General features: G+C 41.8%; 1 protein-coding gene and 1 long non-coding RNA gene across 4 annotated transcripts; one reads left to right on the top strand and one right to left on the bottom strand.

Moving 5' to 3' along the window:
- Positions 1-35,712: 35,712 nt before the first annotated feature.
- Positions 35,713-49,781, bottom strand: LOC133363209 (uncharacterized). The gene is made up of 3 exons (XR_009757620.1): positions 49,484-49,781; positions 40,484-40,583; positions 35,713-36,233 (listed from the first exon to the last, which is right to left on the bottom strand). It is a non-coding gene; the product is annotated as an uncharacterized LOC133363209 (long non-coding RNA).
- PTHLH (parathyroid hormone like hormone) lies at positions 48,309-65,010 on the top strand. 3 transcript variants are annotated; one of them, XM_061582524.1, is made up of 4 exons: positions 48,309-49,041; positions 50,216-50,343; positions 57,010-57,432; positions 60,498-61,622. In XM_061582524.1, exons 1-4 carry the CDS (start codon positions 48,889-48,891, stop codon positions 60,502-60,504), a joined length of 711 nt encoding a protein of 236 aa, XP_061438508.1. In that variant the 5' UTR covers positions 48,309-48,888; the 3' UTR covers positions 60,505-61,622. The 3 variants fall into 3 exon arrangements, with proteins under 3 accessions (XP_061438508.1, XP_061438506.1, XP_061438507.1); XM_061582522.1 differs by lacking the exon at positions 60,498-61,622 and adding an exon at positions 64,583-65,010 and having other exon boundaries at positions 48,313-49,041; XM_061582523.1 differs by lacking the exon at positions 60,498-61,622 and adding an exon at positions 64,583-65,010 and having other exon boundaries at positions 48,318-49,041; positions 57,013-57,432.
- Positions 65,011-72,089: the final 7,079 nt, after the last annotated feature.

Below are 72,089 nucleotides of genomic sequence, written 5' to 3'. Positions count from 1 at the left end.
TTTCAAAGACAAGTTTTGGGGGGTTCAGAGTCTTGGGAGGGCTATACCCTAATTTACCCAACAGAGGAGCCTTGCCTGCTGTACAGGACACTCTGAAGCTGGTTTCTGAGGGGCACATGTTACCAAATTCTTCCAAGCAACACAGGAAGTGGATTGGATTGTGAAAGACCAACCAAATTGCGTTTGCATTTTGACTAATTTGTAGGGCAGTACAATATCTCAGAGAGGAGGTCAGGTCTCCTGCTCCCTTGGTGCATTCATTATAGCTGCCCAATTTCCCTGCTTTTTAAAGTTTGATAGAAATATCTGTGGGCTATAGGTACGTTCTTAAACCGCAAGGTTTTTTGCCTATTAGTGAATAAAGAAAAGCAGAGAATTTGCTCTGGCTACTAATTCCAGGTGGCATACTACTTGCTCTTCTACTTGTGAGGAGGGTGTTTTGACACACCTAGCCAATGCAATATCACAGTTTGTACTATCCAAAAAAGAAAAAGAAAAAAAGCTTTGGAACATCATAAGGTTGACTGCTTACTACAAAAACATTTCTAGGCATTCCACCATTTGGGCACTGTGTGCTCATTGTAAATGCCTCTTCCTTGGCACCTGTTGTTGCAGCATTGCATTTTGCCTACACATCTATGAGTGAAGAATATCTTTGGAAAGTATCTCTCCTGTCCAATAAACTCCCACCATCTGATGTGATATTTCCCTCTTTGCCAAAAACAGAAGGGGAGAAAGATGGTGTCCCAGGGCAGAAGTGCTCTTTGCACATATGGATTTTGGCCTTTAGTATGAACATGCTACATAGTCAATACTTGCTGTTTTCATCATGGTTGGAATTTGAAATAGCCAAGTGATTTGATGCCTTAATTTTACTTTAAATAGGGGGAGCTGATAGAGCTCCATTTCTTTCAACCTTTCAGATCATACGAGTTGTAATGTAACATAACTTTCTTCTCAATAGCAGTCAATTGTTTAATCAGAATTGATACTTATGTACACTTGGGAACCATAATAACTTGTGTTACTAAAGTCACTTCCCCTATTTTGTGGGAAGGATCCAACTACATACCAGAAATTTAGGTTTGTGCAATTATAGTGGATTAAAGGGCTCTAGAGCAACAAATCCACTTGTTTTAAAAATAGACTTTTTGCAGTAAGGAAATATGCTAAAAAAGTGCTTGCCTGACCATGGAAGCTTCATTTAGCTATCATGGCCAACAACAATAGATAAATCAGCCATGAATCTAAACACCAGCTTAGGCAGGAACCATGATCACAACTGGTGACAGTGAATTCAGGAAGTAAATAATTGCATATTTTGTGAAGTTCTTTCTAGTGTCTGTTCTGAGTCCAGTCTGTCACTCAACGTTATTTGGTGGCCAGAAATTCCAGTACAATGAAATAGAAAGGGGGGAGGGACTGAGCCACTTTCTCTGCAGTATTCATCATTATATAAAACTTTGTCATGTCTCCTCTTTAGTTCTCTTCAGAAAAAAACTAAAAAGCACCAAACACTGTAGGCTTTCATCAAAGAGAAGGTGAATCTTGATTGCATGGTTTTATACTGCTACATTAGTGTTGACTGCATTGTATTTTATTTTGTATTACATTGTATTTTACTGCATTTTAATGTGTACGTCGCCTAGAGTGGCTTCGGCCAGATAGGCGACACAAAAATTAAATTTATTATTATTATTATTATTATTATTGCACTCGCCTACATCTTTTTTTCAGCTCAACAATCTGCTTTTTTAAATGGGGCAACCAGAACTGCATCTAGATGCAGCCACATCATAGATTTCTGTAAAGAGATTATGATCCTGGTTATCCAATTTTCAATGCCTTTCCTAATATCTCCTATCATGGAATTTGCCTTTGTTGCTAATGTTCATACATTTGGGGGCATTTTTAAAAATTCTTTAATTTACACGCCCTCTTGTTTTTCTTAAAATAAATATTCCAAATGATTTAAGCCAGATCATTGGTTCATCTATTGCCTAGTCTGACTGGCAATCACTCTTTAAGATTTTTTTTGCTACCTAAGGTTATAATTGTATTTGGAATCCGGTTTTAGGCCCGGTTTTGGCACAGAAACAGCCTTGGTCGCCCTGTATGATGACCTCTGTCGGGAGAGGGACAGGGGGAGTGTAACTCTGTTGATTCTCCTTGATCTCTCAGCTGCTTTTGATACCATCGACCATGGTATCCTTCTGGAGAGACTCGTGGAGTTGGGAGTTGTGGGTACTGCTTGGCAGTGGCTCCGCTCTTACTTGGCGGATCGTCTCCAGAAGGTAGTGCTTGGGGAGCATTGCTCGATACCCTGGACTCTCCATTGTGGAGTCCCTCAGGGATCGGTTCTGTCCCCCATGCTTTTCAACATCTACATGAAGCCTCTGGGTGCGGTCATCCAGAGTTTTGGAGTGCGTTGCCATCAGTACGCTGATGACACGCAGCTCTATTTCTCCTTCTCATCTTCTTCAGGTGAGGCTGTTGATGTGCTGAACCGTGCCACGATAATGGACTGGATGGGAGCTAATAAACTGAAACTCAAACCAGACAAGACCGAGGCGCTGTTGGTGAATGCCTTTTCTGCACAGATGGTGGATGTTCATCCCGTTCTGGATGGGGTTACACTCCCCCTGAAGGAACAGGTTCGTAGTCTGGGGGTTCTTTTCGATCCTTCCTTGTCACTGGAGGCTCAGGTAGCCTCGGTGGCTCGGAATGCGTTCTACCACCTTCGGTTGGTAGCCCAACTACGCCCCTATCTGGACAGTGATGACCTCGCCTCAGTTGTTTATGCTCTGGTGACCTCTAGATTGGACTACTGTAATGCACTCTATGTGGGGCTGCCCTTGAAGACGGTTCGGAAGCTGCAGCTAGTGCAAAACGCAGCAGCCAGACAGTTGACAAGGACCAATCGGTCCTCACATATTACACCTGTTCTGGCCCGTTTGCACTGGTTGCCGATTTGTTTCCGGGCTAGATTCAAGGTGCTGGTATTGACCTATAAAGCCTTACACGGTGCGGGTCCACAATACCTGATGGAACGCCTCTCCCGCTATGAACCTACCCGTGCACTTCGTTCGACATCTAAGGCCCTCCTCCGAGTACCGACTCATCGAGAAGCTCGGAGGGTAGTGACAAGATCCAGGGCCTTTTCGGTGGTGGCCCCCGAATTGTGGAATAGTCTCCCCGAGGAGGTACGCCTGCCACCTACGTTGTTATCCTTTCGGCGCCAGGCTAAAACCTTTCTATTCTCCCAGGCATTTTAATTCATGTTAAAGTATTTTAATGTTTTAATGGTTTAGTGATCTTAATATTACATTATTGTTATTATGTATCTGTATTTTTATATTTCATGATTTTTGTTGATTTATTGTATTATCTTATGTTGCACACCGCCCAGGGAGCCGTTGGTTATGGGCGGTTTATAAATGAAATTAAACTAAACTAAACTAAAAACTTTAGGTGAATGTAGTGTCTTTCATAATCTGTAGAGTTAAAGACAAGAAAAACTGTGTGTATATGAACGTTCTTTAAAAAAGTCTAAATACTATCTCTCTTCACTGAATACAGCGGTGTCTGTGACTTCCATTTGTTCAATAGCACAGAAACGGAGGGTGGCTCAACTGGATGCCAGCTGAAACAGGAATACAACATGCTTACTTGGAAGTTGGCAAACATCGAGTGGGAAGATGCACAATTATTGAAGACCTGTTTCCATCATAAAGTGATCATGGAGAGAATGCACCTATTCCCTACAGCTCTCACAGCTAGCTTCAGTATCCTGAGCCCAAGGGGGCCCAAGGTGGAGGATGAATCAAGCCCCAGAGCAATTACTGTGCTACTAATCATCCAAAGAGCATGAAACAGATTGGCACCACCAATGGAAGCACCCCATTATTTTCCTTCATACAGACCACTTTATTAAACTTCCTTCAACAGTGGGGGACCACCTTTAAGGCTAGTATAATCTCCATGCCAAATTAGTCCATATACTTTGGTGAAGCTGCCAAGGAGGGAGAAGTTATGCCTGTGCTCATAATGTAGATATTTGCCACCCACTGAGAACCAGAGTGAGAAGCCATCCATTCATGGATTTATTATATTTATTTTATTACATCATATCAGGTAAAGTTCCTTCCTGAATCCGTGTGCTGCAGCTGAAAATACCTCCAAGCAGCACTTTCAAATTTAAGTGGTCTTTCCATTAGTCAAAATCTCACTCCTCTTGTTTCTCCAAAATCTCATGGTGAACATGGTAACAACTTTCCCATTATAGGTTTAATAAATGTAGCAGGATCTAAATGTAGATTTACAAATGGTATAGGCTTAAATTGATTCTGTGGTCTAATGTCTGGTGTTTATTGCCACAGCTCAAAGGTAGAGCACATCTTCACAGACTTATTGTCCAGGCTCAGTCCCTGGCATCTACAATTGAAAATATCTTAGAGCACCACAGCTGGAATAGATCTTTAACTGACAGCAGCAGCTCTCCAAGAACTCAGGCAGTATAGACCATTGGCTTTTCTTGCCATAACACAGTTTCATGCTTTCATATGTGCTGATAGAATTTGAGCATGCAATTGAATTGTACATGGTTTCTGCCCAGAGTTGCAGGAATGGGGCCAAGACCTGGAACCAGGAGTAATGCACGATCTAGGAAGAGCATAAGCGGTATGATCCAAGAGGCCACGCTGGTAATGGCTCTCTTTAATGCTGCCAATGACTTTCATTTTTGCAATGAAAATTCTGTGCAATATATAGTGGGGGTGGGAGGACCTCAGGCCCAGGGACTGAATGTGGGGCTCTAGTCCTCTCTGTCTAGCTTTGGCATTTTTCCCAGCCACATCATACACTAGCCCGATTTGCACTTCAAGTGTTTTTGCCTGAAATGTGTCTTGCTTGTCTCTATGAAAGATAGAAAGGGGTGTGAGAGTGTACCTAATGTACAAAGGTAAAATACACATCCATTGTTCCACCTATCCTTGCCTCTAGTTCCACCTACCAGTGGCATGTGGCCCTTGGAAGGATGCTTAGAAGGAAATGTGGCCCTCAGGTGGCAAAGGGTTCCCCATCCCTGAGGAGACTCAGCCAGAATGAGACTGGCACATGTAGCAGTGGAATCAAGGATGACCTGAGGTGAACAGCCATTCAAGGTGCAGTGGAGAAATCATAGGTAGGCAAAGCATAAGGGCCAAAAATTCAGTACAGAGGCAGAATTGCAAGAAACATGGTGCAGAGGTCAGAGAGATAGAAACTAGAACAGTTTTGAGAAAGACACACACACACACACACACACAAAGATTTAGGAAGACAATCTATCCATGGAAGACTGGGAGATCAGTAGCCAAGGGGTTGTTGCCTGTTGTTTGGGCAAGGGACTGCAGGCTGCCCTGGATGAAAACAGCAAAAGCCAATGTTTGTCTCAAGATGGAACCATGCAAAATGGCAAGAGTGCCCTTCTACATCAGTCAGCAGCAAATAGAAGTGGTAGAAATGGCAGGTGCTCAAAAGACAGGATGTAGCTACACTGCTCACTTAAACTGCCTTTGCAGTCATTTCTGCTCCCTAAAGTCCTGAGAACTGTAGTTGTCAGTGGAATGGGAGTAATAAATTATTGGCATCCTCACCATGCTAGAAGCCACAGGAGTCTTAGTGGGAAGGCACAGCACTTAAAACATGTCTAAAACAGCTATAGCTTTACAAAATACTTATATCTCCAGTGTTTCTGACAGAGGAAATAGGTTCTGTATTATGACCATTAAAGGATAGTTCACATGACCGTGGACCAGCTGAATATTGAGAAGTCTGGTATTTGAAGTGTTGTGAACTTTTACCTATGTTTTCTGTATGTTGAGTCATGAGCAGAAAATGAATGAAAAGGTTAAGAAAAAGATATGCACAAATAACATGAAATGTAACAAACAATTTATACACAGTGAAATTTAATACCCAGTGAATCAAAATACTATACTGTGCTGTAGATTTGGCTGAATCTTGGAACCTGTGCTGAAATGGGACGCTTCAGAAGGATTTTGGATTTACAAGGTGAAGTGGGATCTGTCTGAGGCACCCTGAACTGGAGTGGAGACCTCCCAAGTATTTTGTGGCACCTCCATGTTTCACACCTAAGAATAGAATGCTGCAGACAAAGTGCCTGCTAAAAGTAAAATTCATTTCTGTAATCTTACTCTATAAGGAAAACACCAGAAGGGAGAGAGCTCCATTGTGACTGACATTATTTTACCAGGGCCCAGTATGTGGGGAAAGGGATACTGAAGTAAATTAGTAGCTTTGCTCTCACATGCTAGTTCAGGCTCCGAGGAGCAGTAACATTAAAGGAGTTCTAGCTGGAATGTCCTCTTTTGCTTATGTGGTCCTATTTACCAGTTTACCTCATTCCCAGCTAGTCCTTTATTTAATACCACGCCTTTTTTTCTTCCAAATCATTACAGTCTTTATTCATTTATGCCTTTTGATTTAATCTTGCTATTTGCATTTTTTTAGTCTAAGGATGTAATCCCAACCACACTCAACTAGGAGTAAGCTCCGCTGGATTCAATAGTTTGGTTATATCCTATGGTTAATTAGAACTTTACAAATATTAGACAAACTATTTCAGCAATAATGGAAGTAGCATATAATTTTCTCTTAAATTGTTTTTATTGATATGATGGAAGTCTTAAACTCAAAGCCAAAAACAAATCTCATAATAATGCTGTTAGACTTGTGTAAACTAAGCACTAGAAGAAAAAATATACAATTCTCAGTGGATGAATGGCTAAGGAAAGTTTGAGACGTTGTTTCTAACATTATATACAATTAGAAGAACATCATTTGAAGAAAGGTTTTATTCAGAACTGATCTTTTATTTTACATTTGAATTAAATAATCCAATTCATGTTATGTATTAAATTTTTTCCATCTCTGAAATTCCTTCCAATTAAAAAAAAAAATACCCCAAAGGAGACTTTTCTTAATGAACACCAGGAAGCGCCCCAAGGCAGTGACCAATCTATACATGGCTTCTGCAGCCCAAACCAATGCTGGTGCCCAAAAGGCATCTCCAGATGCGAGAAGCTTGCCCTCCCAGTGCTTGTGTGGTGGCTGCCAGCAAGTGTGAATGAGGTCTTCATCCTTTCTTTTTTCAGATCTATAATATTGACAGAGAAAATCCGTTGGCAAAGCCTTGAATGAAGAGCTTAACTCATCAGTTGTAAGCCACTCTACCTAAACTAACAAGCTGTCAAATTGTTATTTTTTTTCTTATTTTGCTTCACAATGCAGAGCAAAACAGAACGACAACCAATACCTTTTTCCTGCTAGGCTAACTCGCAATATTAGAAAAAGGGAGGGAAGCCAAATATTGCCCTCACGTGGAACTGCTACACGAGACCAGCTAGAAACAGATTCCTACCTATCCACATTCATGCCCTTTCACAGTTGTGATTACATGGTATGGAAGAACTGTGTTTTATTCTTCAAGCCAGCCTCTCCTCTCAGTCCGATGCCTCTGAAAGTGCTGCTTCTAATCAGTGGAGCCTGGCCCATGAGGATGAAATGGGGGCTGCCCATCAACTTTGGTCTGTCCTCAGCCAGCCCCCCCCGCCTGCCTTCTTACGTACATCCGTTGCAGGGAGTGGCACTGGTTGCCATCCCCCTGCCCCTTAATATCAGGGCAGAATTTAGTAAGGAGGGGGGGGCAACACTATCGCTGTCATTTGTTACGGCTCCACCTGCTGTAGGCCTTTCTGCCTCCCACCCTACCAGTCCTAACGGGATGAATGCATGGAAATGGCCTTCAAGTGGATCCCTACTTATGGCGACCCTACGAATAGGGTTTTCATGGTAAGCGGTATTCAGAGGTGGTTTTACCATTGCCTCCCTCTGAGGCTGAGAGGCAGTGACTGGCCCAAGGTCACCCAGTGAACTTCGTGGCTGTGTGGGGATTCGAACCCTGGTCTCCCAGGTCATAGTTCAACACCATATCCACTAGCCACTATTGATTCCCATATTAAACAGCAAAAACTGAAAAGGCTCTATCATCCAAGGCAGGTAGGGAATGGCAGTGGTGTTATATGAGGTGCTCTATTCATCCTATATTGATAAGTGCAGAGAGGTCACATTTCATTAAAATAAAGCAGCTGATAGTGCCAAGACTCCCTAGCATGCAGGCGCATCACATTTCTGTACATACGCACGAGTAGTCTCTTACGCATCACCACAAAATAGGACAAAAGGAGATGCAGATTTGCATGAAATTTGCATATCCTAATATTTAAGTATAAATGCAAGTTTAGAATTTTTTTTAAAAAAATGTAAATGTACTGCCTTCAAGTCAATTGCAACTTATGGTGACCCTATGAATAGGGTTTATATGAGGCTGAGAGGCAGTGACTGGCCCAAGATCACCCAGTGAGCTTCATGGCTATGGGGGGATTCGAACCCTGGTCTCTCAGGTTGTAGTCCAACACTATGCCACACTGGCTCTCTGTAGAAATAATTACTATATTCAAAGCCCCACACAGAGAGAACAAAAGTTCAAGGAAACAGTAATTCTAGTTCTTAAGACTTTGGAGAAGCACTGCAAAGTTATATTTGTACTACAGAAGAAATTACCCTGCCTTAATACCAACCGTGTTTCCATCCCACAAGTTGCTGATTCTACCTAAAACCAAGGACCCCCCCTTCTCTTCCTCATCTTTCCAGTACACAATTAGATATCTCTTGGTTAAGAATCTGGGCCAGTAGGCTAGGATGTTCTTGGCAATGTTTGTCTCGATGTCTCAGCATGAATATGGGGGCTGGGTGTTTTTTCCTACAGGTTGACCTGTGTGCTTGATGTGAACTCAATAGTGCACAACACCAGACTTCATATGCTTCTTATGCCCATTTCATAGATGGAATGCCATATTCCAACACAACATGCCTATCCAAGACCATCTGACTGAGTGCCGTCAAATGAAACAGTGTGTGCCAAAATGTATGAAAGTCACTTAATGTCATGAGCCCTGTGGAGCATTGCTGGAGTGGTCAGGAGGAGGAAGAGATAGAATATGGTTGGGGGGGCAGTGACTTGCAACAGGGGGATGCTGAAGTAGAAGACTTTAGTTTTGACAATGACAGCTCCACCCCCTTAGCTCCAGTTGCAAGAGAAGAAACATTGTCTGACCAAGAGCCAGCCCCTTTTCCTTCTCTTTGCCTGAGCTGCCGTGGCTAGAGGAGAAGAAGGAATCAGATGCTCAACCTGAATTGGTGTCCAAGGTGGATTTCAATGAAGTGTTCACCACCAAAGACATGCAGATAGATGCGCAAGCATGCACAGATGGCCCCAGCTTTTCAACTTAGGAGCAGTGCTTGCTTGCTCACACAGTCCTGTTCAGTGAAACCTTCCCCCCACAAGTAGAAACAGCCCACCCCAAACCTACTTAAAGGATCTCAAGGGGTGTGTCTAATTGCTGCAACAACATCTTAGCTCTGAGTAGTCATGCCTGGCTATGCTGTGTAGAGATGCAGAATCCTGTGTAATGTGTAAACTGATCTATAAAATGCTCCAAGCTGAAATTCCACATTAAACATGAAGGAGAAAAACACACCATTGGAGTTGGCCAGGACACTTAAACCTATTCAGGCGTTCACCTGAGTGTGTATGTGGGGGGGGGGGCTAAAAGAGGGAACATTCATACACATAATATCCCCTGTGCTTTCCACCTCCGCTCTAAACCTCCCCACATTGAGCAAGTACCCATATAAGGCAGGATTCTCCGATCTCTGGGAGGATTCTAAGCACATTCAGTTGAAAAATCTCCCTTCAGGCCTTTCCTCTCAGTTCAGGAAGTTATGAAATGGATATGTTGGGGGCTGGACTGTATGCCTCTGCTCCCTCCTCATTTTTTAAATTAATCTTTATTATTTTTCAAAATAAACATAACCAACAAAATAACATAAACTAATACACTATGTGGATTATAATCATATTGCTTATAAAGATTACCCATACTAAATTATTAATAGAATTTTCATTCGTACATTAGTTTTCTTTTTATTTCCTGAAGTATTGTTGAATATCATTCCTATCATTTCCTTTGGTAGACCATTTAATAATAATACCATAACCATGTGTATGCCATTGGCAGGGGGATCCGTTTATCTTGTAAATTTATATAAATAATAAAATCATACCATAATGAAAGGAAATTAGTTCCTTTACTTGCTCCTCATGCTCTCTTTAAATTATCAGTTGGTGTTTCCACTAGAGCTATATCTCAAACTGTTTTATATCATGAATCTATATATCTAAAATATAGTCTTTCCAAAATCATGCAATAGTAATCTGTGCTGCTACCAACAAAAAATTACTAACTTCTTATTTTTAATATCAAAATCTTAATTCAAAAATATATTCAGTAATGCTAATTGTTATAAAGAAAAGCAAATAAAGTCAAGGTCTAATCAGACATGATATGATTCTAAAATATAGAAATGAATAGTGGAAAAATAGTCTTGGCTAATAGCCAACAGAAGACACAGTAATGCCCAATTTCAAATGCACATGCACTGTACTACACAGGGTGTGATATGAATTGTTAGCTCTATAGACAAAATATAGAGAATTTATCTCAATTATCCATGAAAAATACACTCACCCAATTGCAATAACTTCTAACTCTTATATTCACTCTTATACAGGATGCATATGCTTCCTGTCCTATATTTTTATATAATGACTCTAGTATAAGGATGATGCAATGTTGAGTTGTTCAGGGTTGATGCAATACTAATATCCCTGTAAATGGGCTTCATTCTGTCAGTATTTAACATATTTAGTACAATGAACTAAATTTACAGACCTTGGCATGTAATGTAATATATAAAGAATCATGAATCATTTCAGCAGAGCCAAAACAACTCACAGACAATAGTTAGGAATAACCAATAAATAAATCTTTGAACAGAAAGATGTAATACTACATAATAGGCATCCAATCTAGTTCTTCACTTAACCCATTTGGCATTAAAGTGTCTAACTTGTATATCCAAAATATTTCCCTCCTTCTTAACTGTTTACACAATTCTTTACTTGAAGTTTTAATTTTTTCTACACACCAAAATAGAAGAGATTTCTCATCATGTTTAAATTCCAAAAAGTGTTTTACTAATGGGGCATGTACTTTCATAGTTCTAATACAACTTTTGTGTTCACAAATGTGCATTTTGATTTTCCTTGTGGTCATACACACATACAAAAGTGGGCATGGACACTGCACAATATATATAATCCCTTTAGCATTGCACGTAAATAAATCTATGATGTGAAATAAACTCTGGTCTCTAGGATTAGTAAATGATTTGATTTGATTGCAGTTGGAACATACACACAATTGCCACATGGGAATTGACTTACAATGTTGCTGTTGTCTATAGTCCTGTTGAGCAATTTAGGTGCTTTCAGTCTCGAACATACTAAAAAATCCCTTAGATTAGGTGCACATTTATATGCAAACATTGGATAGTTCTTACAACGTGGAATGTCCTCCAGGAGGTGCCAATGTTTATTAATAGTGTCCTTTATGGATCTGCATATGTGTCATATGTAACTGGTACAATCATCCTATGCCCAGGAGTATGCCTATTCTTAGATGTAAATAAGGTTGTACTGCTGATGTTTTGGGCTTTGTATAATGCCTGTTTTAGGATCCTACGGTGATACCCTTTGTGTTGTAGTTATCTCATCAACACATTAGCTTGGGTAAAAAATCCCTCATATGACTATAATTCCTCCTTAATCTCAACATCTTCCTGAATAGCTGTTGTAATTCAACCATGGTCTGAAAGGACTCACGTCTGGGAGTAGGGACAAATGAAAGACCTTTCTGTAGAACACTAATCTCTAACTTGGTGAATTTTACTACTGATTGGTTCTGAATACTTTCCTCCTGTTTGTGCATTTGAAATTGGGCATTATTGTGTCTTCTGTCGGTTATTAGCCAAGACTATTTTTTCCACTACAGGCATATCCCGCTTAACGTTGCTTCACTTAACGTCGCCTCGCTATAACGTACATGCTGCATACGTCCCCATACCCCGCTTAACGTATGCGTGCTTCGCAATAACGGACACTTTATTGGCATGACGCTGCTGCCATCTAGTGGTGATTGCGTGCAGTACAAGCGAAGACAAGTGCTTCACTTAAAGTTTATTTTCGCTTAAAGTATACTCTCCGGACTCATTGCGAACGTTAAAGCGGGGTATGCCTGTATCTATATCTATATTTTAGAATCATACCATGTCTGATTAGACCTTAACTTTATTTGCTTTTCTTTATTTGGTCTTTGGTCAAGGTTTACTTTCTCCACGTCAGGTTTTTGTATGCTAATTGTTATGTCAATGTGATTTTTTGTCGAAAATTTGCATTTTTGACACTCCCGCCACATATGTATATACATGCCGGTTCTTTGACACCCCTCCAGCACATTCAAGATGTTCCTTGATTCATCAATGCTGTTTTTTTCTGGTTGTCAGATACCTCCTCATTTTCATTCTTCTTTGATCTGCATTGACTGGGTGCTACCATTTTGTTCTGTAACATCCAACACTGGCTTCAGTTGGAATCTGAGTCCTCTCTCTCAAATCCATGATAGTATTCATTTGAAATGAGGGCCAGTCACACAATCATTTTTTAATACTGGTACAAAAAAGAATTCAGGTTTAAATGGCAGAATACATTTGGGGAACAACTGTGGCTCGATAACACCTGCTTTGCATGCAGAAAGGTTCAGTCCCTGGGAAATGCCCCTGTCTGAAGCCCTGGAGAGCCATTGCCAGGAAGTGTAGACAATACTAAACTAGATGGACCAATGGTTTTTAGATTAGACTAGACTTTAATGATTATTTTATGATTTAATGATTTAATTTAATGATTTAATGATATGCCACTTTTCTACAAAGAAAGTTGTGTTCAAGTAATACATACAAATAATAAGCATCTCAAACAAATACATTTCAAACATAATTTCAATAATATCTCAATAAATAATTCATAAAACATTTTAAAAACCAAAGCTACATCTCAGCATAAATACTAAAATTTAACTGTACAAAACAGTCAGCCCAGTAATGGGAGTTGTCCAAAACCCAACAAACTGTCTTGGTAACCTGCTTCACACTCAGGTTACTTCCCCATCTATCACCTGGAGTAATATTGCACATCATCCCCCCCCTGCACACACACATGCACCAGTGACATTCTTAAGTGTTAACTAATTAACCCTTCCTTCCCAGGACTAAATTCACAATCACCTCCCCAAAGCAGCTTCCTCTTAAAAGCTGTTGGTGCTAAGAGGTGGGGAAGGTAGGTGGAAGTAGACAAACCTCAATAAGATAGAAGCATGGAATTATAGAATAGTAGAGTTGGAAGGGGCCTATAAGGCCATCAAGTCCAACCCCCTGCGCAATGCAGGAATCCAAATCAAAGCATTCCTGACGGATGGCTGTCCGGAGTATCTTTCTCCCCCTGCAGTTCCTTGATCTGATTTGGTATAAGGCAGCTTCCTATGTGTGCTATCATCAACTATGAATGCTGCATGCACATTGTAATCACAGCATTTTCCTACAAATAAATTCAGGATGGGAATTTGGGAAATGGTCAGGCTCTGCACTTCTGTGTTGTTTACTGTGCCATGCATATACAGTATTTTGAAATTTTAACTCAGATGTCATTTTTGTGCCAAAGCTTAGAAAGTACAGAATGATTCAGCTCTAAGTCCCTCTTACAAACGAGAGACCTTAACTTGCTGACCTGGCTTGTCTTTTGTCCTTATATATAACCTGCCTAACCAGAGTGAGTAATAATGTGAAAGAAAAGCAATCCAGGAAACTAGCAATTTAAGATCTCAGCTGAGACTAGTCAAGTTTGTGTATACTTGTTTCCAAGCAATGTTCATGTAATATTTATCTCAAGGCAGTTTTCCAAAGGCTATGAAAGTACAACTTACATAATAGTTATACATTTCTAAGCAATTTTATTTAGTGATGCCAAGATTGTTTCAATTTTCAAATTTGTACCTGCATTTCTTCCAAAACAGCAACTTAGAGTAGGTAACAATAATAAAAACATTAAAATATGCTAGCAGTTGTAGTTCTACGTCTCTAAGTAGTACAGAAAAAAAAGCTTCATCTCTTGATAGCGGTATCAAATTCAACTGAGTAAGAGGTCCAGCTTCCCCACCCCACCCCACCCACAACGTACGTTCAGAGAACACTCCCAAACATCTGCATCAAGCATTTGCCAGATTTGATGAAGGTAGTCAAAAGATCCAGGCTTATTTCTAAACAACAACAACAACAAACCTCCTGACCATCCAATCATGATATATCCAACTCATACTTAGAGTAGACCTATTGAAATCAATAGACACAATTCACTTAATTTGATTTATTTCACTGGGTCTACTCAGAGTAGGCATTGGATACAACCCACAGTTTCACCTTCCATGTCTTTCCTCCCTACCACTGGCACCCCTGCTTTCTCCAATGTGTAAGTTCCCCCTTGTGAGCCTGAGCACCTCCTTGTAGCTCTGAATGCCCCATGATTTAAGCCCCCTTCCCACATGCCATGGCTTGCCCTCCAAAATCTTCTCACATGCCAAACAGTTCTCCCCTCCTCATCCTGCCAACCCAAACATTTCTGTCATCCAAGTGTATTTTTACATTTGGCTGCAAAAATGGGCAAACTGAAAATTCCACATTCTGCTCTGCTTTAATGCATTCCACTGAGTCTAGTGTCTTTTTATCTCTGCCCTCCTTGACAACTGTGCTGCTATTACAGTGAGAGTCTGATGCTGAGTATCAGTCATTGCTGAGCCAGTCTTGCCTCGATAATGGACTGGATGAGAGGCAATAAACTGAAGCTTAATCTGGATAAGACTGGGGCACTGTTAGTGGGTGGTCCCTAGACCAGATAGATGGGATTTCTCCTGTCCTGGGGTTACACTCCCTCTGAAGGAGCAAGTGCATACTTGGGGGTACTTTGGGATACTGTACATTACTGTTGCTTGAGGCTCAAGTGGCTTCGATGGTGCAGAGTGCCTTCCATCAGCTTTGGCTGGTGGCCCAGCTGCACCGCTATCTGGACAGGAACGGCCTAACTTTTGTTGTCTATGCTCTGGTAACCTCTAGGCTAGATTACTGCAGTGTTATACATGGGGCTGCCTTTGAAGATGGTGTAGAAACTGCAGCTGATGCAGAATTCAGATGCCAGGTTGCTGATCTGGGTAAGATGATCTGGGCATATAAAACCAATTCTGCCCCAACTGCACTGGCTACCAGTCACATTTCCAGCTCCATTTAAAGCACTGGTTTTGACCTATAAAGTCTTATGTGGCTCAGGACCTCTGTGCCTCAAGGACTGCCTCTACCCACATGAACCAACCTGGACCCTGAATTTGTCATCTGAGGCCCTTTTCCATGTCTGCTTCAAAGGAGGTGTGGAGAGTGGAGACATGAAAATAGGCCTTTTCAGTGCAGGCTCCCCACTTGTGGAATGCTCACCCCAGGGAGGCACGTCTGCCACCTTCCTTATCTATTTTGGGTACCAGGCAAAAATGTTTATTGTCAGCCAACCTTTCAGCCCTTAAATTGGACAGTATAAGGCCTCTTTTTGGCCTCTTTTTCTTCGTTTTTTAGTGGGGTGGGTTGTGTTAGAATTGGTATATGGCATGTTTTTAGGTTTTTATTTTGTTACTAGTTTTTTACACTTGGGGCTCATTCACACTGGAGTTGAACTCCGTTTTAAATAAAAAGCTTCTTCCATCGCGATGCGAGTTTAAAGATCACACTTCCTACCTTCCAACCCCTATTTTCCATTCATACTGAAGGGAAAGAGCCAATCATGCAGCTTCCTAATGACCATGCCCTCTTAAAAGGTCAAACTATCATTTCCTCTGGTTACCTTGGCAACCAAGCATGCTCAGTTTGTTCCAGAGTAAGTTTCATAAAAAAGGAAAAAATCCTCAAGTTTGATTATTTGTATTTTCAGAATCCAGAAGAAATACAAATATTTGTTAGAACAATGTTATGCTTTTTTGTGCAAGTTAGGGGGAAAACGAAAAAAAAGCACCGTTTACAGCAGGTTTGCAGAACAAGAGCAAATGGCAAACAAAGAGAGGAGGAGGGAGTGGGCGTGGACTCAAAAAAGCATCAGAGCTAAGCATCTACAAGCTCTTAGAGATAGGAAGCACAGACGGTTTTTCCTTCCCTTTTTGGATTAAACTTGGATTTATTTGCTGTGGATTAAAAGCTGAAAGCACCGGGATGCCTTCCCTTTGCCTCCTACGTCATGTGATTGCTGCACATTAAACGAACATGCAAGTAGAACCCATCTCATGTTAAATCGCCATGTGAACTGGCCCTTGGTTTTAATGTTTGTATCTTTTTAAAGTAACTACAAGTCACATTTTTTGTGAAAAAAGTGAGTAATAAATGCAAATAATCATAATAATCTTCCTAGTCCTGAAGATGGTTCAACAATTTGTATGGAGTGTTGAAGAGCTACTGCAGGTTACACTGGGTCATACACTTAACTGCCCTGACTTACAATAATCTGATGAAAATGAAATGGAAATGGACTGCCTTCAAGTCAAGTCTGACCTATGGCAACCCTATGAATAGGGTTTTCATGATAAGCGGTATTCAGACGTGGTTTACCATTGCCTTCCTCTGAGGCTGAGAGGCAGTGACTGGCCCAAAGTCATCCAGTGAGCTTCATCATGGCTGTGTGGGGATTCGAACCCTAGTCTCCCAGGTCATAATCCAGCACTCTAACCACTATGCCACACTGGCTCTCACAATTATTTGATATCCCCCCCCCCAAAAAATAAAAGGGTTTCATGTTTCGGTTCATCTATTTGGATAATCTAAGAGTCCTATGCATCTAAAGAGATACACACTTTATCATGTTCTGCCAAAACATTGCATGTATACTCAAGTCTTTTTTAAAAAAATATTTGTTGGGGAAAAACAGGAAACTTTAAAGGTGGCTAACATGAAATACTCCTGAAGCTACCCACCTGGTATTTGGAAGAGTTACTTCCCAGTGTGGGGGCCACCATGCCGCCAAATTTAAAGTCCCTATGTGAAAAATCAAAACTGTTGTGTTCATTTTAATTTTAAAATATGTTAAAATTTAAAGGTGGCTATCATGGAAACTCCTGAAGCTACCTACTTGAAATTTGGCAGGGTTAATTCCCTCTATAGGAAAAACCATGTCCCTGGATTTCATGTACCTTTATGCATATTAGTTATGGTGCTGGCTGCCAGCCTGTACATGCCTGACACTATTTACCCATGTCTAGTACCATAGACCTAATTTTGAAAAACAAAAACCCTCAAGTTTTTCCAAATCCCGAAAGAGGGAACAGGGCAAACACAGGAGCAGGACTGCATTCTCAAAGTTGTTGTTTTTAAAATCTTTTTTGGAAAAAGCAAAATTTAAAGGTGGCTAACATGAAATCCCCTGAAACTACCCACCTGAAATACGGCAGGGTTAATCCCCTCTATAGAGACTACCAAATTTCATGTCCCTATGTCAAAATCCAAGAAAGTTATGGTCCTTTTTGTGTGAACCAAAAAGAAAGTTATGTCTGTTTTAATTTTAAAACATTCTAAATTGTAAAGGTGTCTAACATGAAAACTCCTGTGGCTACCCACCTGATATCTGGCAGGGGTAATCCCCTCTTTAGGGGCTACCATGTTCCCGAAGTTCATGTCCTGATGTCAAAACCCAAGAAAGTTATGGCCATTTTTATTGAGCAGTGCGAGTTAATGGGATTTCTGGATATTGATAATATCTATCGAAACAGGTCAAAATATGTCCAGACTGGATCAATCTTTATTTGTATTTACAAATCGAGGCCACAAATCGGTTTGGGGGGTCTGCGTACCTGGCACATTTACTGTGCCTAGGGAATTCTGTCCAGCTTACCCTCCAATCTGGCACTGAGGCACTAAGTCTGTGATATGGGCAGTCCTCAAGGAGGGGTCCTGTTCCCACCATCTGTCCTTTAGGCATTGATGAGCAGATCTGAGGAAGCCCTCCCTTCATCTTCTAGAACAGTGGTTCCCAACCTGGGGGCCGGGACCCCCAGGGGGACCGTGAAGTAATCCAGAGGAGGCCGTGAACAGTAAAGAAATGAATTATTTATTAATTTTTTAAAAAAAGTCTTCACTCCCTGGACACTGTCTGCTTTCCACTGCCGCTGCAGATGACACCTCCCCCCTGCTCCAAACGAGAGGGGAGGCCTTTTCTGAAGCTCCAGAGCGTCCTTCAGGCACACTAAGGGCAGGCATCTGCCTATAAAATACATGGCAGATGCCAAAGGAGGCTGAGGGTGGAGCTACCAGGAAGAAGAGGGGATTACTATCACTGATTCCCATCTCCTTGCACTGCCACTACTGGCAACGCCCTTACTTAGAATGAGAGGAGAGGGCTTTTTGTGAAGCAAAAAGATGCAAGCCTGCAAAGAAAGGCTGCTTTCCCCCTTCCTTCCTGGCAGCCTGGGGGGAGGGTGTCACAAAAAAATTCAGCTTATAAAGGGGGTCTCGTGCTCATAAAGGTTGGGAACCACTGTTCTAGAAGATGCCTAAAGGTGCTCACAGGTTTCAATTTTACCTCCTTTTCTTTACTTCACTTTTGCTTAGTTCCCCTTGCCCCCTACCAGAGCCAGAGGTAATTCCTGATACCCTTCTGAAGATCCTCAAGGGAGAGCTCATACCCCTCAGAGAAACATACTCCATTGTCCATGTACAAGTTCAGCAAGGAGTGTTTGATACCTGAATGGGAGACAAACAGTCCCCCACCAGCCAGCAAAGCCCACTGCAAGAAACCATTCACCTTTCTTCAGGCTTCATCCATCTGCTTAGGGGCACCCCATTTTCTTACTCTGCACTGAACACATCAGACGATATGATTCTAACCCCCAGGAAGGCAGACTGGGTAGAAGCAAACTCCTCCCCAGCCTGGAAGTAAATAGCCAAGCTTTTCCTTACACCCAGGCCATTCTCTCCAAGGTGAACCAATAAGATCTGAGGTGGGGAGCCACCACACAGCTGTTGAAGCAGGAGTGGGGGAAGCTGGCTGCAAGCGACACCACACCTGCCAGCCCAATCGATGCAAGCAATCGAACTAAGGCCAAGCTGCAAACCCATGCCAGACTCCCTAACCCTGAGAAAGGCCCAGAAAATGATACCATAGCCATAAATCAGGATGTGCTTAGGCTCACCACTCCAGCCAAAACCTGTAAAGACAAAACAAAAATTTAAAACAAGACCAAAGGACAGAAGTTCAAAACTTACATGTGCCAAACTATTTAAAAGGCCCCAGACTTCCATCTCCCAATGGCTTGGTCTATGTGCCTCCCAGGCCCAAATATGCAGTAGCAGACTGGACCTATGCAAAAAGAGTGCATACCAAAGCTTCCAGTTGGAGCACCAGCCATCTCCAAGGCCTTCTTAACCACAGCCCAAAACTGAAAATGAGTCAAAAATGACTGATCCTCTTACAACAATGAAAATCCCCAGAATTTTGCCTGTGAAGGTGAATGAATGCAGCCAAGATCTGAACAGGGCAAATGCTGCACAAAAAAAAATCCCAAAAATAAAAACAAACAAACAAACCAGAGTTTCACCCATGAAGGCGAATGCAAGCAGCCGAATTCTGAATGGGGCAAAGCTCAGCAACCTTACAGGGTGCCAGTATAACTAAAGAGCCTTTCCCCCTATGGTCAGTCTTTGATTTACGCAGCCTGATAGACAAACCCTTTTCAGAAAAAGCAGTATCAGAAAGAACACAAGGCCCTGGCTGAACAATTGGACTTGGAGGTATCCAACTCACTAACTCTAAAGGCATCATAAAATGCTAACAGCACAGCAGCCTTGTAAAATGCCACTCAAAATCAGAGTGACACAAAACATTAAGAGACTTAAAGCAGGCTAAGAACAAAGTTGGGGAGATACGGCTACATGTGTCAGGCTGCTGAGATGCTACCCTGGCCCAGCCTTTCAGGGTCTTTCTCACCCTAAATCCCCCTGTAAGGCCAGGAAACCTTTGGGCCTTGGAGTAAGAGATCAAACCTGCCAGCTTCTCAGCTATAGAAACTTTGGATCCAATGAACAATGACAAACTGCAAAAAACAATCAGCAGAGTTTGGCCAATCTTCAGCCAAGTCTGCTGAGTGACAGAAGGTCATGAACTTAGAAAAAAGCCCTCATAAGCTGGGTCTGGTACTACAAGCCAAAAATGTCTCTATGGCGTGTTGGACCTTGGTCTTCCAAGCCTGTCCTCAGGCCAGTGCTCAGAACACCAGGATCCCCTCAAGTAAATGATCATGCCTGATCTCTCTGCAGCATCAAACTGATCCAAAATAACAGCCAGGCTGCAGATCCCACCAGAGACCCTGAGTCTGTGTTGAGGGGCTTTAAGACTTGGATGCATCCCACAGACTCCTCAGAAAAGCTCAGCCGGGCGCTGTTTGTTTGCACACAAAATTTAAATGGCTGACTAAAACTTGCAGCTCCCACAAAGTGAGCTTCCTAGCTGCCATGGCCTGGGTCAGTCCATCCCTCAAATCCCTAAGCTTCTGGTCATGTAGCCTGGACAACTGAAGTACAGTATCCAATTTAATGGCCAAAAAGGTTAAACAGGTGAAGACCCATTGTTTTTTTCAGGAGCCAGAGGAACATCCAGATCATTGGGCAATGGAGGCAAAAGCCTGCATGAGCTAGCTGCATCCGAGGTAGCGACATCAGCAAAGAGAAAATCATCCAGATCATGAATGACACTCTCAGAGCCAGTCCTCTACCTAACCACCTACTCCAGCATAGTACTAAAAGTTTCAAAGGCAGCACATGAGATGGGACACCTCATGGGTAAAACCCTATCAACATAGTATGTGCAGTCAGAAAGCAGATTTTATATCACACTCACCGAGCAAGGCACCCTCACCACAGTGCTGCACCATAGTGACTGTCAAAACAGAACAAAGAGTCTGAGGGATCGCATCATTCACCGATAATAATAATGTTAATACTTTGTTATCTAATTGTTGTAAATTGTACTGTTTGTCCTGATATGTATTCTGTATTTGTGTTTAGTTTTTGTAAGCCACCTTGAGGGCCTTTTGGCCAAAAGGCAGCATACAAATAAACCATTATGATGATGATGATGATGATGATTTATTGTTGTTGTTGTTTATTGTTGTTGTTGTTTATTGTTGTTGTTATTATTATTATTATTTAACAGATACTCTGCTTTTTTAAAAAAATTCCAAACTAATTTGGACACAGTAAAGGTTCTTCACACATTACATTTCTAAAGAGAACATAAACTGTGGAAGTGACAGAGGAATCCCCGTCATGATTAATCATGTGAAGAGGTCCAGACATTCATTGAAAGGGGGAGTAAGACCATGCCACTGGCTCCTCTCCTAAAGTCACATAACTCCCCAGCCTTGTCTTGTCCCAGATAGGCTCAAGGCTTATTCATGGGAAAAGCAGTCTGCGCCAGGGGTCCTTAACCAACAGGGTCATGTTAGACAAGGCAGAGTCACAGCAGGATCCTGGACAGAGCAGTGTGTATGCTGTTGTTGCTGCTGCTGTTGTTGAGTGGGAGGAGAAGAAGAAACAATTGCCATCCAAGGTTCCTGAAGTAGTTTACAGAATAAAATTTCAACCCTAAAATGTGAGAAACATAAAATAAAATAAGTAATAAAATATACATAAAATCTAAATACAATCAACATCAAACAATAACCAATGTCGGGGATATACATAGTATCTAAAATGGTGCATTTTCTGAACAGGGTGGTTCATGACAGATGCTCTTGGAGGTCATTGGTTCATAGGGTCGCCATAAGTCGTAATCGACTAGAAGGCACATAACAACAACAAAATGGTGCAAGAACCTGGCTGGGGGCAGCCTGAGCAGACAAATGTGCTATTCACAGTCTTCAGAAGCAGCCTGCTGTGGGTGCCTCCTATACAGCAGCAGGGAGAGCATTCCAAAGAGTAAGTCCGTTTGCAGCATCCTGGTGCTGAGTTGTTTAGGGCTTGATGTGTCAGTAAGAAAACCTTGGAAATGGCTTGGTAACTAAGAGGCAGCCGGCTCAGCATTTTGGCCAGTTTTGCTCTACAGAGCTGATTTGAAAGACTGAATAGTTTAGTCTTGTTCATAGCTGCTGCCCCCACCCCATCCACCTCCAGCTAATGTTGCAGCCATTAGCTCTTACAGCATAGGGGTGATGGGGACTGTACTGGAAGGCTGTTCTCTGAGTCTGACAGGGCAACATCCCCTGGCCTGGATGGTATGGAAGCTGAGAACAGCGACTCCCCACGTATCACTCGAGAAGGGCCTCCCCTCCTTCCCCTCTTCTGAGCGTGAGGGAGGGCAAGGCTGGAGAACATGATAAGCTGTACCTCCAATGTTTACATATTGAGCATGAGCATCTGAAACAGTGAGGGCTATGCATGTAAACCTCTACATGGTTAAGCTTGCACACGAGTTGGTGGGCTTCCCATAGGCATCTGATTGGCCACTGTAAGAACAGGATGCTGACTAGATGGGTCATTGGCTGCAGGCTCTTCTTATGCTTTTATGAGCTAGAACCCTGGATGATCTGGGTTTTGACTCTTGTGACAGCATAGTGCATAGGGGTTTACCCATATAGGCAGCTCATATGGCCACATTCAACATAAGGGGCCCCAGTTAGAAGATCAACACATGAAGGGGGCAGATTTGCAAACATGTGCATAATAAACACAAGTCCATCAGGAAGCTAGGGTTGTCTACCGAGCTTTGTTACGTGTACACTTGGTGGCAAACTTGGATTTGCTGCTATGTTTTGTGTAACATGGCCCATAGAGTCAGGAAAAAAAGAGAGAGAGATTTTTCTTTGACCCTGTTTCATCCTTGCATACTGGAGTGTGAGAACGGAAATGGGTTCCTGCATTGTATTCATTCCAGTTCCCAGAATGGGCAAGTCTCAGCTAAAGGCTGCTTTGTAGCACAAAAGCAACCTATACACTTCTTTAACATCTTCTGAAAGAATGGTTTGTTCTAATCTAACAGCATCAACAGTATGATAGACAACAGGGAGTTAATTTGCTACACTTATGTTTCTTAAAAGGGCTGAAAAAAAGGTTGACTGTTGGGCTACACGCACATATTGCTGCCATCAGCTAAGATGGTGGCGGAGGCTTCAGCCCCTTAGGGAAACCTCAGCCACCATCTTGATTGATGGCAAACCTTTGCATGCAGTGTACGCAGCTACAAAAAACAGCAGAGAGAAAGGTAGGTGAAGCAGGGGAATGACGGGCGGCTCTGAAGCTCCTGCCCTGCTATCCGCTGCAGCAATCCTGCCACGGATTGCGGAAGGGGAGCACAGGGGCCCCCAGGGGCCCTCAGCCAGTGCATCAGCAACAGCAGCAGTGAGGAGACAGGAATCAGTGATAGTAATCCCTTCTTCTTCCTGCTAGCTCCACCCTCAGTCTCCGTTGGCATCTGGCATTTGTTTCATAGGTAGACGCCTGCCCTCGATGCACCTGAAAGACACTCTGGCACTTCAGCAAAAGTCCTCTCCTCTCGTTTGGAGCAAGGAGGAGATGTCTGCAGCATCAGTGAGGAGCAGACAGCATCCAGGGAGTGAACACATTTTTTAAAAAATAATAATTTATTTCTTTACTGTTTGCGGCCCTGTCCGGATTACTTTCTGCCCCCCCTGGGGTCACGGCCCCCAGGTTGGGAACCATTGTCCTATGATGCAGGGCTACCATGTGTGCCCCCAAAGTCTTCAAGATATGGTTGGTTTTAAAAACCCAAACTATTGGAAGAGCATGTTTTAGACAGTTTTATTTGGGAAAGAGTTTTATTTTCCCCTACACATGATGTTACCCTTGATGTTCCGGTTCTTTTTCAAGAACATGGAAGATGATTAGGTGTGGGATGGGTGTGTGTGCGTGCCCTCCCCCCCTCTACTCTGCTGTGCTGTTTGGGATCACAGCCTCAAGAATCATTAACTGGCCTGATGACTGGTTAGGATGAACCTGAAAGTCATCAGAATGGCAGATTCTTAGAAGCAGATCTGAAGTCTAATATTTGTGGTGAGGAATGCCAAGGTTCATGTGTTCCTTTAACCGCTATGTTTTGGTTGCTATAATTTGGTCAGGAATTTGTTTTGAGACAAAGAGCTTTCCATACTCGATCACTGCTTGGCAACATTTTTTTCATTTTCCACTTGGCATTTGAAAAATACCACAATTTACATGTGAAGCTCCAGCCTCCGTCTCTGTCCCCACCCACCAGGCCAAGGCAGTATGGCCTGCAGGACAACTTCCCACACTGCTAATTTAAAGAGATAGATGAATTTATATTTTGGCTCAAACTCCTTTCAACCTATCAGCATGAATAATGTGCATGATGGAATGGGAGCTGATCCTGTGACCAAATCAGAAAAATATTTAAGTTCATGTTTCCTTCACAATCCAAACGCTGGGGGACTGAAACCTGAATGTATGTCTGGTCAAACATGTCAGTTTAGTAATAGCGAAACAAAATACGTGGCTCAGGAACAACTTCAGACTTAATGTAGTACTGTAAGTGTGTATGAGATGCCACTACAAGCTCATGAAGCCCTCCTAGGAGAATTTCTTTGTATGATGAGTTTGGAGCTTCAGCACAGAATTTGGAGTAAGCAGTATGCTCCCCAGCCCAATGGTGCCTGACATAACTCTAGGATATTTGAAATACAAGAGCATTTCTATATTAGCTTAACCTTAGCTTCAGCCATTGAAACAGCAGACTATGTCTTAAGTCTTCTGTAAAAGATGGATATTTTTTGCTATAACCAGATCCTGAAATGCAAAACGTCCAAAGCCTCATTTCTCAAATGCTTTATGATAGTGGATCATAGGTCACAGTCATCACCTATATCAGTTGGCTTTGCAAAATTATAAATTAACCCTATGCTGTTCTCAATAAATAAGACTAAGGGGCAGTATTCAACTAAATCCTTGTGCTAGCGCAACATATTTCCACCCTCCTCCTCACCCCACCCACCCCGTGCCATCCTGCAAACTGCTTTAGAGATTTGGGGGAACCCCACAAGCAAATTTGGGGGACACACAAGGGAGGAGAGGGGGGAGAATGTTCACTGAGCAAGGAGAAATCCTTGTGCTAGCAGAAAGTTCACCTTAGCAATTAATTTTGGATACAAACTAATACTAACTCTATTTCTCCTTTTCATCTTCTTCAGGTGAGTCTGTTGATGTGCTGAACCGTTGCCTGACTGTGATAATGGACTGGATGAGAGCTAATAAACTGAGACTCAATCCAGACAAGACTGAGACACTGTTGGTGAACGCCTTCCCCGCTCAGATGGTGGATGTGCATCCTGTTCTGGATGGGGTTACACTCCCCCTGAAAGAACAGGTCTGTAGTCTGGGGGTTCTTTTTGACCCTTCCTTGTCTCTTGAGGCTCAAGTGGCCTCGGTGGCACGGAATGCGTTTTACCATCTCCGTTTGGTAGCCCAACTACGCCCCTATCTGGACGGCGATGACCTCGCCTCAGTTGTCCATGCTCTGGTAACTTCGAGATTGGATTACTGTAATGCACTCTACATTGGGCTGCCCTTGAAGACAGTTCGGAAGCTTCAGCTAGTGCAGAATGCGGCAGCTAGACTATTGACGAGGACCAGTCGGTCTTCGCATATAACTCCTGTTCTGGCTCGCCTGCACTGGCTACCTATTTGCTTCCGGGCGAGATTCAAGGTGTTGGTTATGACCTATAAAGCCTTACATGGCGTGGGACCGCAATACCTGGTGGAACGCCTCTCCCACTATGAACCTACCCGTTCGCTTTGTTCGTCATCGAAGGCCCTCCTCCGGGTACCAACTCATTGTGAAGCCCGGAGGGTGGTTACTAGATCTAGGGCCTTTTCTGTGGTGGCCCCCGAGTTGTGGAATAGCCTCCCCGAAGAGGTACGCCTGGCGCCTACACTATTATCTTTTCGGCGCCAGGTAAAGACCTTTTTATGCTCCCAGGCATTTTAATCACTCTAATCTTTTTAGCTTTTTAATCTTGTATACTAAGTCTTTATTTTTATTTTCTGTTTAACTGTATTTGTTTTTATGTCATATATGTTTTTGTGATTTTATTATTGCCATGTATGTATTTTACGCTATGCTGTTTACCGCCCTGAGAGCTATTTGCTAAGGGCGGTATATAAATGTAACCAAATAAATAAATAACAATGAAACTGAAAAGCAGATTATAATTATCTCCATATTGTATTGAGACTGACAGAGAATTGCTAGTCTAGAGTTTTGCTTTTGAGTTCTGTATTTGTACAAAAGTCAAGGATAAAATGAAACCATATACAACAGAATAAAGATAGCCTTGCTTGATATTTAGTGATCTTTGGTACCATCTGTCATGGCTCTGCAAGACCTCCCTCCCCACATCTGATTCAGAGTCTGATCCAGTGATTCAGATTCGGCCCTGATTCAGCCTAAATCAATTCAGGTCCAGCCCAATTCTGGGCCCAGATTCAAATCAAGCTTTGGTAATCAAAATCTTCAATACTCCCATTGGTTAGGCCTCATTTTGAATACTGCATCCAGTTCTGGTCTCCGCACTTCATGAAATATGCAGAGAAACTGGAACAGGTTCAGAGGAGGGCAACAAGGATGATCAGGGGACTGGAAACAAAGCCCTATGAGGAGAGACTGGGCATGTTTAGCCTGGAGAAGAAAAGACTGAGGGAAGGTATGATAGTACTCTTCAAGTTCATGAAAGGTTGTCAGATAGAGGAAGGCTGGGATCTCTTCTCGATCATGCCAGAGTGCAGGACACGGAATAATCGGCTGAAGTTGCAGGAAGCCAGATTTTGAGTGGACATCAGGAAAAACTTCTTAATTGTTAGAGCCATACGGCAATGAACCAATTACCTAGAGAGGTAGTGAGCTCTCTGACACCGGAGGCATTCAAGAGGCAGCTGGACAGCCATCTGTCGGGAATGTTTTGATTTGGATTCCTGCATTGAGCAGGGAGTTGGACTTGATGGCCTTGTAGGCCCCTTCCAACTCTACTATTCTATGATTCTTAGAGCTTGGAAGATTACTTTTAAAAAGTAATAAATTACAGTTACAGTTACATGGCCCAAAAAAGTAGTAATTACCGTTACAATTACAGTTGCTCTGAAAATAACTGATTACTTTACTTTTCCTCCAAAGTAATCACTACAATTACATTTCAGTTACTTAAAAAAAATGCCTACAAGGTGCTGGCCTTGGCTGCTGCACATCTAAGTAGCCTAGAACAACATTAAAAATAAACACACACATACAGAGGTAGTAGAATAACTGTTTTTATTCATAAGATAGCAATGGTGGTCTCTCCGCTGGTAAGGGTGGTGTAGAGTGAGGCTGAGGCCACTACTCAGATCTTTGTATGTCAAACCAAGTGCAACCCCCCCCACTGAGCCAGCCATCATAATCTCTCTCACTTAACCACCTCCCAGGCCCTGCCCTGCCACCAACTAAGGGACACTCACCCAAGCAAACATTTTCCCCTGAGATGCAAAAAAGTTAAAATACTGCAAATGAAGCATGGTAGCCAGAGATGGTGGTGGAGGCCACTTTGTGTGCCAAGTGCAAACACACACACACACACACATTGTCATCTTTCATGTCCATAGTTCTTTATCTCCATTCTGCTGCTGCCTCCTTCTCCTCCTTTAGCCATGTGCTTGACCTCTGGATCCTTTTCCCCTCTACTCCATGCTTCACCACCACTGTCCGTTTTTTTAAATAATTGTTTTCTCCACTCCACCCTGTCTCACTCTCCACCTCCTCTCTCATCACCTCCTACCCATCCACAGAGCATGAGGAAAGAGCGATGCTGCACAGAAGCCCAGTTTGGGGCACATGATTTTCATCCACAAATCAGAGGAGCAGAAGACTTCCCCTGCTCCCCCCCCAGTAATGCCCAAAGTAATTGTGGAAAAGTTACAATTACTCCACAAAAGTAGTAAAATTACTCCTAGTTCTATTACAATCAAAATGTAAAGGAATTACCCACTCATTACTCAAAAAAGTAATGAATTACAAGTAATTCGTTACTTGTAACTAGTTACTTCCAAGCTCTGATGATTCTATGTCACTAGTGCCTTCCTTCAAGTCCAAGTCTGACTCCTCCTTACTCCACACCCATTCCACAGGGCTCATGACACTCAGTGGCCTCCAGAAAGGGCTTGAGGATCACCACAAGCTGGGAAATGGTGTCCCACTGTTACCTGTCCTATAGGAACAGGCCAAACAGGCTCTGCATGCCCATTTCCCTGACACTGGAGATTTCATGGACAGCATGCCATTACTCCACCATATGCTCAAGCATGAGGTAGGTAGAGGTTCAAGGTGTGTCCACGCTCTGCACCAACTTCTCCTGAAGCAGCCTATTGCCCTTTATGCTGTGGTAGAAATGCCCAGCAACCCTTCTGCAACTCTCAAGGAGATTATGGATGGTGGAGGAGCGGGAAGAAGAAACTTGGATGCTCAAACCAATGGCATCCTTCACAGTCAGGTAACCTTTTGGAGACTGGGCCTGGCTACCAAGAGGTCTTCTGTATCTTTCAAAGTTGTGCAGGGAGAAGGGAGAATTTCACCTTGTGGTTTTTTCCATTACAGCGTTGCAAGAACACCTGCACTTGGCTGAATTTTCTCTTCTGTTAAAGATACAGAATCATTCTCAGGCCCTGAGCCTGGCAACCCTAGGTGGAATATATGGGTGATGCAGTGGATGCCTACAAATCACACAAAACCTTTACCACATTTGTTCCCCCATCCATCACCCTGTAACCGTGGGAGAGCTGGTGTCCAGGCAGCCACCCCCCAGCATGTGTTTCATGGCTGCCATAATTTTTCTGCCATGTGGTACTAACCCATTACTTTGGCATAAAGGAAGGCCCACTGATACTCTTCCTTCCAAGTCCCTGAATTGCTGGCTACTCCTGTCACTGTGGCCGCCCACCAGAGAGTTGTCAGGGACAAATAAGCAAGCACTCCAGCCTAGCTGCTCCAAATATGTGAGGTGAAGTGTACCGACTGCACCTCTGCCTTGCGCAGATAGTCCAGCACTTTCTCCCTCCATGTATGGCACAGGAAGGACACCACTCCCCTGTTTAAGGGGGTGAACCATAGCTAGGGATGTAGTTTGCAGTATGGTGCAAGTTCAGTTGTCATTTCAATAAACTGGTAGCTGGTACTAGCCAAATGTTGAGAAGTGTGTGACTGCAGCAACATAATTTTTTACTGCAAAATTACTGTTTCCACTGATAGCATTTAAGTACTGATATTCACCTTTCAGTTTCCTGGAAACACCACCACCAGTGTATAACAACCTATTTCTGCACTTTGTTAAGGTTGAGCCTTTTATCATCATCATCATCATTATTTGATTTATATTCTGCCCTTCCTCCCAGCAGGAGCTCAGGGTGGGAAACAAAAGCACTAAAAACATTAAAATATCATAAAAACAAACTTTTAAACACATTAAAACAAAACATCTTCAAAAACGTTACTTAAAAAAAGCTACCAAAACATCTTCTAAGATTAAAAACATTTTAAAAAGGAAAGTTTAAGAACATATTAAAAAGCAATTCCAACACAGATGCAGAACTGGGATAGGTCTCAACTTAAAAGGCTTGTTGAAAGAGGAAAGTCTTCAATAGGTGCCCAAAAGATAACAGAGATGGCGCCTGCCTAATATTTAAGGGGAGGGAATTCCACAGGGAATTTATGGGCCAAACTGCCTGTACTACAAGTGGTCAGGACTTTTCTGAACTGCTCAGCTGTAAGATAAAGAGTTTCTCCTACCGTTTGTTATCATAATGTGAAAGACTTCAATAGAATGTGTGTGTATACATTACGGCTGTGCACAGACCCCCTGATTCAAGTTGTGGCTCTCATTTGTAAATACAGATCAGGTCCAATTCAGTCCAGATAGATTCACATCCAGTCCAACCCGAGCAGGGTCCGAATCTGTATATTTATTCACTAATAGGCAAAAAACCTTGCGGTTTAAGAATGTACCTATAGCCCGCAGATATTTCTATCAAACTTTAAAAAGAAGGGAAATTGGGCAGCTATAGTGAATGCAACAGGGTAGCAGGAGACTTGACCTCCTCTCTGAGATATTGGACTGCCCTACAAATTTGTCAAAATACAAACACAATTTGGTTTCGTCTTTCACAGTCCAATCCACTTCCTGTGTAGCTTTACTAAGTATGAGATAATACCATTTAAATTAATTCCAGCAATGAATATTTAAGAATCCAATTCCATACCCACTTACCTAGGAGTGAGTCCCACTTAACTCAATAGGACTTACTTCTGAGTAATGAATAGGATTGTACTTAGCCCAATGAACTATTTCAACTTTGTTGTTGTTATGTGCCTTCAAGTCGATTTTGACTTGTGGCGACCCTATAAATCAGCAACCTCCAATAGTATCTGTTATAAACCACCCTGTTCAGATCGTGTAAGTTCAGGTCTGTGGCTTCCTTTATGGAATCAATCCATCTCTTGTTTGGCCTTCCTCTTTTTCTACTCCCTTCTGTTTTTCCCAGCATTATTGTCTTTTCTAGTGAATCATGTCTTCTCATTATGTGTCCCCAGTATGATAACCTCCGTTTCATCATTTTAGCTTCTAGTGATAGTTCTGGTTTAATTTGTTCTAACACCCAATTATTTGTCTTTTTTGCGGTCCATGGTATGCGCAAAGCTCTTCTCCAACACCACATTACAAATGAGCTGATTTTTCTGTTATCCGCTTTTTCCACTGTCCAACTTTCACATCCATACATAGACATTGGGAATACCATGGTCTGAATAATCCTGACTTTAGTGTTCAGTGATACATCTTTGCATTTGATGACCTTTTCCAGTTCTCTCATAGCTGCCCTTGCCAGTCCTAGCGTTCTTCTAATTTCTTGACTATTGTCTCCATTTTGGTTAATGACTGTGCCCGAGGTGTTGATAATCCTTGACAAGTTCAATGTCCTCATTGTCGACTTTAAAGTTAACTAAGTGTTTTGACATTCAGCTGTAGTCTTGCATTCCTCTTTAACTTTCATCAGCATTTGTTTCAAATCATTACTGGTTTCTGCTAGTAGTATGGTATCATCTGCATATCTTAAATTATTGATATTTCTCCCTCCAATATTCACACATTTTTCATCTTGGTCCAATCCCGCTTTCCGTACAATATGTTCTGCATATAGATTAAAAAAATAGGGTGCTAAAATACAACCCTGTCTCACACCCTTTCTGATGGGGAACCAATCGGTTTCTCAGTATTATTTCGTTAGAGTAGCCTCTTGTCCAGAGTACAGTTTGGGCATCAGGACAATCAGATGCTGTGGCACGCCCATTTCTTTAAAAGCATTCCATAGTTTTTTATGATCTATTATGATTTGCTTTGCTGTAATCTATAAAGCACAGGGTGATTTTCATCTGAAATTCCTTGGCCCATTCCATTATCCAACGTGTATTTGCAATATGATAGCTGGTACTTCTTCCCTTTCTAAATCTTGTTCCATATATGGTAAGAGCCTTTGTTGTAGAATCTTGAGCATTACTTTACTTGCATGGGATATTAAGGCAATAGTTTGATAATAACTGCATTCCCTGGGATCCCCTTTCTTTGGAATTGGGATGTATATTGAACGCTTCCAGTTCAATATACATCCCAACGTGGGCCATTGTTTAGTTTTCCATATTTGTTGACAAATATTTGTCCAAATTTGGACAGATTCAGTCTCAGTAACTTGTAGCAACTCTACTGGTATGCCATCTGTTCCTGGTGATTTGTATTTTAAGAGTAGCTTTCACCTCACATTCTAAAATGTCTGGTTCTTCATCATGCTGTTCCTCCGTGAATTAATCTGTCATCCTTGCATCTCTTTTATAGAGTTCTTCAGTGTATTGCTTCCATCTTCATTTTATTTCATCTCGGTCAGTCAGTGTGTTCCCCTGTTGATTATTCAACATGCCTACTCTTGGTTTAAATTTCCCTTTCATTTCTCTTATCTTTTGGAATAGGGCTGTTGTTCTTCCCATTTTGTTGTTCTCTTCTATTTCTATACAATAACTATCATAATAGTTTTCTTTGTCCCTACGTACTAGTCATTGTATAGTTGCATTTAGGGTTCTGACCGTGTTTCTATCTCCTTTTGCTTTTGCTTTCCTTCTCTCTTTAACCATTTTAAGAGTTTCTTCAGTCCACTTCCGGGAAGGGTGACTTCGCTTGTGCCTGCTTTTGAGACGGGCTCCCGCCTCAAAAGAAGCTTATTCAGATATAAATCAGTCAGAACATTTTTTTTTGACTGATGAAATTTCTCCCGGGCAGGGAGAAACGTAGAGATCAACCTCAAAAGCCTGTTTTTGTTGGGAGGACTGGATTTCATTAATTTATGAGAAAAGGTCCAGCCAGCAATGCCGGACGGACTTCCGAACAAGCTCTATCTGATTAATGCGATACGTTTATCTTTTCTTCAAAGAGAAAACGGACTAACAGGCAAGCGCCCTTCTTTCTATTATTTTTTTTACTTGGTTTAAATTGTTGCAGCAAAAAGAGATTTGTCAAATGAATCAGCTTTAAAGAACTTCTGGGTGAGCTATCACTCTTCTCTGTTATTCACGAAATTAACAGCTTATCTCTGTTTCTATTGCAAAAAGCTGTCCTGGAAGTGCATTCTAAAGATATAAACAGAAGAGGGATTTCTATTCCGAGGAACATTATATTGTCTGGGACTATTCTCTTTTTGGTCTATTTTATTTTGACGAATCTGCTTCTTCACGACGCCACTAACTGTTTTGATGCTGGGAACTAAATTTGTTTTGTATTCTTGAACATAGAGAGATAAGGCAGGCTGCTCTGTTTATACTGTGATGTCATCAAGCCTGGAATATTAACCCAATTGTTGCTGAAATAAGAAGTGGTTCTTCTTTATTTTTGTTTTGTTTTGTTTTCGTGGTTTTAAAAATGGCAATCAAGAAAGTGGCTGAGAATCTGGAAGTAATTATGTTTCAGAAAATAATGGATGAGATTGAGATAACGAAACAAACCCTGCGACAGGGCAGTAAGGAGCTGAAAATTGAACTGAGCAAAATGACGCAGGAGCTTAAAGAAATAGGGGATCCTGTGAGAGAGGAGAATGAGATCAGAGATGAGAAAAGAAAAAATAAAGGGAAGATACAAGCCCTGGAGATTGGAACAAATGTGGAATTGGAAAAAGATCTGGAGTTTACGGATATTAGAAATAAAATCTACTGTTTGGAATTTAACGTTATCTCTGAAGAAATTAATGAAGATATTAGAGATAAAGTTATCAATGGCTTGGATAATCTTCTGGACTGGAATGACGTGATGGAGCTTGATATAGAGAAAATCTATGGAATTAACTGCAGCCATGTGACAATGGAAAAACTCTCAAGAGATGAGCCAGTGCATTTTGTAAAAAAGAAGAACACAGATATGACTTTACAACAATATTTCAGCAACTTATTCAGAATTGATGGCAAGAAAATATTTGGGATAGAGGAAATTCCCATCAGACTCTTATTATATGACTATGGTTATGACAGCAAGATTATTATGGAATACTGATAATGGAAGATTGGACACTGAAATTACTGGACTTAACAGGACTATTGAAGATGGAAGATGGAATTAATATGGATAATGGAATAATGGCTATTGAAATTATTGGACCTAACAGATTTTGATGAGATGGATTAATCGATATATTTATTTGGACTATGGTTATGACAATAAGATTATTATTATTATTAACGAGATGGATTAATCGACATGTTTATTAGGAGAAAAATTGATAGATATATTTCTTAAAGAATTGAAACCTCTCTGACTTTTTGTGGAAAGAATAAAGTAATGTTTATGAGATTTGATGATTAATTAAGATAACTACTGGAGGAAAGTGATTTTATAATATAATTTAAGAGACAGGATTGTTATATATTGTAGACCTATAACTGATTTGATCTGCGACAAATGGGAAGTCAACATTTTATTTTTTTGTTTAATCATTTTTGTTTTGTTTTGTTTTTTGTCCTTGAATGTTTTATGATTTTGTTTTGTATGTTTTATGAAAATTTGAATAAAAATTATTGTAAAAAAAAAAGAGTTTCTTCAGTCATCCATTGAGGTCTTTCTCTCTTTTTAACAGGAGGTATTGTCCTTTTGCATTCTTCCCTGATAATGTCTCTGACTTCAGTCCATATTTCTTCTGGTTCTCTGTCAACTAAGTTTAAAGCCTCAAATCTGTACCATATTTGTTCTTTATATTCTTCTGGGATGTTATTTAAATTATATTTTGGCATTATGATTGCTTTGTTCTTCTTCTTTAGCTTTACTCTGATTTCGATACAACCAGTTCATGATCTGTACTGCAGTCTGCTCCTGGTCTTGTTTTCGCAGAAAGTATGGAACTTCTCCATCTTCTACTGCCAATTATATAAACAATTTGATCCCTATATTGACCATTTGGTGATGTCCACATGTACAGTCATCTTTTTGGTTGCTCAAAAAATGTATTTGCGAGAAACAAATAATTGGCTTCACAGATTTCAATAGGTCTTTCTCCTGCTTCATTTCTATCTCCTAAGCCCCATTTCCCCACAATTTCTAATTCTTCTTTGTTCCCTACTTTTGCATTCCAGTCCCCCATGATTATCAGAATATCTTGTTTTGTTGTGTGATCAATTTCTTCCTGCACTTCTGCATAAAATCTCTCCAATTCCTCTTTTTCTGCATTTGCCGTTGGAGCGTAGACTTGAATGATGATTATGTTAATAAGTTTCCCATTAAATCTCATTGATATAACTCGCTCAGACCTTCCATTATAGCTCCTAATTGCTTTTGCTACATCACTTCTCACTATTAAAGTACCCCTGCTTCTTCTTAATTTCTCATTTCCCACATAAAATATTTTGTAGTTACCTGATTGAAAGTGTCCATTTTAATTCACTCAAGCCAAGTATTGTTGATATGTTCCATTTCTTGCCTGACAATTTCTAACTTTCCCTGGTTCATGCTTCTCACTTTCCATGTTCCTATTGTGTACATTGTACAACTCTGGACTCTCCTTTCACATCTGTCCACATCAGCCTCTGGGCTTCCATTCAGCTTTGACCGAGTGGCGTCATTAGTCACAGTGCTACTTATACTTGTCCATTGTTCTTCTCCTTCTGACCTGGGGGTCTCATCTTCCAGCACTATCTTGTGTTGCATGTTGGATACTCTGTTCATAGGGTTTTCATGGTAAGAGGTATTCAGAGGTGATTTACCATTGCCTTCCTCTGAGTTTGGATGCATTTTAGTCTGGTGTCTCAGCTTTGACCATTCTGCCTTGGGTGCCCCTGCTAGGAGTCTAGCCTCTTGGTCTAGACTCCTGACTGCATTGCTATGTTGTATTGCAATATACTTGCTTTTTCTATAGTTTTGCATGAGTGAATGTCATCCTCCAAAGGACAGGATAGCCAAGCAAATTTTTCATGCACATACTGAGAAATGAATGCATAATTTATTTATCAAAGAAGAGGGAGGAGAAAGAGACCACTGGAGAGGACACTCTACACATTTATTGTTTGAAAGATTAGGGCAATTCTTTGCCAACATGTAATCCATAGTAGCTGTTTGTGTTTATGTGTCAGGCTCTTGACATGGTGAAGAATATTATATCCCAGTATATTTGGCTTTTAACTTGGGGAGTTAGAGGCCAAATCTTCCTGATCGGCAAAGGCAACATGGGTTAAGACATGAACTAAGCTTGTCCATGCCAGAAGGAATACAAGTGCCCCCTTTCACAGTCTTAATGAAATCATTAATTATGTCAGCAACTGAAGGAATAGATCTCCAAACACTTCACTCTGCTGAAGCAACAGAGCAGCCTTGGGTATCTTGAAACTTCCAGAGAAGGGTCTTCTGACACAGATGTGTCCTAACCATAAATAAATGTACGGTTCCATAGACTTCTGATTCGACAGTTTTTTTGCTGTGGCTTCTCATAAAAGAAATCAACGGAGTTTCAACCAAAAAGGTTGACTAGCTTAATGCATCCTGTAATGGTGCCATGATGCAATCGAGGATAACTTCTTGGATCTGAAAATATACCACACATCACATTAATAAGACTAGCCCTTCAATAGTCTGCTTTCATTTTAGTAAAAAATTACTCTTAGCTCTTTTCCAACATTTAGAGGTAGTTCTTAGCACCTTCCAGCACATTTTTTTTGACCTAAACATTCACACATGTTTACCTTCTTGGAGACTTTGCTTAAAAAAAATAATTGGCCTCTACGTGTATAGGCCAGTATCTGAACTTAATGGGAGCGGGGGGGGGGGGGGAATCAGGGAAGGAAAGTTTCTAGTTAATATGGTGAAAGACTGCTAGCTGTATTTTTCAATGATAATGAAAAAAGATGAGAAATTAAATAGACAAAGCTCCAGCAACCTGCACTCATTTTTCTCATTACTTTTCAGTGGTGTAATTGTAATGATTTTCGAAGTGCCTAACAGAATATTCTTTTTCTAGTGTACATCTTCCCACCTCCCTTTTACATATCAGTGCAAGGCACAGCCAATATAAAGAAGAGAGAAACTAGATGGCAATGGACTGGTGAAGTGCCGGATGACTGGAGGAGAGCTAATGTTGTCCCTATCTTCAAAAAGGGCAAGAAGGAGGAACTGGGGAACTACAGACCAGTCAGCCTAACATCAATCCCTGGAAAAACTCTGAAGCAGATTCTAAAGCAGTCAATCTGTAAGCACCTTGAAAACATTGCAGTGATTACTAGGAGCCAACATGGATTTATGAGGAACAAATCCAGCCAAACTAATCTTATCTCGTTTTTTGATCAGGTAACCTCCCTTTTAGACTGTGGGAATGCTGTGGACATAATATATCTCGACTTCAGCAAAGCTTTTGACAAAGTGCCCCATGATATTCTGATTAGCAAGCTAGCTAAATGTGGGCTGGATGGAACAACTATTAGATGGATCCACAGTTGGCTCCAGAATCGTACTCAAACAGTGCTTATCAATTATTCCTTCTCAAACTGGGTGGAAGTAACGAGTGGGGTACCACAGGGCTCAGTCCTGGGCCCAGTGCTCTTTAACATTTTTATTAATGACTTGGATGAGGAGGTACAAAGCATGCTTATCAAATTTGCAGATGATGCAAAATTGGGGGGCATAGCTAATACCGTGGAAGACAGAAACAAAATTCAAAGGGACCTTGATAGGCTGGAGCATTGGGCTGAAAACAACAGAATTAAATTCAACAGGGATAAATGCAAAGTTCTACACCTAGGAAAAAGAAACCAAATGCACAGTTATAAGATGGGGGATACTTGGCTCAGCAATATGACATGTGAGAAGGATCTTGAAATTGTCATTGATCACAAGCTGAATATGAGCCAAAAGCGTGATGTGGCTGCAAAAAAGGCAAATGCTATATTAGGCTGCATTAACAGAACTAAAGTTTCCAACTCGAGTGAAGTACTAGTTCCCCTCTATTCAGCACTGGTTAGGCCTCATCTTGAATACTGCGTCCAGTTCTGGTCTCTGCACTTCAAGAAGGATGCAGACAAACTGGAACAGGTTCAGAGGAGGGCAACAAAGATGATCAGGGGACTGGAAACAAAACCCTGTGAGGAGAGACTGAAAGAATTGGGCATGTTTGGCCTGGAGAAGAGAAGACTGAGGGGAGATATGATAGCACTCTTCAAGTACATGAAAGGTTGTCAGATAGAGGAGGGCTGGGATCTCTTCTCGATCGTCCCAGAGTGCAGGACATGGAATAATGGGCTGAAGTTGCAGGAAGCCAGATTTCTACTGGACATCAGGAAAAACTTCCTAACTGTTAGAGCCATACGACAATGGAACCAATTACCTAGAGAGGTATTGGGCTCTCCGACACTGGAGGCATTCAAGAGGCAGCTGGACAGCCATCTGTCAGGAATGCTTTGATTTGGATTCCTGCATTGAGCAGGGGGTTGGACTCGATGGCCTTGTAGGCCCCTTCCAACTCTACTATTCTATGATTCTATGAATAGGGTGGACCATATTTTTATTTAAAAATCACTACATTATTTGGAAAAATCATGCACAACATCATCATGACATTTTGAAGCAGCAGCAGAGATAAGTGCTGGATGACACAAGGGCCACATAACATCAAGCAGTCAAGGATGACACTTTTATGATTTTATGTTTTATGATTTTCTGGTTTGATTAGTAAGTCTGCATATGATTACAATGGTGTCAGAAGTAGAAAGGCTTCCAAGTCACAATCTTTATCCTAGTCAATATTATATGTTCTTTATGAACTTACGAATAAAAACTTGGAAATAGAATCCAGTTGTAATATCTGATTACAGATGCCTCATCTGGGTCCTGTTCTCAGAAGTATTAAGAGATGTGTATGGATAATTGAAGTTGCTTAGAACTTTCTCAAGGAAGAAGAGGATATTAGGGTAATAACTAAACAAATACAGCAGCCTAATCTTGGTAAAGTAATGACTGAGCAGTTTGGTTCATGCAAGACTACTCTTCTCTCCAATCTAGTGGAAAACTCCATTAAGATAAGGGAACCAGAGCAAGGGGCTGATTAGGTAAATGAACCCTCCTTATTCACATCTATCTCTGATGCAGCACCACACAACAAGATTAGTAATTCGCTTTCACCAAAATTAATGTACAAAATAAGCATAGGTGAATTTTCTCCAGAAAATGGAAATGGACTGCCTTCAAGTCGATCCCGACTTATGGCTACTCTATGAATAGGGTTTTCATGGTAAGCGGTATTCAGAGGGGGTTTGCCATTGCCTCCCTCTGAGGCTAGTCCTCCCCAGCTGGCTAGGGCCTGCTCAGCTTGCCACAACTGCACAAGCCAGCCCCTTCCTGGCCCGCAACTGCCAGCTGGGGGGCAACTGGGCTCCTTGGGACTATGCAGCTTGCCCAGGTGGCAGGGCACATAACCCCTGAGCCACTCACTGGGGGTGATCTTTAGCTGGCCCTTATCACCCAGGAGACACGAGCGGAGATTTGAACTCCCAGACTCTGGACTCCCAGCCAGGCTCTCTTCCCCACTGTGCTGTACCAGCTGTCGAATTTTCTCCAGAGTCTAATAGAATTAGATCTCACAGGTCTCAACAAACAAGGGCACTCCATGTCTGAACAGTGCTCTATTAAAACCACATACACACATATATTATTGTTGCTTCATTGGCTGATTAATTTTGGGTTTGTGGGGGTGGTTGGTGATCATCTTACCATGGGAGCTTCATAAAGTAAGTCTTTCAAGTCCACATTTATTCTTTCATCCAGTTCCCAAGAGACCTTATATAAGGCAATATTTGCACTCAGAACTGGAGATCCATATGGGTAGTCCTGTGTTTTAGTTCCATTCTTCATCCATATATGGTCAATGTCATCATCCGGAAAAGGGGGAATTAATAATACAGTAGGATTCTCTCAACAATGAATGTATTACGTCTGATCAGCACTGAGAAATCCCATTGGGACACTCCAGCCTGCTGATTTGGGCTCACCCATCTGGCTCTAATAATTCTGATGCCTTTCCATGACTCTTCTCATTCCATTGAAAACCTTGCCAATGGGAACAGTAATAAATCTTTGTATCTAAGCCTTCCTCCAAGTCCTAGGCTCATAAAAAAACAAGTGGGCCCAGTCTGCTTGGATGCTAGTTCCCCCCCCCCATGCAGACTGTGCAAATGAATGGGATCCCAATTTAAAAACTTATGCCCCTCTCAGGTTTAACAAATTGATCATCCACCACCAGGAACTAAATCCTGAAAATCAGCTCCATCATTCCATGTAAATATCTTTTAGACCATCATTGTTAGTTCCAGGATAAAGGAAGAACAACCCACAAGAGTGTAGTAAAATTGGATTACAATATGTTTTGGTCACATTTTCAACTTTCATAAATTATATTCTCAAAACAATATCCATACTTAGTAATGTCAAACTGGCATCCTAGTAAAACTAAATCCATCAACCGCAGCTCTTTCTCTGTGTCTACATCTGTCTCTCCCTCTTCCCTCCCCTTTCCTCTGTCTAGCACTGAGTCAACCAGGATATGTCCTTTAGATCAAATCTCATCATATAATGCCTTTTATATGTTATTTTCACTCATATATTCATTCTTATGCACATTTTCCCCTAATATAGGCATTTTTGTAAACACTGCTTGGTTGGCAAACTGTATTGCAAAATTTAGATAAGTGTAAATTTCAAAGGATGGCTGTGCTTTGGCTCTCATGTTGTTTCGGAAAGCATGAATTTAACAAACTCAGCTTGAAATAGAAAGTGAATCAATTTCTCACCCATCCCTAGGAGGCAGTATGGGCCTGAGTGTATGGGCCAGTTCATGTTGGAGTTGACAATACTTCAGGTACCCAGGTTCCTTCCAAGCCATGCAGTCTCCTAGAGTGGGTAAAGGGATGATAGATTTCAGCAAAACAGTTCATCAGCTAGAATGGAAATCTAGCGCCTCTCAGCAAAAATGGTTGCATTTCAAACAGTTGTGATCTGAAACAATGTTTTGCTTCTTTTTATAAAAGAAAACAATGCTCTCTTTCAATGACCATGCTACTGTAATTGTGATGTTTTGTGTTTTGTTAGTATTGTTATTGTTGTTGTAAACAGCCTTCGGATTTATGTTTAAATGAAAAACAGTATAGAAATTATTTTAAATAAATGTTAGCTGTCACACATGCAGATAAGAGCTTCATGGCTGAAAAAAATCTATTCACCTCATAGTTGTTTAATTTCACCAGTAAGAAAGGTTTAAACAGGCATATATTTAAAGAGGCATTAATGCACACATCATGAAATATGATTATAAATAGTAATGAAAAGCCCCATGGCAGTTATAAGAAGAGTTGAATGTTGTCCATTGCTAGGAGCACTTTCTTCTGTAGCTCCACAATGGCAGTTGAAATTAATTTGTTCCCCAAAATTATCCTCAGTGAATTTTGATTAATATTTCCAGTCAGATAAGAAACAATATGAAATCAAGTCAAGAACAATATCTTGTAATGTAGTACAACAATTTTTATTCAGTTTCTTTTGATTATACATAACTGAACATTAAGACACAAAATTAAAAATGTTTAAAATACAAAACTTTTCAACACATTGCTAACAAAATAGTGGCTTGATTCAAAGATAGAAATAAGTCTAATCGGTAATAAATATGGTAACAATTCCAGTTACCAGATACATCTCAAACTTTCTTCTTCAGTGGCATATAAGTGACTATTAGACCCTTCCAGATGTCTTTTTTGTTGTGCATTCATGATTATTTGTGCTCATGATGGTATTGGGGCAGTTACATGCAATCTGCTTCAATATTGTTTGTATCTGCAAAAGTTTGGGGGGCGGACATACTGCTTAGTTTCCAACCAGTGCATGTTTTATAACTTCCTGCTAAAATCCTGTAACTTGTAATACCACAAATATTCCAGTTTAATTTTTTGTCGTGCTTTTGTTGTACTGTAGTGCAAGAGTGCCCCTCCTGACAGCAATAATGCAGTAACATTGTGGACACATCAGAGAACAAGCAGGATGCTATGTGTGTAGTCCAATATAAATTCACCACTAACGCATTATTATTGCATCAGGTCCTTACCAAATTACATGCTTGTTGATTGGCTTGCAGGAAGGCTAGGTGATGTTTCGTCACAGCAAAGTGTTACCTTTGATGCAGAGCTCCAAAGCAAGTGTTCACTTCCCACTATATTTTCCCATCACTTTTGTTACTACAGAAAGTTGATCTTGGGGGAGGGGAAAGGTCTGTTGTGCAAAAGCTCCAAATCAGCTTTAACTGCATAACCTAAATTTGCTGGCATATGAATGAATCCCACCCAAAATTAGTGACAGTCTGCAAGTGCACTGATATGTTGCAGAATACACCCACAAAAACACACTATAGAGGGACTCTTAGTGAATTAGCTGCTCCAAAACGGAATCAAATTCAGGCTTGCCGAAATCAAGAATCACGTTCCTAAAATAAAATAATACTACATTTCCATTATTCTGTGTATAAACCTTATTTGTAACCCCCACACCCACAATGTAAAAAATACTATGGGATGGGCTACATATGGTAATTCACCATATGTGTCTTTAAACAAGCTTACCATGGAAAAGCCTCCACTCCCCAGATTCTCTAAATCAGGTCAAAAAGGTGATCTATTCTTATAAAATTAAAGGTTGCCATGGGGGCGTTGACCAAGTGGATCCAGGGTGTGGTCAACACATCATTGCAGGAGGGAGTGGTTCCACCCACCCTGAAAGAGGCAGTGATCCAACTGCTCCTGAAAAAGCCCACGCTGGACCCATTGACAACTACCACCCAGTTGCAAATACCCCCTTTTTAGGGAAGGTGATCAAGAGGGTTGTAGTGCAGCAATTGCAAGTACTCTTGGATGAAACAGATTATCTTGACCCATTCAAATGTGGGTTCAGACCTGGTTATGGGGCTGAATCAGGATTAGTCGCCCTGATGGGTGACCTTTATCAGGAGGACAGGGGAAGTAAAACTCTGTTATTCTTACTTGATCTCTTGGTGGCTTTTGATACTATTGACCATGGTATCCTTCTGGGCTGACTTGGTGAGATGGGTATCGGAACACTGTTTTACAATGTTTCCAATCCTACCTCCAGGGTCTTTTTCAGAGAATAACATTGGGCGATTGTCTTTCAGCCCCCTGGCAGTTGTGCTGTGGGGTGCTGCAGGGTAAGGTGTCAGCAGTACGCTGACAATACCCAGCTCTGTTTCCCTGTAACATCTGAATTGGGAGATGCCATGTAAGCCCTCAACCGGTGCCTGGACTTGGTGGTGGGCTGGATGAGGGCCAATAAACTGAGTCTGAATCCTAGCAAGATGGAGGTGCTGTGGGTTAGTGGTTCCCAAGTTCGGATAATTGGCTTTGGATGGGGTTGTACTCCTTCTGAAAGAGCAGGTTCGTAGTCTGGGGGTTCTCCTGGATCCATCCTTGTTGCTAGAGGTCCAGATGACCTCAGTGGCTAGGAGTGCCTTTTACCAGCTTTGGCTGGTAAGACAGCTGCAGCCGTTTCTGGACCAGGATAACCTGACCACTGTTGTTCATGCACTGGCAACCTTTAGGCAGGATTACTGTAATGCGCTTTACGTGGGGCTGCCCTTGAGGTTGGTCTGGAAGCTGCAGCTGATGCAAAATGCAGAGTCGTGACTGCTCAGTAGCACAGGGTATCATCAACATGTCACCCTGCTGCTGAAAGAATTGCACTGGTTGCCTATTAGCTACTGGGCTAAGATCAAGGGAGTTCAAGTCACCTGAAAGTGGGTGGAGACCCACTGGTGGTCCCTGGACAGCAATTTGAGAAATGCTGGACAAGGCTATAGGTTTCATAGAAAATACGAGTTCTGAAGAAGGATTAGAAGGAAGAGGTAGGGGGAGAGTGTGTAGAAATCCTAAGCACAAGATTTCTAGGTAAGGGAGAATGGGCAGAACAGATCCACAAAAAGCAAAGGAAGCCATGTTGGCACATAAGAAAACATTCAAAGTCCACAGGTGGGCAATACCAACCAAAATGTCACAAAACAGTGATTAAATGTTTGACTCTTCATAAGGCTAGGGGTTAAGCAAAGTGGCACAAGGTTGAAGCTGTCTTGGTATTAAAGCCACAACATTAGCATTGGTCATTGTCTTAACACGGAGTGTAGGAAGAAGTTGCAGACATGGTTGGATTAGGCTCTCTTAGGCATTATGCAGGTTTCAAGTTACACCCAGGGATGACTGGACATAGAAATTCACATAATGGCTGGTTTCCCACTTTTTATGATATAAAGTCCTACCATTACCCTGAGCCAGAAACTTCCAGAGATAGTGGCCGAGTTGTATGAGCAAAAGTCAAGGGAAGGAATATAATGGGAATTAGAAACAAATCAATAGGGCTCTTAGTCCACCACCCCTTTCCCTTCAGCAAAGCTTGTTGCTGATCAGGAGCATACACTGGAGGCACCATGTAAAACAGTGTGGGGAACCTACCCCTACAAATGTTTCTGATCTTCAGCTCCCATCATCCCTATCCATGGTCCCCACTGCGATCCAAAATAACATAATATAATAATGTAAACAAATATTTTAGACTACATGTTGATTCTCTTCCCAAATAGGTTGCAACATGTATATGAAAGGAAATGGACTGCCTTCAAGTCAATCCCGACTTATGGCTACCCTATGAATAGGATTTTCATGGTAAGCGGCATTCAGAAGGGTTTACCACTGCCTCCCTCTGACGCCACTCCTCCCCAGCTGGCTAGGGCCTGCTCAGCTTGCTACAGCTGCACAAGCCAGCCCCTTCCTTGTCCACAACTGCCAGCTGGGGGGCAACTGGGCTCCTTGGGACTATGCAGCTTGCCCACAGCTGCACAGGTGGCAGGGCACGTAACCCCTGAGCCACTCACTGTGCAGTGATCTTTAGCTGGCCCTTGACACTCAGGAGACAGGAGCGGGGATTTGAACTCACAGCCTCTGGATTCCCAGCCAGGCTGTCCTCCCCACTGTGCTATACCAGCTGTGCTGCATGTATATAACTGAGAATATTCAAGATCCTTTCAAAAAATCCATGGAACAAATGTCTACACACTCCAAATACTTTTGTCATGGAACATCCTTATCACGGTGCTAAGAGAAAAAGATATCTTGTGGGAAGGTAGGGGGTTGCAACTTGCCATGACAGGAGAAAAAATTCAGTCAAGTAGTCCTGGGCTGTAACCACCATGGACAGCTCACTGGATTTAACCAGCCCTCCCAATGCATTCATAAACTCTATGGGAGCAACAACCTGATTCTGTGTTTTATCCTTCTGGAGTTCTGCCACACTCCACAGTCTACACACCCGAAGCAAATGCCAACAGCATTCACCATGCAGCTATATATAGAAGGAACAGGCTTTATGAATTAAATAACTGAATCCTTGCCCTCCTCAAAATTGAAAGTCAATCTACTATTAGACACACACAGAGCCTAAGAACCAGACAGCAGGTTTGGCACAACATATTCACTATTTTTTTTAACCTAAATGTTTGTGGGCATCCAGCCAGAAATGTATGTTACATGAAAACTGTTACAGCCCCACCAAGTAAAGGCCTCCTGTTCATCCAGCTAGTTCATTCTCCGGTAATGGAATAGGTCAGCAGGAAGTGCCTGAAAAAGACAGAGGGGTGCCGCTCCTGGTTACAGGAAACAAAAGGCTGATCATACCAGACATCTATGTGGGAGAAGCCACTTCCTAGCAGGCATGATAGATCATCACGAGATTTTGCAATAGGTGGGTGAAGCAAGGAGTGATACAGAAATATTTTTTAGAAAAGACTTGTTGGATACTTTGCCTGCAGAATAGTGCTATGGAAGTCATTGATACATAAATACCAGTTGAAATAGATTACTGACATGGGTTCAAAGCTTTGGAAGAGAAAGACACCTTTTTGCAGGTCCTTCCGAGAGCTGTAAACATCACAGATCCACACACGGTTATTTGGGAGAGTAAGTTGCTCTGAAATGCACCTCCATGCGAGACTCCATATTTTCTGAATAAATATGTAGATGGAGGGTCAGGTTGTAGAGCTGATTTCCTCTTCTTGAAGTCAAATGCCCCCAGCCTATTTGCCCAAACACATTTTGAAGGGAGGAGGGGAGAAGAGGACTGGAATGAGATGTGGCTACCAAGCACCTACATGCATGTATCGGGCAGGAATGAGGAAAGGGTGGTGATCAAGGCTGCCATACACAAAAAGTGGATGCACCAAAGAGTGTCTTGGATCCTTTGTAGTGCTTTGTTGGAACAAACTGCCTCCCACCCCTCAGCTTCCAACAAGAGTGAATTTGCTAATCTAAGTCATTCAGGTTAGTTTGGCAGGTGGTCTGCTTACAATTGTGCTATCATAGTTGTCATATACACCATATATGATTGTCAGATCCATATGACTCCGGAGGAAGGTTCAGTTGCCTCATGGCCATTTTCTCTACTTCACTAGTCCAAGATGTGAGGCTGGTTATAAAAAAAAAAGTTCAGAAGTGAAGGGTTTAAAAGCACAGGAGTGAGATCAGATAAGAGCATTCTTAAGGTCTGAAATCATGCAGCAGCATGTAGAGAAAAATATTTTGCTCAAGCAACCACTTCTAGTAGAAGACACGGACCGGCAATGATAAAACCCTTTTGAAGACAAGTATAGAAACTTACTGAGTTCCGTTGCCCCAGAGCTTTTTAAACGTTATTACTTAAGAGAAAGAGCAAAAAGAAAGGGAAGGCACCAGAATTTCCAGAGAGATGTAAGGGAAGAGATGTGACAATGCTGGAACTGGAAGGAGCCTGGAATGGAACGCCTCACGGCTCAGGCATTCGTGTAGGTGTAACAGCGACCAATGACGATCAGGGGATGAAAGCAGCAACTCCCTCTCACCTCTATTCGCTGGAGGCATTCATGAGTCGTGAGGGTCGCCACCCAACCCGCTCAAGGCTCTCGGGCACGTCCGGCGACCCAGCGTGGGAGTCACGTGATCCCAAGGCCCATCCAGGGAAGGCTGGGGCTGGGTTACGCCATGTGTTCCTTTAAGGGCAAAAAAGGAAAAAGGGGTTCTCCCATCTCCACCCCGTTTCCGTATATATTAAGAGAATCTCTTTCTGTTCCTTCAGTGACTCAAAGAGTGAGAGAAAAGAAAGCACCTGCTTTTATTATATATTTTTTAATTTATTTTATTTACATTCTATTCATTTCTCCCATGCAGAATAAAAACTCCTAGGGTTGGATTACTGGAGCGGAGGGGGGAAGATCCCCCTGCTGTGCCTGGCTTGGTTTCCAGGGAGGGAAGGAAGACGAGCGGAGAAGGCCAAATAAATTTTGGAAGCGACTGCTGAGAAAAGCAACTTTCTCTTGGCCAGGCTGATCTCTGAGAAGGCAAAGAGGAGAAGCACTCAAGGAAAAGGTGAAGTAATGAATTATGGGGGAACTTCAGTTTTCCAAGTCTTTTTTTTTTTACACAAACTATTTGTTTTTCCTCAGTCTGTCACAGGACAAACAGGTCGGGACTCGGGTACAGAAGATCTCTAGTAAATTTTACAGCCAGGCGTTCTCTTGTTAAGAATCTAGGATAATGCAGATAAAATAAATCCAACGTCTGATTAATTTATAGCCCATCCGGTGCGTTTGTGTATAGAACATTTGCTTGAGTTGCATTTGTTTGAGTTGCCTGTGGAGTAGATAGTTCGGCAATATAGTTTGCCTTTTTAAAAATGATAAACAAATATTGGGCACAGGGTAGTCAAAATTCACATGGGAATGTGACGCGTCCTATTCAATCTCTCCCAGTTAAATCGAGGGGACTTTGGTCAATTGAAAAAGTCTAGATGTTACATTGGAGGCGAGCTTGTAATGCAATCAGGAAACAGTATCTCAATCCAGTGCCAGCCGCAGGGTTTGCGTTTGATGAGGATGACTCCTAACGGCAAAATATTTTAATTAAACTCCATATAAGAAGGATTTGGGTAAATTCTCCTGAACTCCCATTGGAATGAATGGAGGCGCCGGGAATACAGCTCCCATTCATTTCAATGGGACTTGCGGAAGGAACTCTTCCCGCTGGGACGGTGAGTTAAGGCTGCAGTCCCGTGTTCAGTTCCTTGGGAACAAGCCCCGTTGGGCTTAGTCCATTGCATGGAATGGGGCTGCACGTAACAGAGAACTGAGGATCACACCGATATAAACATGTGAGTGAAAGCGGAGAAGCTACGCTTTACATCCTGTCACTGTCTCTCGGCCTAACCTACCTCATAGGCTTGGTGTGAGGATAAAGTAGGGCGGGGCAACCATGTACCCCACCTTGAGCTCCTTGGAGTGGGCACGGTGGGCTATAAATGTAATAAATAAATAATTACAGCAGCGACTTCATTAACTCGCTGGTCTCCAGAATAAATGCGGAACCGTTCGAACAGATTTTGCTGAATGCGGCTGCTGTTTGGCCGTAGGGTTCGGGTTCGTGCCTGTCAACTTCGGTGACGGTAGCAAAGTGATCGCCCATGAAAGGCCATAAAACGGCCGAGGAAGTCTTCAGCTGGGGCTAAGCATCCTCCGGTTGGCTCTCTTACTGCTCTGCCCGGGCCATGGGAAGCCGCCTTCCGCGTCAGGCCCTGGGGCCACCTAGCGCAGCATGGGGTGCCCTGATTGGCAGCGCCTCTCCAGATCCCAGGCAGGAGTCCCTCCCAACCCCCTACCCGGAGATGCCGGGACGGCCCGGGCAAGGCAGAGGCTCTCCCACTGAGCTACGGCCCTTCCGCAGACGCGCCAGATTTTATGAGCATCTATCCTCAGCCTTCATTTCCTTCTTCTAGTATCAGTTACTTCAGAATAGCTGGGAGGTCGACACTTGCGCAACGGCGTTGGAAAGACGAGGGAGGGGACTGGGCTTCTCTTTACAGCGGGTGGGCTCCCAGCAGTGTTGGAGGGGGCGGGCGGGTGTCCTGGAGCCCGAGCCGCCTGAGACGAAAGGGTTAACCCTCAAGAGGAAGGGGGGCTGGCCGGGCTCCAGCTGCTGGCCGCTCTTCTTCGGGGCGAAGGCGGAATATCACCCCAAACCCCAAGCGTCTCCGCACACAGGCGGAGGACATCACGGCCAGGGCTCGTCGGCCCCCTCCCCCTGTGCAAATCGACACAGATCTTTGCAACGCCTCGCCTGTCGCTTAAATGAGCGCCTGGAGAAAGGAAGGCAAAACTTTCCACACCCTTTTGCGCCGGAGGAGTCCCACAAGGGGGGCTTGGGCGCCCTGGCTGCCTCGCCTCGCCGTCGGAAACAGCCGCTCCTCAGCGGTGGCCTTTGCAAGCGACAGCCTTCAGGAGGTGGGTCGGAGAGGCCGGGGGGGGGCACCTCTCTCCCCCCCCCGCGACCTCCCTCTCATCCCAGCAGCCGAGGGCGAGAGGGGCTGAGGGAAAGGCTATCGACGGGATTGGAAGTGGAACAGATTCCTCTGGCGTGAGGGGCGCCAAGGCGCTGGCTCGTGAGCTCGCTGAGGCCACTTCGACATTTGCAGCACGCGGTCGTGGAGCCCTCAGATGGGAGAATGGACAATACCACTGGGTGGACCCTCCCCTTTCTTAATGTTCCCCACGTTAAACATACAAAGTAGAAAATTAGGGGATAAAGGCTTTAACGCGGTTCTCCCTTGCTGTGATAGCTTTCTACTTGCAGGGAGGTTGTTTAAAATGGGATTACCTACATCCCCCCAAAAGTGGTATAGTCCATTCGACCACCACAGAACGGAAGTGGTACAGTCTCCCTTACCACAAAACTCTGCTGCACGGATACATCGAACTTAAAGACAAATAGCTTCGGGGGCCCAGAGGATCCTGCTGGCAGCCCTGGCGGGCGTGGGAGGCATGCGGTCTTCTGCCAAGGATTAGGCTCCTGCCAGCGCTGGGGCTCTCTGGGCACATGTTACTTGGGCGCCATCTCTTTGCAAAAATGCCGCTTCCTCCTCCTCCTCCAGCAGGTTTCCCAGAGGCGGATGCTCGTTGCCTCCCTCCTCCTCCTCCCTTTCGCATCGCTTTGTGTGTACAGGGTTGTGAGTTGGGTGTGCGTGTACGTGTGCGCGCGCGTGTGTGTATGTGCGTCTGTGTAAGTAGAAGAGACAACTTGCCCGAAGCTCCCGACCTGAGCCTTGATTCCTAGGTATTATTCGGAGGGCTGATGCGTGGCTTTATTGCTAACAGAGCAGTGGAAAGAAGCGTCGTTCTTTTGAGGGACAGATTGGGAGAGAGTCTCTCTCTTCTCCGTTAAAGGGCTATCACGAACTCTTAAGATAGTGAGTCGACTCCTCCAGGCTGCGCTTTGGTTCTGTCCACCACCTAAGCACTTGGCTTGCTTTATGCCTAGACTAGACGGTCGCTCTGAATTTTCGCGGGAACTGGGACCCTCGATCTCAGCTTCAAAGGGTTCTCTGTCTGTCTGTCTCTGTCTCGCTGTTTTGTGTCACGCACGTTTTTGTGCAAAAACATCTGCATTTCTTCTTCGCAGGTTCCAAAGACTCACAGCAAAGTTACAATGTTCCCCACGCTCTTTCAACAGTGGAGTTTCCTGGTGTTTCTGCTGAGTTACTGTGTACCCTCCTCTGGGAGATCACTGGAAGGGAATAGTCGCAGACTGTAAGTTAAAATTTCATCTTCCTTTATCAATACAGTTGGGGGAGATCTTGGATGCAATGTGTTGTAGTCAACTAAGTCCTACTCAGAGTAGACCCATTGAAATTAATGAGCCTAAAGTAGTCATGTCTATTAACTTCAGTGGGTCTACTCTGAGTAGGACCAGTGTGTTTGAAATGTCCCATAGCAGAAGTGTTGATCTTTCCTTTCCAACAGTGGCATTTCAGCTTTTCACAGGAAAAAGTGCCTGAAACGTCTTCATTTAGTAAATCACTTTATGAAGTCACTGATCAGGGATACAGCCTTTATTCAACCTTTTTAAAAAAACAAACCAAGTGTAAGTTTAGTAAAAGAACAGATAAGGAACTATCTCTTTTAAAAGCACAGTGGCCAATGGGGAACTCTCCTCTTCATCACAGCTTCCTATTTTTAAAAGTCGTTGTGGCTTTCTATATCCACAACAGGAGATTTTTATTTTTTTTTATTATGAGAAAGTCTGGAGATAGAATAATATTCAGAGGAGGGGAGAACAGTGGGGCGCAGGAATCTCACTCAGTGATTATTGGCAATGCATAAGAGGGACAATTGCTGTCCTTAAAGGACACAGGGTAGGGATGGGGGTGGAGTACACAATTGCATATATACACACTCACACAAACTGTGTTCATATTACATTAATGCTACAATAGCGGGCACACTGTAGACTTCAGGCGCTAAAAGGAGACTATAGGGATGTTGACATAGGTCCCAGCAACACTTTGGAAGAATATACATGACACTTATATCACAGTTGCTTTCACCAGCTTTGGGTTGGTGCCAGTTAATATTAGCTCTCTGGTTTTGAGTTAAATATCCGATTTGGGGATTGGGGGAGAAAGAAAGAAACAAATTTTGACATGAGAGAATCTGAGAAAGAACCCAGAGCATACATGCACCCCCACCCCACTGCCCCATATTTATTAATATGAACAATATGTCTGTAGTGTAAACAAAACAGAGAAACTACCCTGGTCATTAATCCCACATTGTGGCTGCCTACTCATGTTCCATAGATTTCTAGTTAGTTAAGGTCCTGATCCCGAAATCTCTTTACACTGGCTTAATAATTTGAAAATGGGGGTATCCAAGAAGTTCAGAACTCGGGTATAAAGGAACAATTTTAGAACACTAAATCTATCATAAGCATAGAAGTAATTGTGCAGCGTATTAGCTTCACTCTATTTAACTGCTTTTATTTCTGTTATACTGTACTTTTATACTGTACTTTTTAGTACTTTCTGAGGGTGGCATGCAAATGCCATAAATAAAAATAGGTAGATTGATTATATATCTGACTGACTGGAAAAATAAAGGAAGCTTGCCTAATGCAGTACATTAATTCTTGGTATGGATCTTTATCATCATCACATTCGTCATCATCATAATATCCACTCAAGTTAGGTTGTAGATGATATGCATGAACTTTGCTCCAAAAGACAATCTCTGAACTTCCTTGGACAATGAGGGTAGAGAACATGGTATGGAAGATAAAGCTAGAGGACATTCTCTTCCCATTAACACTAGTTGCACTGCACATTCTCTTGATAGCCTTAATCAGGTTTTTTTTATTTGGAAAGCATGCATCTTGCTTTATTTATGCAGAGAAATCCATGTTTGAGCCCCTCCTTTGGAACCAGTCCTATAAATCTTGGCATTAATCAGTGCTACCTTTCTTCAGAGCCAGTGATCTCCAACTCAAATATCAAATTATTCCCTGCCCCCCAAATACAAAATTCACAGTCACACAGCCCTTGGTGGTAAAGTCAAAATACATACTGAGTCTCTCTCTGTGTGTGTGTGTGTGTGTGTGTGTGTGTGTGTGAGACAGAGAGAGAGGGGTGGTGGTGGTAGTGGTGGTGGTGGCTCTATTCCCAAATAAAGCCCACAAACTTGCCACATTACAAAGAACAGCTGTTTTGAGTTGATGGGTAACTCTGTGTGGTAGATAGTATACTGAACACAGCAAGTTGCCCAAAACAGATTTGTGTCCAAAGACCATAGGCCCTGTCCTATAGTGCTAACTCTAAGCCAGCTTCCAACTTTGGAATGAAAGGGTAAATTGTAGAAGAGGGCTTCAGAGGACTTATTAAACATGAAAATGCCATCAAACCCACAAAAGTACCTTACAGATCAGTAAACGTTCTAGCAATAGATAGTTTTTTGGCATGTATTTTCCTAAAGACTGCAGAAGAAAGAGGCAAACTACAGTTACAAAAACTGGGCTGTTTTGAAAGTCAGTGAATGAGAACTAGGGCCAGGACGACTGTTTGAAGTTATGGTGATCAACATATCAAAAGTGGACACTTTGCTAATGATGACTGGTTAACCATTTTTCCTTTGGGGAATAACAGTTTAGCCCAACCAGCATGTTTATGCTGAATTCATAGCAGTCAAGACTGTGTACTCGAGACTTCATAATAGCTCTGTGAATGCGGCATACAATGCATACAGTAATTTGTGTGGGTACTTCTGGACAGCGTGAAACCATAAACTCTCAACTCTTCTCTCAAAACTGCTTACCACATGTTAGCATTGCATTAACTGCAGCTGGTTTGGGGTCAGAATTCTTTCATTTAACATGGCTTACAGGCTGGAAGGAGCCTCTTTGTGGGTTATCCTAACAATTCGTAAATCTTCAGTCTTACTGGCACTGTTCTTAGGAACTTAGCAAGTTATCTACTCCAGCTATTAGGCACATACTAAAAAGTTTAATCCCTTCTCAGTGCACACAGTTACATGGAGTGGGGAAAATAATGCTGGAGACAAAACATTTAAATTACATTCCTTATAAGCTTTGTTATGGTTATAATATTTATTTAAAAAACTGGTTTACCAGGTCCTGTCCAAGAGTTTTGGTTCTTGAACCCTGATGCATTGGAGGTGGGGGATTTACAGAGAGTGGGATGACCTGTCCCTCACACCCCCAGTTAGGCCACAGATGATTATTCCTCAGAAGCCTTTAGATTTGGGGCCAGCACATTGGTTCAACACACTGAATGTCTATTTTAAAACAATTAACTGGATCCATGAAGTATGTAAATATACACAAATGCCGATGTAATATTATGCAGATAGGCAAGCTGTGCACTCCAAAGGTGTGTTTTCTCACTTTAAAAGGGGGTGGGTGTGCATACACAAATCTCTCTCTGACCTTTTAACTCATTTTGAACACATTAGTATAGTTATTGTGAAATATAAAAAGTGTCTTTAACAAGTTATCTCAGTGTAGTCTTGAATCTATTCAAGAGTGGTCCTGTGTTACTTAGAATCTGGCCTCCTCCCACCAGATGTCTGAAATGATGGCCCTGCTCAGATGGAAAATGCAGATGGCGCCCTGTTTCCACTCACTGACATGAGGCTCAATTCATTGGGACATTCTCCTTAGCAAGCCTTGCAACAATGAATGAGAGCTATACTAGAGCAAGGTTGTGGTCAATGTGGCCAGCACAGGAGAATTTCCCTAGAGATTATGCCACACGAGCCCATCTTCTGCTCTATTACCCATGACACCCAAAATCTGAAGTCTAGAGGCAGTCATTTCATCTTGTCTAATGGCAGACTGCCTCTGTCTGTTCAGTTGATAAACACAAAAATCACTAGAACTGTAAGCCGCAAAATATTTCATTTTAAAGAATCTTATTTTATAATACACAGGAAGCAGTTGAGCAAAAAATGGAATCTTTACATCTGTAGAGTAATGGCAAGTAACTCTGTGCAGCACAGACAGGCAACCTTCAGTCTTGGGGCTCCATGCTGCCCTTGGCTTAATTTTATATGATGCTCAGCCTAATTTCAAAAGCCATTTGCAATTGATCAGACCTCTGGCAAGCAAGATCTGCTTCTCCCCTGGTAACCTGCTGTGTGGTGAAGGAGAGGGAGAGAGAAGGGGGGGGAGTGAGAAAGAAAAGGGATAGCTCTCCAGACCACTGACTTCAGCCCTGCCCACAGTCAACATGTGGCCCTCCCCTGACAGATTATCCTCTGCAGGAATGCAGCCCTTGATGTAAAAAAGACTGTGTGCCCTTGGTATACCATATCATAAAATGGGCCTGGATTTGCACACTAAATATCAGACAGATGTTAGAACTGAAATGCACTCTGTCCCAGCACATTATGATTTTGGAATTATTTTGGAAATATACATTGAATATTGATAAGGTTGTATAATGAAGCCTGACTGTATTCTGTGAGGCAGTGTCTCGGGTAAGACTACTGATGAAAGAACAGAGGAATTTTCTCCCGCTAATCCAAGAATATCCTTTTTTTTATTTGATGGTTGATTTTTTTAAAAAAAAATATGGTTAAGAGAAGCTCTGTGAAATTAAGATGGTTTTCATTTCTCTGACAAGAACTTGTAATGCAGTTGAAAGCAGGGCAGCTCAAATTATAGAATTATACCCAAATTATATAAAGGTCTAAAAAATGCTCCCCAGCCATTGGCTGAGCTGCTGAGGTCATGAGCTGCCACCCTGGGCTTGTTTGGGAGGAAGGGTAGGATAGAAATTTGATAAATAATATCACAAACTGACTGCTGAGAATACAATGGTTAGTACATACAAACAAAACTGCCATATTTTAATACTCTTTGATGAAACATATCAACATGCCTACTCTCATTAAGAAATTTATTTGTTAAAGCAAGCTAAACAGAGTAGTGACATCAGTCGCCTTGACCAGTAGGTGTTCCCTCACTTATAATACATTTATGCAATGAAGTAGGCCATATGAATGCCTCAGTGCATTCTACCACAAGCAGACTGGAAGGGCAGCTACTTGAGGCATCCTTTGGAACTCATCTACAATCCCACCTCCCATTTTTCACAGTGCATCCACCTTACCCTGAGGCAGAAGAACACATTTTCCCATAGTTAATTATTTCCCAGGCAGCTCTTGGATCACCTGTTGGACCACAATATGGTTTCTGTGGACCATGTTTTCTTACCTCCCTTGTTATTCCAGTATGAACTGCTTACAAAATACCTGGTTAAGCCATTGCTTAACTAACCTAACATTGAGAAGGCTCGGGTGATGTGATACAGGCTGCTCCTGCTGTGTCCAAAAAAAAAAAGAGTTAGGAAAGCATTATGGCGTGCATACAAAGAAAAGAACAGTGCTTAATAGGATGGGTGCTGCAGAGGGAAAGTGGTTAATAGAAGATATGAGAGTTAGTCATCAAGCAAACAGCCTGACATCTAGGCTAGCCTTGAATTTACATGCCGGGACAATGTATTCTACACCACATATGGTCAACCAATGAACAGCAAGCCAAATATTGCCTTCATCCAAAGTGGTTTTGTTTGGCCCTTAGTATCCCTACTCAAATATAAACAAGAGATGGTCATAGATCTGCCAAAGTTTTCAATTCCAAGGAAAATAAAAGGCAACTTCTAAAGCTGAAAGAACTAATCCATGTGACAACTGCCTCCAGATGTTTACGCAATGCCCTGCCTATAGCTGGGTGCATGAGCATCATATATAAAGCCCTTCTTACGATTCCTTAATATGGGGTTGATCAGTTATGAGGTCAGCTTATTTAGCAACATACACTTCTAGACTAGAATGCCCCCCAGAGAACATAGAAGTTGGCCATCCTGTTCTACTAATCCAAAAACATAAAACAGGTTAGATTGATACATTTTCTGCACAATATAGTTTCCTTTGTATGATGTCCTTGTGGCACTATTGTTCACCAAGTACTTTCTATTTATTCCATCCAATTACAAAAAAACATGCTCCACACTTTACAAGGGGAAGGAGCTTTGCCCAGCTCTGCACTCAGCAGTGGATTAGTATATTCTCACACCACAAGTCAATACAGCCACTGAGAGATTACCTCATCTTCCAAGGCAAGACCCTTTAATTAACCTAGCCAGAAAAGGAGTAGAACATTAATGTCTTACAACCTAGATTTCTTTTAAGCTACAGGAAATACCTGTCTCTGAAACACATGCATGATATCATGCTCAAGTAAGAATTTGTGTGTCTAAGGGCCCATTCTAATATTACCTATCTGGTGGGGTTGCTGCTGCAGTGTGTCTCCCCCTGGGTGACTCTGGTGCCATCAGAAGGATGAGATCCCATGGGAAAAGCCCACAGCACAGCTCCACATAGCAGCACTGTCCCTTCTGAAAACGAGCATAATGTAGGAAGGAGCCATGCCAAGGCCCTGCACATTACATGGCCCTAGGCTTCTGATGTCACCAGAGTGGCACAGAAAGAAGACGTTTCCCACTGGTTCATATCATAAAGCTAATGTCAGAAGGAGCCCTCACATAACACTGCTTTGGGAATAATCTGTTTGGAAATGTTTGCTCCCGTTAAGTTAAAGAAAGTGTGAGCCAAAGTGCTATCCCCCTAAGATATATTATGCCCATTTAGTAGCCTTAAATGTGGCTGCTATCTCCATGAGATGAGTGTGAGATAATTAGCAAATCATTTCAAGTTTAGATCTTCCATTTCTATGGGGAATGGCTAAGCAAAAGTAGATCATACTGAAGAAGGTGTTTTAGGCGTGGGAGGTGGGCACATTGGGCTCTTTGACTCTACCCAAAGAGGAGTGGCTTTTGCCGAACTGGCTGAGAACAACATTTAATTTTTCCTTTAGTGAAATACGAATTTGCTTTTTTTAAGCAGTAAAAGGACAGTATCAGAATACCAACTGTTACATGACAAAGGAAAGTCTTTGCAAGATATACGAAGACGAAACTTCCTGCAAAATTTAATTGAGGGTGTTAACACAGCCGAGATCCGGTCTATGTCAGAGGTATCGCCAAACCCTAAACCTGCCACCATCGCAAAGAATTATGCTGTCCAGTTTGGCAGTGATGATGAAGGCAAGTACCTGACTCAGGAGACCAACAAAGCTCAGACGTATAAAGAACAGCCCCTTAAGGTACCAGGAAAGAAAAAGAAAGGGAAGCCTGGGAAACGTAAAGAGCAAGAGAAGAAAAAGAGGAGGGTTCGTTCAGCCTGGCTCAGCTCAAGAGGGTCTGGTAGTGGAATGGCACGGATCCCCCTCTTGGACATCATTGGTACTACACACATCAATACAAGGTAATATTCTTCAGCTTTAATGCAAAAGACAAGAATTTAAATGTCCAGGGTCTGCCCATGACAATATGATGCCTAAAGTTGAAACCCAAATGGTACTTAAGATGGGACAGAATCCACTGGGAAGTTATCCCATGCAAATCCTCTGAAGGAAACAGGTGTGCAAGAGAAGCCTGGTTGTTGGATGGAAGGAGAGACCAATGACATCCAAAGTGTGCTGCCTTAAGCAGTTCCATCTTGTCTCATAGAAAGACTGTCTCCAATCCTCATTTTCTCTACATCCCTTAGGGAGAGAAAAATATTAAAATAGTTCCTCTTCTACATAAGCAGCAGCTCCTCCCTGCTTTAAGGTAATTTGGTTGTTTTAAGGTACCAAGATAAATACTGTCTTCCTTTTAGAGACAGGGAGAGGGGTGTTTGGCACATAACAAATTACTCAGCAGCATAGCTCCCTGGGAAAAAATTCCAAGCTCTTACATCCCTGAGTAACTACCATAGTTAGTCCTGGGAGGTGGGCAAATTAACTACAGAGGTTTGTATTCAACTAAGTCCTGCTCAGAAGTAATCCCATTAATGAAAAGTTAGTCATGTCCATTAACTTCAGTGGTTCTGCTCTGAATAGGCCTTAGCTGAATACCACCCAGTAAGATTTGTAGTTGTGCTTAAAAATCAAGTCCATTATAATTTCTGCACATTTTAAAAAGTCAAAATGATTTTTCTAAAATGAGAGACATTTTGGATTGTACAATTATAAGATAATAATCTTTCTTAAATCTTGCACTTTTTAAAAAATAAGGCATGTTTTCTGACTTGTCTTTAACAATTTACACTCTTTTTAAAAATCTTCACTGTTTTCAACCTTAGGGGAGAACATGGAAAGTTTCTCTTAGTAATATCTGCTAACACCGGCCAGCCTTCTGCCATAATATTTTCCCTGCCATTAGGACTTGTTAGTTCAGTTCCAATTTTGCTGCCAGCTTGTCAAACAATTACATTGCTGCTGAAAAATGTTGAGCATTACCCTGGGGGCAGAGAAACATGTATGACAAGGAAGGGCTTTTAAAAAGAGTAAGCTTAAGAGCTGTAACTTTGCACAGATTCCATATCATCATGTTCTGAAAGAATTGTGAAAGCTCTCATTCTTTCATTCACTTTAACTCAGAAAGAAAATATAGTGATTTTTATTTCATGGTAGATTGCTGGACTAGGCATTCTAAAATGGAAATTCTAAGCATGTTTACCCAGAAGTTCAATGGAAGTCCAATAGGACTTGACTCCTAATAAGTGTGCTTTTTAGGATAGCATCTTATTTTATTACATTTGTATCATACCTGTCTTCCAAGGACCTCAAAGCAAAGAACATGAGGTGATCCCATTTTGTTCATTTTAGCTAGTATATAGACTATTGAATTGTTTTTAACAATAGCCACTCAGTTTGAAGGACCAGTGAGTTATCTGGAGATATAGGAGCTCCTGAGGAATAATCATAGCACAGGGCATGAAACATCAAGAGGGGGACGGTTTGCTTCCTTCTCCAACTTCCCTGTTCAGGGATATTGTCTGGTGCTTGATGCATTTGGAAGTTCTTTCTAAACCCCTCAGGTACAGGCAACTCTAACCATAAGGAGAGCTATTTGTCTGTATGCTCCTGCAACTAGCATTGCTACTCTCCTACTAACGTGTGGAAACTTGATAAAATGAGGGGGGCATGGTTAATATTTGGATTCATGTGTGGGCAAAGCCTACAGAGAGAATGGCACTTTTGCATGGTTTGGGCTGCCATATGAGATATATCCAAACAGAAACCATCCAGAAAGTAGTTATCTATGTCACAAAATTGGCCAAATCTTCATGCAAGTGATTTGTTATTCACTATGTAACCCCTTGCCAGAGATTTTCTAAGTTTATTCTTATACTCAAGTTACTATGGCATTTATATCCATAGACAGATAGATAGATACATAGACAGATAGATATAAAAGCATCAAACTGCACTTCATACAAGCTTGCCCTAGATTCCTTTTGGGATTTGGTTAATCATTAAAATAATATATGTTACTGTGATTAACAAAACAGGGGTTTTATTTATCTGGCAAAACATTTCAGTTTCTGCCCTTGTCAGCTGCTCTGATGAAAATGAAATGATGCTGTTGCCAAGGTGGCAGTTATAGAGCTTTGAGGATGGAATGAAGGGCTTCATTTTGCAATTTGCAATTTTGACCAAAAAGGCAGATTAACCAGTTGCCAAACATTTCAGTTCTGAGAACCACACCCTCTCAGACTTATCAATAACTGCAACAGAGATGTCAACTGATCCCACAATGTTAACAAAGAGGGAGAACTTCCAGATGTACACACTGGACACATTAATACCACAAGAGAAGGTGGAAGCTGAAACACTTTGTGACATAAATAAAACCTCTATTTTGTTAATCAGAGAGAGAGAGAGAGAGAGAGAGAGAGAGAGAGAGATTATTAAGTGGGATGCAGATATTGGATGGCATTCACTGGTGCCTGCCTGCCAATGCAACTGGCTTCTTTTGCTTTCCTGCCCTTTCTCTTCTCTCCCTGCAGCTACTGTGGAGCAGATTTGGGGAGGGTCCAGGAGATGGGGAAGTTCCATGGCATTCAGTCCACTCATGAAATGCTGGATGCCATCTTTTGCAATGCTGAATCAACCTCATACCTTGTTATGTCCAAAGCAAACTCAAAACGCTCTAAGTACATTTAGACTGAGACTTGTCTCAAAGCATTTTTGTCTTCTTTTGAATAGTTTATCAGCATAATAGGCCCTGGAAGGACTTTGTACACTTGAGATATTTAAAACATATTTGAAAAAATGAAGTGATTAAGCAGACCAAAAAAGCACATTTTCTGCCAAATAAATGTAGAATTTCAGCTGTTGAGCTTTCAAAGCATCTTTACCTGATGCAGTTGATTGGCAAAAGGCAAGTGTTTCTACACCATTAATCAAGTGACAGTCAACCTTAAAGATTGGTATAACATTTCCAGGAAATACGTTATCTTCAATTATCTTTTCAGCATATGCTTTCCCCTTCAAATTGCAGATTTTGAAATGCTATTCAATTACTTTCATACACATGACCAGCAAGGTTTCAGAATAGTTAAGGGAACAGTGACAGTTCAAAGGGGTCCCTTTGTTAAAGGAAGTAAAAGAAACTGAACAGAATTGTCCTTTAAATACTGAAGAAAAAGGAGAAAACTCTGCATGGGAATGAAAAGAAGGTGCTTCTCTTACCTTAAAAGGTAAGAGAATTGATGAAGGTAAGGATCACAGTGTTCCAAGTTGGATTTCTCTTCCACAGGGACAAGTGAGCCTCTGATACCAAGACAGCTAAATGCAATTCTTTATACTGTCTTCTTTGCTAGTCTAAGCTAGTCATCCGATTCAAAATGTGTTGGTCCTTTAGTCAACAGTTTCCAGTGCACCTTTTGAGGATTCTGTTCCTCTTTCCCACAAGGAGCGTGCAGCTTCTACAGTCCTTAATCCATACCCCACATATGTTCCTAAATGCAGGGACAGCAGCTGGGAAGGTGTGTTATGGATTACATGAGGTATGGAGCTCAGTGGGCTCTTTAAACATCTTATGGCACTCAGGAGTACCCAGTTTAGAACTATTCTAATCTTAGGCCACCTAAGAAGTTACCCAGTTCAGTGCAGAGCGTGGAAGATTACTTTTAAAAAGTAATAAATTACAGTTACAGTTACATGACCCAAAAGGAGTAATTACCGTTACAATTGCAATTGCTCTGAAAGTAACCGATTACTTTACTTTTCCTCCAAAGTAATCACTACAATTACATTTCAGTTACTTTAAAAAAACGCCTACAAGGTGCTGGCCTTAGCTGCTGCACATCTAAGTAGCCTAAAACAACATTAAAAATAAACAAACACATACAGAGGTAGTAGAATAATTATTTTTATTAATAAGATAGCAATGGTGGTCTCTCCGCTGGTAAGGGTGGTGTAGAGTGAGGCTGAGGCCACTACTCAGATCTTTGTATGCCAAACCAAGTGCAACCCCCCTCCACTGAGCCAGCCAGCATAATCTCTCTCACTTAACCACCTCCCAGGCCCTGCCCTGCCACCAACTAAGGGACACTCACTCAAGCAAACATTTTCCCCTGAGATGCAAAAAAGTTAAAATACTGCAAATGCAGCACAGTAGCCAGAGAGGGTGGTGGAGGCCACCTTGTGTGCCAAGTGCAAACACAGTACTCTCTCTCTCTCTCTCTCTCACACACACACACACACTCACACACACACACAACACACACACAGTGTCACGTTTCACCTCCACAGTTCTTTATCTCCATTCTGCTGCTGCCTCTTTCCCCTCCTTTATCCATGTTCTTGCCCTCCGGCTCCTTTTCCCCTCCACTCCACTCTTTACCATGACCACCCATTATTTTAAACAATTGTTTTCTCCACTCCACCCCATCTCACTCTCCACCTCCTCCCTCGTCGCCTCCTACCCACCCACAGAGCATGAGGGAAGAGCAATGCTGCACAGAAACCCAGTTTGAGGCACATGATTTTCATCCACAAATCAGAGGAGCAGAAGACTTCCCCTGCTCCCCCCCAGTAATGCCCAAAAGTAATTCTGGAAATGTTACAATTACTCCACAAAAGTAGTAAAATTACTCCTAGTTCTATTACAATCAAAATGTAAAGGAATTACCCACTCGTTACTCAAAAAAGTAATGAATTACAAGTAATTTGTTATTTGTGACTAGTTACTTCCAAGCTCTGCTTCAGTGTCAAGTGGAACCCAAAAGGATGCACAATCTAAGCATCAAAACAGTTAATGTTATACAACCCCAATTACTATGCAACTGTATTATTGCATTGCAAGTCTGGATCCTTATAAAATGTACATGGGCCAACATTTTGACTTCACTGTGACAACCATTCATTGATATTCCCTTGCTAGTGAAATGAAATAAGTAGTGCATAATTTCATAGGAAGCTCTTTAAAAGGGACAGCTTTCTTTCATTAAAAAGAAATACATTGCCAACAATTTGTGGCATATCATACGCCTACTATCTTTGTAAGTGCTGCCAACCCCTTGACTTAACAGGTACAAACACAGGTGATCCACCCTTTCATGCTGGAGACCCATAGAGAAGTAGAAGGGGGATTCTTCCACCACTACAGCTGTAGTGCAAATAGAACAAGTGGTAGTGGTGGTGAGGACATCGTGTTCACTGGACTAGGAAACTTTTACCAAAAAATCCCCTGGTTCCCATATGTTGGTACACAGGAGACATTTCAGAGAATCTTGAAGACTTGGAGCTTGTTATGAGGCTATGCTTCTATGAGGTGACTTCACATGGCACCTGTAACTTTCAAGAGCTTATCATATGAATAATTTCCCCCCAACTGGTTGAAGAGTTCTAGTTCCAACCACCTGCAGAAATGTATAGTGCTGGCATAGAAATATTCCAGATAAGGGGGTGACTATGAGGTAAGCAGCTCTCACATATTTTGGGTGTGCCACATGGAATTGTCTCAGCATGGCTACTATGAATTTTAGCTTATTAGTGGTTTAAACAAATACTGCTTATGTGGAACACAAATTTCACACTAAGCAGGATGGTCTGGTGATATGACAGGTGCCCTCTAACTGCACTTTCCAGAAACAGTTGAAGACATTTTTCTTCCAACAGACTTCCCCAGACGGATGAATGGGTTTCTGCCACAAGGGTCTCTTTTGTATTGTTTTTGTTTTGTTTTAAATATATTGGCTGTTTTTGTGTTAACTTTTTTTTGCTGTTTTTATTGTACATCGTCTTAAGACGATTGTGTAGAAGGAAACTAATGAGAGTAGCAGCAATATGTAAAAGGTGCTGCTCAGGCTTTTGAAAGCTTCCAACAGAAAAAGAATTTCAGAAAAGTAACAGCTATATCGAATGCTTCTTTATATATCTTATTACATAAGCTGAATACATTTTTAAAATTAGTAACATAGTGAGGAAAGTAGACTGTAGGTTTAATTTAGAATCATGGTGGCATGTGTCAGATGAAATCTTGGCTCCATTCAAGTTGATAAAATTGTCTTCATTCTCCAAAACAAATCAAGGGCAAGGATCTTGAAAGTAATCTGTTAACGTGCAACCAGATGATCACTATCATTTCCCGTAGACTTCTGTGTCTTATGTCAGGATCTAAGGTATTTGAGGGCTGATGTGTGAAAATCCTTACAACTTGGCAGGATGACACAGAAAACCAGGCTACCACAGTGAGAGAGAGATTAGTCTATAGGTTGTTAGCTCATCTTCATGAGTTATGTGCACTGTGATAAACTGTCATCTATAACCTACCCCTATACCTTCAGTCAGTTATTCTGTCTCAGAGCTCCCCATTTCTTCAGTTGTAAACAATCATAGATCAACTAGCACTGGGAATACAGCTACAGATGTGTTGGGGGAGTGCGCCTCCAGGAGTAGGAACATACTGTTCTTATGGATAGCTCATAAGAGGCAAAGGCGGACTGGAGAATATAGGTTTGGATGGAATAAATCTTTGCCCAGTAGCCACCCTCAACAGGAAATGTCAAATAAGTGACAAAGATGGAACAGATCTTGAACAGGATATCAAATGAAGGCTCAAATATAGGAAACAAAGCTGAACAGGCATGAATGGAACTTGGCTGTCCAGCATAGATTTGGAAGATGGATTTTTCAGCTTTGCAGCTTTGCTGCTATTCTTGCCAGCTGGTAGACATAGCTGTATATTTTCAAGTCTATTTGTTTCTTTTCCAAACTTTGATCAAGATTCCTCAGCCCACACAAACTTGTAGGTTGGTTTTAGTAGTGCTGTATTAAATTGGATTAAAATGTGATGTATTGCTAATGACCTTGCATTTCTGGGAGGGGGGGCTGGGGAGAGACCTAACTGCAAAGGATCAGCTACTTGGAATTGACCTGAAACACTTCACATTGCTAGTTTCATAGTACTGAAAGCCATGTACAGTGGAAACTGAACAACAAAAAATGCTTGAATATATCAGGTGTTGCTCATCATCTCTTCCAACAGGCACACCCTATTTGTGAGATTATTAATGTTGTGTTCAATAATTTTGTTTGGGAAAAATTAATTCCCTCCTTTTCTCTTGTCTTTCATTGCAGAAGGCGTTGACATTGTTAGCTGACATCTTTGGAAAGCACATTGCAGTATTCTGTAATAGTGATCATATGGAAAGTGTTAGAACTATTTATTATCTGTAAATATTGTAAATGTATCAAAATAAAACTTTGGCCACAGAAGCTCTCCAAACTGCACATTTGAACGTTGTGAATATTGGGGTAAAAATTTTTTGTGCTAAGACAAGTTTTGTTGTCAACTTACCATAATTTATTTTGTTGAATGATGTATTTATTTCCATGAACTTTTATCTTGGTGCTGCTGACTTTCTATAATTTTTGTAACATAATGCACTTTAGATATACATTGTCTTTTGTTGAAAAGACATAAATAAACTATTCCTGTTATTGTTGGTTTTAATGAATTGCCCAAGTACAATTGTTCAAAAAAAATCTTCTACGCATGTATAAAAGGCCGTATTTTTACAATTTGTATTTTAAAAAAAGTCCAATAAAATATAACCTGATTAAAATCATATAATGACTCTGAAGGAGTATCCTCTAAGATTGTAAGGACAAGGAAAAATCATTGCAACATCTAAAAACTGTCTTCGTACTTAATATATTTATATTGGTTTTGGTTCCATTTTCACATTAGCTTTTAGTGAGAAATCTGTTACAGTATATTGTGCTCCAGTGTCTGGCACTAAAACAGCGGAGAAGCTGAACTGATGTCAACTCCTTATGAAAAAAAAAACTATCTGCACAGGAGGAAATGCTCCAGCTTTACAAGGTGTACATGGAAGCACAAACCAACTTCAAGGAGTGTTAGTCCAGAGTTTCCCAAGGCAGAGCATAAGGGATGGAGACAGAATGAGGAGGCTGGATGGAGGGGAAGGAAGTTGTACCTTCTTAGGAGTCATACAGCAACAAAACCTGGCAGAAAATATAGATGAAGCAAAAGAGGCTTAATGTGAGACAGGAATCCGTGGCTGCCTTGGAACATGTGAAGTTTGGCTTTTTAAGATCTCCCATTAGAATTTCCTATCTCATTCCAAGGTTATTTCCAGATAATGCTGCTACTATTACACAGGAATATGGCAGCATGTTCAGTAGATTCCACCTTTCTTGCAAAAAAGAAGTGGGAACGTGGAGGCGTGGTCAAGTGTAGAGTACTGACAAACCATTTAGTAGTGATACTGTAGGACTACAATAAACTTCAGAAGTTTCAAACATATCTTGAATTATGTTTTCAAATTGAGAAGTGTGAGCAATTCTGATAATTGAAGATTAAGGTTCTAAGTCTCAGGCCTGTATAGATGCTTAGACCCTGCCCCTTAACTCTGAGCCTTCTTCCTGATCTGTTTTGCCATGTGCCTGAAACATGTGAGTACATATTTGAGATCTTCCCCTACTTATACTGTGATGTGAAGTGGAAACAGTACCTGGATTGCTGAACTACACACTGTTCTGAATGCTTAGACCAATCTTTCAGTTGAGCTTATTGAAGGTACAATTTGGTCTTTTCTAGCTACTTAGTGTTGATTCTGAGGCCACCTCCATGCCTTACACATGGGAAATGTGTGAAATGGCCAACACAGTAGTTTAAACCTGGGCAGACCAGTTATTCCAAGCCCAGTTTTGACCTGAGGATTATGCAAGGAGCCTTCCATCTGGATAGGAATAGTTTCGTGGTCCTATTTCTTAGCAGAGATATAAACGCAAGCAGCTGGATGAAAATCAACCAGTCCACCCTTTCCCTCAGACACAAATAGTAACAGACACAATCTTCTTAAGTAAAAGTTAAAGAATGTTTACTCACAACCTTTCATATGTACAGCAAACATAGGCTCTAGCTTAGATGAAATAAAAGTAGACGTCTCAGTCCATGATAATGGTCATCTTGGAGAGGAGCATGTGCATGCTACACTCTCCTCAGGCTTAATGGAGAATATGCAAGAATCGCAGACAAAGGAAGAGGAAGAGAAAGCCAGGTAACTCCACTCTTTAGGAAGTTACATCACTGGTAAACATGTATATAGGATATTTCCCAAATATCCCTTAAAGGGAATATGCAAGTTTGCTTATTCTAACAATTTCAAGGGTGTTGTCATGCAGCCCAATCCTATTCATGATTTACCCAGAAGCAAGTTCCCCTGCTTTTAATGAAGCTCAATCATGAATATAATTACAGACTAGCACCCCCTCTTCACTATACTTTTAAAGTGGTATCATGCCACTTTAAACCCCCAAAGCATCTAGGAACTGTAGGTTGTTAAGGGTGCAGAGATTGTTAGGGGACCTCTATTCCCCTCACAGAGCTACAGTTGTCAGAGCTCCGTGAGAAGAGAGATTGACTGTTAAAGCAATGTAGCAATCGTAGCTCTGTGAGGTGAATAGGGGTCTCCTAACAACTCTCAGCACCCATAACAAACTACAGTTCCCAGGATACTTTTGGGGAAACTCACTGTTTAAAGGGGTAAGATACTGCTTTAAATTTATACAGTGCAGATGGGGCTTTAAACTAGAGCAGAGTTTGGAAAAGTTACTTTTTAAATCTACAGCTCCCATCAGCCCCAGCCAGCACGGCCACTGGATTGGGCTGATGGGAGTTGTAGTTCAAAAAAGTAACTTTTCCAAGCTCTGAACTAGAGACAACAGTTCAAGACAGCAGGGGAGCCAATAGACACCCAGATCAATGGTGCTAGTGTTGAAAATAGCATCAGTTCCTCTAAAGCAGCACCCTACCCTTGTAGTTCAGTAGACTGCTTCTTGCCAGCCAGCTAGCACCTGAAACTGCCATATGCACAAGTGGAAGCTTGAAGGTGTGTACCGCAGATTCTACTAGTTTAATGTAGTCACCAGCCAAAAGTCATTAAAGCAACCAATGAAGCTATATAGAGGGATGGTAATCTTTTCATTTGCCACAGCACAGTAGCATTCCCACAGTTCTTATCACATTTATGCACAGCTTTTTTTTTAAGTTTTGTTATGTTTTTATTATGACAAAACAAAGTATTTCTTCACATAGCGCATAGTTAAAACTATGGGATTTGCTCCCACAAGAGGCAGTGATGGCCACCAACTTGGATGGCTTTACAAGAGGATTAGACAAATTCATGGAGGAGATGGCTATCAACAGCTACTAGCCATGATGGCTATGCTCTGCCCCCATAGGCGGAGGTGGTATGCTGCAGAAAATCAGTTGCTGGAAACCGTAGGAGGGGAAAGTGGGTTTTGCACTCAGGTCCTGCCTGTGGGCTTCCCATGGACAACTGATTGGCTACTATGAGAACAAGATGCTGGACTAGATGGGCTATTGGCCTGATCTAATAGGCTCATGTTCCACCCCATTATATTGTTAGAAATATGTTTTTAATTATGCAAAGTAGCTCTTCCTTACATCTAGCCTATTGAATCACCTTTTGTGTAAACAGGCCAGCTGAGCTGGGTCTGTTGTGCTCACTGAAGGAAGCTGAAAGAATTTTTGCATTTTGATTTGGGGAAGAAAGAAAGCAATTCAGCAGAGAAAGAAAAATAATGTAGGAGCTTTAGGAACTGGCCGTCAAAGATGCAGTCTTGGGAGCTGGTCTGGTATCGCTCTGGAGAAAATAATACTGTTTTAGGACTAGTGCTGCCTCTCTGTGTGCTTGTTCGAATCAGGGTTCAGTCCTACCATTAGACAGGATGAGGCTTGAGGACAACAGCAATAGTAGTCCCCTACAGCCATTCCTGGAGGAAGACTACGGAGCAAAGAGTGCCAGTCTTGCACTACGGTTGGCCAAACACTGGTTAGTGCACATAACCATACCTACCAAGTGGTAGTACAGGCAGTGAGGAAGGCATACTTTGCAGCCTCCATTGCATCTTCAAGCTGGTGGTTGGTGGAACTTCTTCAAGTAGAGATAGGGACTGGGTGGGGAAATGAACTCCTGCAGTATGTGATAAAGTGCCTGCACATTTTGAGGATATAGTTGCTCAACTTTGGAGAGGACAACTCTACAGTTGCCACATTTCTGGTTGAAATATCCAATGCCATAGATTGTCATGGGTTGTGGGATCACTTTCAGTGTATGCAGCCTAATGATGTGGACAAGGTGCTTGCAGTTCTGCCCCTGGCTCTGTGCCCTCTTGATCCCTGTTCTTCTTGGCTTATTAAATCTTGCAGAGGGAGGTTAACTGGTTAGGTCCACGGCATGGTTAATGTTTTATTATATGAGGGGGTGGTCATGCTGCCTTGAAAGAGGCAGTGGTGGGGCCACTCCAAAAGAAGTCAGCCCTGGACCTGTTGATTTGGAGCTACTAACCAGTCACAAATACCCCCTTTTTTAGGGAAAGTGGTGGAGAGGGTTGTGGCAGGGCAGCTGTAAGCATCCTTGGATTATATTGATTATTTAGATCCATTGCAATCTGGGCTAAGGCCAGACTATGAAACCAGATCAACTCAGGTCAATCTGATGGCTGACCTTTACCAAGAACAGATCATGGGGAGTATGACCTTGGTTCCGTGGGTATTGCAGCCCTTCTCTACAGGGTTCAGTCCAGAGAGTAGCACTAGAAGAGCACTTTTTGGTCCACTGGCAGTTTTACTAGAGGGCACTATTCTTTTCCCAATGTTATTTAATATCTATATGAAATTGTTGGGAGTGGTCATTAGGAGTTTAGGGGCAGGAGGCAAGGTGCTATCCATATGCTGATGACACTCAGCTCTGTTTCTTCATAACTTCTGAAACAGGAGAGGCCACGCAGACCCTGGATAAATGCTTGGATGCAGAATGTAGGCAGCTTTGAATCCAGGCAACATGGAAGCTCTGTGGGTGAGTATTTCCTTTGTCCAAGAAAAGGCCATTTGCCTTTTCTGGATGGGGTTGCACTCCCTTTGAAAGAGCAGGTACTCCGTTTTGGGGTGCTCAGATGACTTCTGTGCCTAAGTGCCTTCTGCTCATTTCAGCTAGTGCAACAGCTGCAGCCATTCAGGACTGGGATAGCTTAACCACAGTAGCCCATATACTGGTAACTTCAGCACTGGATTACTGCAATGCACTTTATATGGGACTTCCTTGAGGTTGGTCCAGAAGCTGCAGTTGCCAGTACTGAAGCAAGATTCAACTGCCAATCTGGTTGGATGCTGGACATGGAACCAGGGAGGGGTGCACCTTGTCCTTCACCTCAGAAAACAAAATGTCATGGGACAGCTCTGGTCAAATCTATAATATTTGTAAATAAGCCAGCATTACAACCCTCCCCCCCACATACACAACCACAACCATACGTCTCTAGCACTGTCTTGCACAGACAGTCTACACAGTCTGCATCTGTGCTGGAATATGTTTTTAAACCTTCTTTAAAAAAAATGTCTTTAAAACTTTTTTAAAGATGTTTTTAAAGCTTTTAAAAATGTTTTTAAAGATGTTTTTTAAAATATATTTTAAAGTCTGTTTTTATTATGTTTTAAAGTGTTTTTAGTGCTTTTGTTTGCCGCCCTCGGCTCCTACTGGGAGGAAGGGCGGGATATAAATCAAATAATAAATAAAATAAACAATAAATTTCTCAGAAATGCACCACCTACAATTAATCTCCATCTCTGGTAATTTAAAAACAGTCATGTTTTTCTTTACTTCTGTTGTCTAACACATAAAGATCCTGTATGTTTCACTTAGTATCAAAATTACACGATCAGTCAATATTTTCTTCTTTGTCAAAGCAACCCTAAGTACACCCTGAGATCTGAATAGCACCTAGTAGAGCCTAATCCAGTTAAATCTGCAAACTCCCACTACACTCCATCTTAAAACAACACCAATCCAACATTTCCTCTGCCATCCCCCATTTTGCTTATCTTCCAGCCTGGTGAAGAGTTCTGTGAACTCAAAAGCTTGCTCAGTATTTTGTGACATTTTGACTGGTCCTAATAAAGGTATTGTCTGATTGAAATGACTCTGAGACATTTCCTTCGAAACGAAGAACAATATTTAGTATTTTATATCTAGAGGTATAACTGAAGTATACAAAATATTCAAGAAGAAGTGTTAGATTTTAATCTGGGACAGCTTGGTTAAAGTTCCATAGGTCATCTAAACACCCATTGTGAGGTGGTGGAAATTCACTTTTACTGGGATGGGAGAACAATACTGGCAGAATTATTCATTAAAATAATTTGACAAATGATTTAATGCAGTGTTTCCAAACTTTTATCAGCAAAGGCTCACTTTTTTCTAGAGGAGGGAATAGCTAAAGACACACTTCCCTCTTCCACCTGAAAAGGTTTACTTTGGAATGTGTAAGAGTATGACCTACGCTCTGAGGAGGCCACTCGCTGTGTCTGGGCACAAGTCACTGATCTGGGCATACCTCCTGATTGGAAGGAAGCTAGTCTAGACAAAATACTCATGCCAACATAAAAAAGGGGGAGCCTCTTTGAGGATGGGCAATTCTGCAACAAGAGTAATCACAGCCAATGCAGAGAGAGAATTATCTGCCTTCTGCAGAGGCTGATTGGAAGGAAGGGAAGCCAGAGCAGAGATACAGTGGGCAGTTTGTCTTTGGGCCCACAAAGGAACCTTTTAATTAAATTTATAGGTTGATTTTTTTGTGGCAGACTAGCCAGTCACAGCACACACTTCTGAATTTACTGATGTAATGGTTCTGAATAAACTTTAAATAGTTCATAATAATGCCCCTAAGGAATTCTTGGAAGGGAATTACTTGCATGTAGGTAGAACCATGTGATCTCCTGCTGTATTACAACAGTGTCAAATGTTCAGGTCAACATTAAACCATTGCTCCACTTCTGTCTACATGGTCCGTTTTGTTCATATTTTGGGCTCTTAATTCATTAGGTTTGATCACTGTCCAAACAGGATACTTGAGTCACTTGAGACATTTGGGAAGCTTCAAACATTTCCTTTCTCTTAGAATTGAATTTTTCTTTTCAGACAAAAGGAAAGTGGCAGATGTTTAAACATGATGGGTGTTGCCTTAAAAAAACAATGGCTGAACAAGATTAAATTATTGAAAACCCACTGAGCATACTCACTGTTGTCCAAGTTTATTTCAAACATTGCTTTTCAGTTTAAACTTCTTCCTATTCACACCCACCATCTGTTCACAGAGCTACAAAAATCTTGCAGAAGGGAAGATTTGAATAGTGTTCCAGAATTCCCTTGCTGCTTTGATATTATGTGGTGTAGGAAAGCATTTTGAGATGTACAGAAATTCAGCACTAAAGTGAACTGAGGACAGTAATTTATGGAAAGACTAATTTTTCTAAAATGATCAGTTATGATTGACTCAATGGGCTTCAGGAAAGAGATCTGCCAGGAAGGTGACCCAGCCACTTTGCTCAGAGCCTTGAATTCAATTGTGCAATGCCCCTTTGTTAACAAGTCACACACAGGAAAGCAACTTCCTGAGTTATTTCCATGTGAAGCCAGCTTCAAATAACTGTAGAAGTCACGGCACTCAGGGCCAGGCAACCTTAGGGTCTGCAGTAGTGAAAGGCAATTTCAATTCCAGGAAAGGGACTGAAAATAAAACAGCAAATATATAATGC

The sequence above is a fragment of the Rhineura floridana genome, chromosome 8 (assembly GCF_030035675.1).
Source record: "Rhineura floridana isolate rRhiFlo1 chromosome 8, rRhiFlo1.hap2, whole genome shotgun sequence".
In the NCBI taxonomy this organism is placed as follows: Eukaryota; Metazoa; Chordata; class Lepidosauria; order Squamata; family Rhineuridae; genus Rhineura; species Rhineura floridana.
This window is presented reverse-complemented; position numbering and strand designations above follow the sequence as displayed.

Excerpts from the sequence above, each read along its gene's own strand:
- PTHLH (XM_061582522.1), top strand. The coding sequence starts at position 48,889 with ATGAGCGCCTGGAGAAAGGAAGGCAAAACTTTCCACACCCTTTTGCGC. Across the intron at positions 49,042-50,215 it reads CAAGCGACAGCCTTCAGGAG|GTTCCAAAGACTCACAGCAA; the intron begins GTGGGTCGGAGA and ends TCTTCTTCGCAG. Across the intron at positions 50,344-57,009 it reads GAAGGGAATAGTCGCAGACT|CAGTAAAAGGACAGTATCAG; the intron begins GTAAGTTAAAAT and ends GCTTTTTTTAAG.